This window comes from Bombyx mori, chromosome W (assembly GCF_030269925.1).
Source record: "Bombyx mori chromosome W, ASM3026992v2".
NCBI classification, from domain to species: Eukaryota; Metazoa; Arthropoda; class Insecta; order Lepidoptera; family Bombycidae; genus Bombyx; species Bombyx mori.
The window spans coordinates 8,541,104-8,613,192 of record NC_085135.1 but is presented as its reverse complement, the minus strand read 5'-3'; the positions used below and the strand labels follow the sequence as shown (position 1 = coordinate 8,613,192).

Genomic DNA, 72,089 nt, shown 5'->3' with positions numbered 1-72,089 from the left:
AAAGTCAGACACCTGATCACGTTGATTTGCGAGACCGTAAGCGTTAAAAAAATCCTATCGTCACGGATAGGGGCTTTATTCTACTTATATACGCCATTGATTACCGGCGGAGTGAGGGGAGGACGTACGTATTTAATGACGCGTATACGTCGGCGTATTCCTGCACAACGGCGATAAAGTGTTGTGCAGTGGAGGCAGCGCGAATGGCGTCGCCCAAAGCGTTAACGCGCTCAAAGTTGATCGACTGAAAGAAGTCGATCGCTAAAGCGAGATTTTCGGACGAGGTCGGAGGGCAAGTCGCGGGAGAGGGACGAGTCGCGGGGGCGGGACGAATCGCGGAGGAGGGAGTTGAAGCCGTGTTCGTGTACGGCAACGGTTTCGCCCAGGCCGAGACACTGGGCACCGCCGCCGGAACGAACGCTGGCTTAGCCTGCGACGCAGAGGGTGCCGAGGCTTTGATGTCTGGGCCGGAACCTCGGAGGCGGTTTTGGCGGGCGACGCGGTGATTTATTTTCGGGGCTCGGGGGCATCCGCGGTAATTTGCGGGGTGACCCTGTGTTCGACACAGGACGCAGCTAGGCGGTTCCGTCGCGGTTTTTTGATCGCGAGTGCATAGGGCCGTGGCGTGATCGCCTAAACATTTGGAGCATCGTAGCCACGACGCGCGGCAGCGAGAGGTCCTCTCCAATGATCGCGACGAGGGCGGCGCGCTGCTCGTCAAATCCAGAGCAACGCGCCAATGTATGTTCCGCTGTGTCTTCCTCGTCGCGGTCCGCGCAGTGGTGGCACTGCGCCGTCGGTTCCCTTCCGGCTATTTTGAAAAGGTACCGGCCAAAACAACCATGGCCGGTCAACATTTGCGTCAGCCGGAAGGTGAGGCATCCGCGGTCGCGGCCCACCCAGTCCGCGAGAACCGGGCGGACCGCCTCGACGGTACGGAGGCCGGCCGACGGGTCCGCCAAGCGGCGAGACCACGCCTCCAGCACGGACCGCCGAGATTGGAGCCTCCGCGCTCGAACTACTCCTTCGCCGGGGCGCCCTTCCCCCCCTAGAGCGGAGGTCGCTACGCCACCTGTAATCGGCAGAGAGCGCCTCCGCCTCCAGGTCCCAGGGTGGCGCCCCGGCGAGCAAGCACGTCGCCTCGAAGGAGACGGTGCGATATTCTCGGATCGCCCTGACCGCGATCGCGCGCTGCGGACGTCGCAGCGCCGCGATGTTCTTGCGGGTCAGGGCGTGGCACCATACGGGAGCCCCATATAGTGCCATCGACCGCACCACCCCCATGTAGAGGCGGCGCGCCACCTGATCGGGACCCCCGACGTTTGGAAGCAGCCGGCTCAGAGAGCCGGCCGTCGCCATCAGTCGAGGACCCAACTTCTCAAAGTGAGCGCGGAAGTTCCACCGACCATCCAGTTCGAGGCCGAGGTACCGAAGACCGGTCACCCCGACCCCGACGCGGACGCCTCCGATCACGAGGTGGGCACCCAGAGGCGGCGCTCGTCCCGGCCCGTGAAATAACAGGGCCTGGGTTTTGTCGAGCGCCACCTCGAGCCCCAACCGTCGGATCCTAGTGACGACGTGTGCCACGCCTGCGCACGCCAGACGGGCAGACTCCCGGTAGTCCCTCCCCGGAGCCACGACCAACGTGTCGTCCGCGTAACAAATTACGCTCAGCCCGGGGAGAGGACCCCGTATGACGCCCCGCAGGACCCAGTCGTAGCCGATGTTCCACAGCAGGGGGCCCAGGACAGACCCCTGTGGAACACCGCGCTCGACGACGAAGCGGTACATCGCACCACCGTGTCCGATGCACTGGATCGACCTGCCCTCGAGGTAGGAGCCGATCAGTCGGCGGAGGTATGCGGGGACGCCGTGATACTCCAGCGCCCCCGCGATCACTGACCAGGGCAGGGTGTTGAAGGTGTTCCTTACATCTAAGGATAACGCCATCGCCACCCCGCCCCGGGATACGGCTTCGTCGGAGAGGGCCCTCACGCGCAGAATCGCGTCGATCGTCGAGCGGCCCTCCCTGAAGCCGTATTGCTCCGCCGAAAGATCGGGACCCGTCTCGGTCAGGTGCCGGACGATGCGGGCCGCGACGATTCTCTCGAGCATCTTGCCCGCTTCGTCCAGCAACACGATGGGGCGATAGCCCGCGGGTGAGTCCGCGGGGCGCCCGTCCTTCCGCAGAAGGACCAGTCTGCCCGTCTTCCATTTCGACGGGAACCGTCCCGACTCGAGGCACGCTTCGAAAAGCCCCCCGAGCCGGTCCCCTAGGGCCTCGAAGGCCAAGCTCCAGACCCGGCCGTGAACGCCGTCAGGGCCGGGGGCCGTGTCCTTCGCTCTCATTTTGGACACGGCCGCATGGATTTCCGCCCCCGTGATAGGGGGAGGGGGCTCCTCGACAGCGAGAACGCTGGGGCGACGCGGAGGCGTGCCCCATCTGGGGGGGCTCAAAGTCCCCCCCCCCCCGCTGCCGGCGGGAAAAGCGCAGAAACTATTTCCCGCAGCTGCCGAGGCTGGAGCCGCTCGGTCACCGGGAGCGCCCACGGCTGCAGTTTCCTGCGAACCATCTTGTATGGGCGCCCCCAGGGATCTTCATCGAGCGACTCCAGGAGAGTCTTCATGCTCTGCTTCTTGGCCTCGCCGATGGCCAGCTGCAGCGCCGTCTGCTTTTGACGACAGTCAGCGTGCAGCCGGGCCGCCGTCTCCGCGAACGTAGCGTCGCGACGACGGCGGCGGCGGTGGCGTGCGCTCCGGCGGCGCGCCCTCACGCACTCCTCACGGAGTCTCGCGATCTCGGGCGACCACCAGAACGCACCCCCACGTGGTGCTCGGGGGCCGACCCGGGGCATGGCGGCATCACAAATGTTTGCCATGGTGCCCCGGAACCAGTCGACCTCCGCATCCACGTCCGCGAGCCGCGCGGGTTTTGGCGCCCACGCAGCAACAGCGGCCGCCTCCATCAGCAACTCCTTGTTCATCCTTTTCAAGGCCCACCTGGGGAACGAACGGGGCGCACCTTGCGGAAGCTCCTCCTCACCGCGGGCGCCCGCGGCTGACGACGACGACAAGGAGGAGGCGGAGAGCTCAAATCGGACGTATCTGTGGTCCGAGAGCGTCTCCGCCCCCTCGAGTACGCGCCAGCCGCGGGTGCGGCGCACGGCGGACGGGGACGCGAACGTCACGTCCACGTGAGATTCCCCGTTCCACCGCACGCAAGTCGCGACCGTGCCTCTGTTTAGGAGACAGAGGCCGGTCGCGATCGCCCACTCCGAAAGGGCCTCGCCTCGCGCATCCGTGCGGGGGGAACCCCAAGCCGTGCACTTGGCATTGAAGTCCCCCGCGACGATGACAGGGCGGGACCCGAGGCGGTGTAAAAGCGCCTCGAGCCCGCCCAGAAACCGTTCGAATTCGGCGAGGCTCCTGTTCGGAGAAAAGTACGCCCCGATCACGACGGTCCCGTCGATCCTAGCCGTGACGTACCCGGGTCCCCTGGCCACCATATTCAAGGGGGGTAACGCCGCGGACTGTCTTAGTACGATGGCCACGGAGCCGTCGACGTCCCCCATCCAGCAGTCCTGGTCGGTGGGGACGAAGTACGGCTCCGCGGCGACAGCAACATCAATTGACCACTCCGCCATGGTGTGGACGAGGAGATCCTGTGCCCTGGCGGAGTGGTTCAAATTACTTTGAAGGAAGCGATGGACGCAACCCATTACGGGGCTACGTCCATCGCTCCCTCGTCTGTCCCGCCCTGCGGCTCGACAGCAGCCGCGGCGGGAACTGACTCGCCGGCTGCCCTTATTGCAGCCGGCTCTCTCCTCTTTTTATTTTTCTTTCCGCCCCTCCTCGTTTTTGTAGAGGAGGGGGCGGATTTACACGCCGGGCCCCCGGCCCGGTGGTCGGCCTTCCTTTTGGCCGCGTCGCACAAGACGCAGTGCGGCGCGGCTGTCGTGCAGGATGCAGCCTTGTGCCTTGTGCGGCTGGCCGCAGCGGAAGCACAGGTCGCTGCGGTCCACTGTCGAGGGGCACTTGGCGAGGCCGTGGCCGGTGCCGAAGCACCGAAGACAGCGCCACGGCCTGGCATCCTGTAGCTGCACGTGGGCCACTACCCAGCCCACGCGCAGCCATCCTGGGCTGTCCGAAGGCCGACCCTGTGGAGGAGTGGCCAGGAGGTTCGCCGTTGCTACCGGGCAACGCGCCCACGCCGTCCGGGTTCCGGAGCACGTCGCCCGGAGCTCCCCGACTTTGACGTCGGCGAGGGCGCAGTTGCCCTGCGACGCGATGGCCGCGGCGACCTCCTCCTTCGTGGCGCACTCGTCGAGGCCCGTAATCTTCACCTCCGCCATTTTTACGGGCCGCGCGATGCGCACCACCTCGGGGTCCGGCAGGATCTCCCTCAGCCGGGCCGCCAATTTTTCGGCCGCGACGTTGGTGTTCGGGCCGGGGCACTCTATGAGACGGGCCCCGTTGGCCGTCTGCCGGACCTTGATGCCCCCCTCCACGCCGAGGGCGTCCACATTCACGCCGCCGCGCGCCTGGGTCATCACCTCGTGGTAGGTGATGCCCTTTTCTTTGCCAGCCGGCAGCAGCTCCACTACCACTGCAGCCGACCGCGGGGCGCGCGGCCTCCTTCGTCCGTTTCGGCCCCTCGGCTTCGCTCGACCCTCTTGGCGGGGAGCGGTGGCCGCAGGGGCGGGCTTGGGGCGCGGCGCAGCGCAATATTACATGCTCGGAGGGGGTCAGAAGGACCCACCTCCGTTAGGGAGCGCTCAAGGCGCTCGACCTCTCCCATTTTCTCTCTATTTTTCGTCTCACGGCAGGGGGCCCTGGAATGCGCCGAGGAGGCAGCAGCCAGTCCGCGAGGAAGACTATCGTCACAATTAGTGGCGGGCGGCGCCGCAGCAGCCGCCGGCCCTTCCGCCAACGCCATATATTTGGCGCTGGCAGGCTCACCCTCGGACGAGTCAGACGGAGCGGAGGACGCCGGCCGTCGAGCCGACTTCCGCTTCCGCCGAGTCCGCTTTTGCGCGCTGTCAGCGAACAGCACTGGCGTCTCTCTCCCACTGGACGCGTCGCCCCTCGCGGAGCTTCGCGCCGAGTGAAGCGAGAACAGGCTGTCGCAGCGCTCCAGTAGCACGGTGGGAACTCGGTCCCTTACGCGACCCGTGCCGTCGCCCCCTTCGTCGTGGCAATGTTTGCCCCCCCCAGAAACGGTGGGGCAGCGTGCGGCCGATCGCTCGACCGCACGGAGGGATTCTCCTCCCGCAGAGCGGGAGGTACCCTCCTGGGGTAATAAACTTTTAACATGTGCCATTTTTCATTTTTCCTTTTTGATTAACCAGGGGTCAGTCCCCTGGGGTCTGGTTGGTACCCTTGGGACTGGACTCCCTCCAGCCATTCATCCCATCGCCGGGCACCAGAGCTTAGGATTGGGGCATTTTTTAAAGAGGTTTACGTCCTCGCGGCCCCGTGCCTCGCGGCAGCGGCCCCCGTCCCCCACACGGTGAGGATTACGGGTTGGCCGGCAGCCCGCCGAGTGCAACGAGCAACACGACAAACCACCGCCCGACGCTCAAAAGAGCAACAACCACGAAGCCACGCCGGTATACCGGTACCCCCCTCTGGAGGGCGTGCCCCTGTAGCCGAAGCCGGGGACATGGCGACCAGCGGCCGGAAGATGCGTAAGCAACGCCGGCTCACTTCTCCATCGAAAGGCAGGCCAAAAGTGGCCCACCATCTCCCATGGGTTACGTCCGAAACGGGTCGGACGTGACCCGAAGAAAAACAAAAAGGGGGAAGAAAGGGGAAAAGAGAGGGAGCCCGAGCGTCTCCAGGAGGAACACCCTTCAGCGAGTGAAGGGCGTGGAGAGCCCGCAACTCCCCCTGCTGGTTTTGGTCCGCGTCATCCGATCTCTTTCGTTGCAAAGCCTAACTAGGCTACCCTACTCCTACACCTAACCTACCTCCCTAACACCTAAGAATCCTTGCAACGAAAAAGATCGGACGATACCCCTGGGAGTGGGACTGTTCCCAGAGGATCCCGTTATCCGCCACCTACGGACGCGCCCGGTGGAAGTCCAGCAAAACTCCCCCACAGACGGAGCCCCCGGCCACGCAGAGTACGCGCCGGGGGGCCCGCCCAGGTCCCTCGGGATGGGTAATTATACCTATGCTTAGTGCGAGTTTTTTTAATTACTCAGTCGATGTTAATGTGATGTTTAATTTGTGTGAGTTTTTATCAGTGCCACCTAGTGGTAAGCTTATGAATCTCATTTTGTGGGAGAGAGAAGGTTTGTTTATGTTGCTGTCTCATGTATCGAATAGCTTTACCGAAGTGAGCCTTTCGATTATTGTATGTGCGAGTGCGAGTGCGAGTTGCAAATTAATGGATTTTGAGAGTATTTCTTCACTTTCAAACAAGTTAAGTAGTCACTAAAAATTTAGCCGTGAAACCAATACAATATCAAGATTTTTTGGAGTTTACTCCTTTAGAATCGATTTACATATATAGGCCCGGGGTATGAAAATTATGGGGACCAAAATCGTACTAGCATGTCACACGAAATGCGTTATGCGCCTAGCATGTCACACGAAATGCATTATGCGCCTGATTGGCTCCTGATTGCGTGATGCGTGCGCGCGCCAATCAGGAGCCAACGCGCGGCCGCGTTATCGCAGGTGACGCCGGGCTGCTGCGCCGGCAGTCCGCCACAAAGCCTCGTACTGATCGCGCGTTTCTCTCATTATTGTATTTTCATATATTTGTTAGTCGTTTGTTTTGTGTCTCGTTAATTTGTTAATAATCTGTTGTGTATCGTGTTGTCGTAATATAGAACTATTTCTCGTATTGTTTCGTTTAATTTTTTATATCCAGTAAACTCCAGTCGTGCGTCGGAGCGGACACACACACTTTTTTTCTTTCTTTTTAATAATAATGTTGTTTTTTAAGGTTTTATCTATTCTAATGGTTTATACACATATATTTTTTCGGTTAGAAAATTTTATAGACGTCTAGCTAGTTGTAAATACATATCCGAACAAAAACAGTTTCACTGTAAAAAATTGCGCCAAGTCCACGTTTATAAAACTCATCTCAATAACATTTGCACTTTACAAAAAAAAGAAGACTTCAATAGCTTTCATTCTCTACAAAAATATGTGAAATACAAAAAAATACCAAGAAACCGTCATAAAGATGAAAAAATTAAAAAAAAATTGTTGAAAATTTAAAAATAAAAAAATAAAAATTTTATCGTACTTGGCGCGCGTCATTGAGTACCCCAAATTTTTCAGGATAAATGAACATCCTTTCAATGTTTAGAAATTTATAAGTAGGTCAACCTATGAAATGCATAAATGTAATTAATGAATTATTATTTCATAATAAGTTTTACAAAAGTTAAGTAAAATCGACATCTCATACGTATGTTATTTGAATTTTTTTCATTTCCCACTCATCTTTTATGATTTGAACTAAACACCCTCTCGTGTTCGCTTATACAAATACAAGCTACTTACGAGTCGATACGTATGTATACGTTGGCTTCAAAACATTTGAAAAAATTCTCAAAGATGTTTTTCAAAGGGTAGAAAAGAATAATAAAGTTTCAGCTGAATCTAAAGGGGTCGAACGCAAAAGTGGTCGATTTGGCATATAATAGCCCATAGGTATATAGTGAGAGCTGTTGAAAATTACCGTAGTTCTGTCTCAATTTCTCATAAAACGCTAACAAGAGCGAAAAAGATAACCTGGGTAACTTTTTCAGCTTTCACTGTATATTAAAGCAAAATGGTTTTTTTCTCGGGTTGAAATTCTTCCGAAAAATTTTGGGGTACTCAATGACGCGCGCCAAGTACGATAAAATTTTTATTTTTTTATTTTTAAATTTTCAACATTTTTTTTTTAATTTTTTCATCTTTATGACGGTTTCTTGGTATTTTTTTGTATTTCACATATTTTTGTAGAGAATGAAAGCTATTGAAGTCTTCTTTTTTTTGTAAAGTGCAAATGTTATTGAGATGAGTTTTATAAACGTGGACTTGGCGCAATTTTTTACAGTGAAACTGTTTTTGTTCGGATATAATGTACGCGGTCGAGGGCCCTCAGAGCGGCGACGACGTTGTTCACCTTATTCGCGAATACGCAGATGTCCCTCGGTGTGTCCGTGCAGCGTGGCAGCGCGCGCAGTCGTTCCAGCTTCGTTGCGGCGATTGCTTCTGGACGTCCGAAGCGCGATTCTAGAGTCCGCATGATCTCGGCGGGCTCGGTGTAATGCAGCAACAAGTTTTCGACCGCTTCTCTTGCTCTTCCTCTTAACGTACGCCGAAGTCTCGCAGTGTTCTCTGCGGCGCTGAAGCTGTCCGCTGATTCGGCGTAGGCGACCTTGAAGGAGAGCCATTCTTGGTGCGATCCACTGTACACTGGAAGCTCCCCGTAGTACCGATGCGATGGTCCGGGCCTGGCTTGGCGGGCGGCCGTCGCGATGGCAGCTGCTAGTTCGGCAATGTCGCTCTTCGGTGCGACAGGTGCGGCAATCGGTGCCGCGGCAGGGGCCGGTAGCTTCAGCTGTTCTATTGGTGCGGGAAGTTCCAGTTGCGGTTGCTCGATGGTGGCTGGTGATCCATGTGTTGGCTGCATTACTCTTTCTTCGACTCCGTGTAGCGCGATCGATCGTTGTTGACTGAGCCATGTATCGATGCGCTGTGATTGCTCGTTCTCGTCCTCCGTGAGTGTTGTGCGCGCATCTTCCTCCTCTTCAACGAGCGCTTCGGCTTCTAATGTTGAGATGCGGGCGGCGGCGAGCTCTGCTTGGAGTCGGGCTTGTTCTTCCTTGGCGCGGAGATGCTCTTCTTTGAGGCGCGCCATAAGCAACAGCCGTTGTGACTGTTGACTCGACTTTCTTGAAGATCCTCGTACTGGTGGCGCCATCCCGTCGCGGAGTGTGGAGCCTTCTTCTGTCGTCGAGATTTTGGCAGCGGCGTCCGTGATGTGGGACCCGTGTACTATTGAATCGGCCGTGAGCGCTGACTGCTTCTTGTTCTGGCTCGCGGATACGACGCTCTCCGTTGCTGCGTCGCCTGAAGTTGTTGCCGGTGTCGCGGTGCTGGGAGGTCTGACCACTCGACGACAGACCCCGCTGTTCGGTCCCGTTGGCGACGCCGGCGAGTATTGCGTAGGCAATATATGGCGGGAGGGGGGCATCGCTTGTGAGCCCCGCGGCACTCCCGGACACTTTTCCACTTGGGAGGAGGGTGCCGCCATCGGTGGCGGTCCCTGCGTCGCTCCCGAACGCGGCGCGGTTGACTGGGAGGAGGTTGCCGCCAACGGTGGCGGTCCCTGCGTCACTCCCGAACGCGGCGCGGCCGTCACAGCTCGTTGCTGTGCGTCTTGCGATGTTGAGCCCGAGACAGCTTCGTTGCCGGGCCGGTCAAGGCGCGACGACCTCATCTTCTCGGACCGTGTGAGCACCATTTCTTCTATCTTCAAATTTCGATTTTCTTCGGTCTTCCCCAAATGAATCCGGCTCGAAGGACCAATATTCCGGACGGCCACCGCTCAGGTTTCGGCCACCACGTGTGATTTTTAGACTTCTTACTCGTTGAAACGTGGTGGCTCGAGTATTGCCGCAGTGGCTGTCGCGGAACGGGTGCTGGGATTGGTTCGAGGAAAATAACGAAGGCTTCAAGTATGGCGTTCACACGGTCCTCGTGGCTTGACCGGCGCAGGGCGTAGGAGCGAGTCTTTTCTTGTTCGGTTGGCTCTCTCCTCTTCTTCCGGAGAGGTCTTGACTCGTCGGCTCGCTGTCTCGAACTGAATTTGCAGCGAGGTAGGCCCTCTATTTATGGTCGCCCACACGCACTCGGCCAGCGCTATTATGAGTCCGAGCACGGTGGGCGTCTATTGTTCTCTCGGCCGCCTCGCTCGCCTATTGTTTGCCTAGTCGCTCTATTAGTCGCCCGTATTGTGACTCGCTCCTGCGTTCCCACGCCAAATTAAAGACCACGAGGACCAATCTTTATTTTCAAACAAATATTTACAAATTTACTTATATCTATTTTTAACTATCTCTATTTATTACGGACATTTATATTTACTATGTTTACACTCTATTTTATGTTACAACTATTTTTAACATACAGTCTATTTACGGACATTTATAACTATTTTTTCTCTATTTTAACTATTTTCTAACACAATCTATGTCCGTCGCGAACAATATCTATTCTAATCTTATATTTATTCATGCCCGTCGCGAACAAGTTATTAGGACCTACACGACAAGACAAAGTGGTGTTAACTTCTATTTAGATAAATGGTTGATTACACAGTGTGGAGAATAAATTATGAAACACTTACCCTGGTTGAATAAAAATACACCAAGGAACAGATAAATTGACTATGGTAAATACTTAATAAAACTTGCACTGCAGCTCGAGAGATGTTGATTGAAAAAGGCTTCGGACAAAGTGACTTGTCCTTTTATATTAATTGTCTTACAGTTCTCGAAAGTTCCACCTATAGTGCTGTGACAATCTCACCCTCGAACCACAGACAAGATAGTACAGTCACGCCATGCAGTGTCGGATAAGTGCACTAAGCAGCGTTTCATAATTATTTATTTCCCCACACTGCGCCACGTATACGCTAGAGGGCGTTAATTTCAAAACTTAACTTAAAAAAAAACAATTTCAATTTTTCTAGCGTTACACGTTGTTGTCTCTCGAGCTCAGAAGCGAGCGAGTCGCCATGTCGGACGGAGCGCTCCTGCGTAATATACGCTCTGAGTTCGTTTCTGGTTTTATTGACTTACGAAGACCGCCCGCTTACCATGTCGCTACCCGAAAGTGGAAATACTCCAACATCAGAAGTGGGATCACCACGTGACGAACAACGGCCTAATGGCGTGTAGACCTAAGTCTAAACACCAGCGCTTGGGCTTGGTTGTTGATGCCGTGTAGGCCAGACCTTGAACACCAGCGTGTAGGCTTGGTTGTTGCAATATGAGTAATGGCGTGTAGGCCTAAGTCCGAACACCAGCGATTGAGGCTTAGTAATTCTATTTCTAATTTCTATTCCCCTTCCTCCTTTGGATGTCGTATGTTACGGACGTGTCACAATTTTATTTAAATGTTAATTTAAATTCTTACTCCGTAAAATAAAGTGCATAAAATCATAAAGTACCAGGCGACCAAAACTACAAGGAAGTGGTGTCAACAAATAATATGAGTGAGTGAGAACACAAATTCAGACAAATATACGTTTCCTTGCATCGACCCGGGTGCACTGCTCACAGCCCCGCCCACCTGCTTCTGCGACACACGGGCTTACCGGACGTACAGTGTCCAATTACATTGTACCACCTAACATGGCAGCGCAAAAAAATCTGTCACCGACTTCTATAAGCTTACACACTACCACGTCTGAACCCTTTCTCCATATACAGTCAAAAGAACAAGACCTAGGGACAGAAAAATTTGTTAACTTCAGTCGGCGCACACGACGTGGACTCGATGATGATCATTTCGAGGATCACGTGACCGAATATCCTAAATTTCTAACTGAACTGACAAAATTATTCTCCGCTTTTGAATGTAAACAAGACCGGAAATTCGATTCCTTAAAAATTAAAATGGATGATATATTAGAACAAAACAACCAGATTCAACAGTCTATTGCATTTTTCTCCAACAAGTACGACGAACTATTAGTCCGTATGTCAGCGGCGGAAAGCGAAAACAACGAACTCAAAAAACAGATTGGCACACTGCATACGAAGATTGATTTGCTAGAAAGGAATTCCCGATCTGCTATGATTGAGATAAACAATCTACCAATCTCGAAACCTGAAGATAAGAACACCTTAAGCGAAAAATTATCTAAAATTGGCACAACTATTAATTATGATATTCCAACTACCCACATTAAAAATATATACAGAGTTAAACCAAAACATCAATCTTCATCTACTGGTACCGTCATCGTTGAGTTTGATACAGCTACTACTAAAGATAATATCCTGAAAGCTTCAAGATTATATAATAAGCAGAATGGAAAGTCTAAGCTCTCGACCGCTTCTATCCAGCTGCCTGGCCCACCAACACCTATCTATATAACTGAATTTCTGACCTCTCAAGCCAAGCATCTATATTTCCTGGGGCGCAAACTTCAGAAAGAGGGAAAATGTGACAGCTGCTGGCCAAGCCACGGGAAGATTTTAATCAAGAAAACTGCTAGTTCTGTTCCGTATTGTGTAAACTCCGAAAAAGATATTCAAAATCTAATGTCTACTGCTAAATGACTAAACAGTTACGTTCAACCACTGGTTTGTCTACTTTTCCATTATTTATGTTCAAACAATTTTGTAACTTTCTTTTTTATATATAAGATATATCAGATACCCACAGACTATTACACACACATACACACACCTACACTTAATTTCACACACAAAATGATTACACATACGTCTGCATCTACAATAACATGCTATTACTTAAAACATTTATACAGCACATGCTCCCCATTCATAATATTAACATTAACATTTAAAATTAACTATCTGTACACCTATTTTTATCTGTCATATAGTTTAAGCGACTCATATATTATTACTTTATATATACCCTGGGAAAAACAAACATTATCACAATTTAACAAAGCAACAAATTATATTTTCCTCCTAATTAAACTTATAAACTTAATCTTATACTCATACAATATACAAAATTCGATACCCTTAACCATTTACACATTGATTTAGATCGAGTATCGGTGGCCGACGTAGTGACTTGTTCGATAGAAGACTGTCACCATGTTGCCAGTCTACACCAGGGTGCTCTAAAGCTCCTTAACCAAAACATTAGAAGTATAAATAGAAATTTTGATGGATTAACTACCCTTCTTGAACGTAGTGGAACGACATGGGACTTGATTATACTCACTGAATGTTGGCTACTTCACTCTCCCCCTATACCAGTTATGCAAGGTTATAATTTGGCTGCTACTAGCCGTCACCGCACTCAAAATGAGGGAGTTATAGTCTATAGCCGCACCCAGCTTCAAATATATTTTAAAGAGCCGGAAATTCATGACGCTAACTGCCTCGCACTAACGATAAACAAGGATACCGTAGTTATTGCTATATACCGCCCACCGGCTCAACAAAATTTTACATTGTTTCTAGAATCCCTTAATGAACTTTTAAAGTCTTATTCTTCTTATAAAAATATTGTCTTGGCTGGCGATATAAACATTGATATTTCCGAGAAAAATATCGATTCGCGTTCTCACGACTATCTCACGTTGCTAACTTATCACGGAATGTTACCTGCACATGAACTCCCGACCAGATTAAATCGATCATGCCTTGACCATATTATTTTAAAATCAAAAAATCATGCTTGTTGTTTGGTTGCTGATACTTCGCTGACCGACCACGACACGACACTTCTATTTCTTCATACCTCAAGCCAGTATAATAATTTAACTCAAAATAATAAAACAAGAAAATTTATTGACTATGACAAAATTAATGAAAAATTACTTCAAATTGATTTTTCCCTTTTATACAACTGCACTGACGCTAACGTAGCTACTAATTATTTTATTAACACTCTTAATACCATCATTCTTGAAAACACGAGTCTAAAAGTTGTACCACATCGCAAAAGGCTCAGAAAATTGTGGATGACTCCGGGGCTTCTGAGATGCCTCCGAAACCGGGACAACTTACACAAAAAAGTGAAAAAATATCCTAACAATGAAGTTCTTCAATTAACTTTTAAAAGATATAGGAACTACTGTACATCTCTTTTAAAAAGCGCTAAGAGCAATTATGATAGGGCCCAAATAAAAAATGCTCAAAACAATAATAAGAAGCTTTGGGAAACGATTAAAACTATAACACATACCAAAAAACAAAATACCCATGCGAACGACCTTCTCACACACGCAGGACCCGCAAACTCTATTAATACGGTCAACCATTACTTTGCCAATGTCGGTAGTTCACTAGCTCTAAATATTCATGCAAAAAAAACACACTCAAAAGTACCTATATTGTTTTCTCATTTAAGAACTTTTGCTATGCTGGAAACTGACCAATCCGAGATAGAAACCCTAATAAATAGTCTCAGAACAGACTGTGCCACTGGATCGGTATCTCTGGGATAATTCTAAAAAAATTTAAACACATCCTTCTAGCTCCAGTTACGTTTTTATGTAATCTGGCTATTTCTACTGGAGTCTTTCCCGACGTCTTTAAGCTTGCAGTAGTTCATCCGATCTATAAGGGTACGGGGGACCGACGTCTGCCGAACAATTACAGACCTATTTCTATTCTGCCAACCCTCTCAAAAATTCTGGAAAAAATTATGAACCATAGACTCATAAAATTCTTAGACAAATACAACCTTCTCTCCCCCTCTCAATATGGTTTCCGCTCTGGTATATCGACTAGCGATGCAGTTTTAAACTTAACTAATGAAATTGTCACAAAACTAGATAAAAAGAACAAAGTAATTGGACTTAGCTAAAGCCTTCGACACGATTTCTATCCCAACTCTCATAACTAAGCTTGAAGCCGTTGGGTTGAGAGGCAATCAGCTTTCTCTTTTCAGGAGCTACCTTACGGGCAGACGTCAATGTGTCAAAATCAGTGACCTTATCAGTGACGAACTCCCTATAGCATATGGAGTGCCACAGGGCAGTATTCTCGGCCCTACCCTATTTTTAATATATATAAATGACCTATGTCAACTAAATATCACAAACGGGTCTATTTACACCTATGCTGACGATACTGCTCTCGTATTTCATGGCAGTTCTTGGGAGGCAGCTTTTAGTTTTGCTCAATGTGGCCTGAACACCGTAACTGACTGGCTGTCTAAAAATCTACTGACACTGAACGTGGATAAAACTAAGTACGTCACTTTTTCCCTGTCTACGCGTGGTAAAATATCATCTTCGCCTTTTTCACTTATAGCCCACTCCTGTAACGCTCTTGGACAAACTGCCTGCGGTTGCCCCTCCCTTGCCAGGACAAATTGCATTAGGTATCTGGGTATACAGATCGATGACCTATTATCCTTTCATTCCCATATTGACGTTCTGTCGTCCAGATTACGCAAACTCACTTACATTTTTAAAAATCTGCGTCATGTTACCGACAGGAACGTACTTACACTCGTTTATTTAGCGCTCTGTCAATCAGTCACTCAGTACTGCATAGTGGCATGGGGCGGGTCTTCCAAAACACACTTTTTAAAACTTGAACGTGCCCAGAGATGTATTTTAAAAGTTGGATGGCGGCTCCCTTATAGGTTTCCTACAAATGATCTTTACAAAACCTGTAAAGTCCTTTCTGTCCGTAAATTATTTATTCTTAATCTTATTATGACTACACACTCGAAAACTCCATACGATCCGACATTGCTCGTAAGTCAGCGGCGCAGGTATGGTGTGCGTCCCACAACACTTGTTTCTACATCGTTAGCTCAACGCTTTTATGGCTTCCTAAGTAGCTTCATATACAATAAAATCAATAAGCTCATAAATATATACCCCATGACACAGACCCAATGCAAACATGCACTAACAAATTGGCTTCACGACCTAGACTACGAGCAAACAGAGAACTTACTCCAGACTGTGAAGTAATCTGCTTTTTGTTTTCGAGCCCAATTAAGCAAATAATTATTTATATTATTATATTTATATTATTTATACCTATGTAATAGTAATAATAAACACGCATAGATGCAGATACTCACACATACACAATACAACATGCATGCGCGCACACGCTCATATATAAACACACTCACACTCACTCACACACACACACACACACTCACACACCCAAATACACACACATTCACACACGCACACACACGTAAAATGACCTTCTTAAAATATAACACCTAATGATCTCTCAACACTAGTCCGCATCATCTGTTCACGACTTAACCTAACCTAATCTATCTTAAGAAGGAGGGAGCCTGGAGATCAGTAATACAGGTCTTTGAACCTAGTACAGACTTCAGCTCTTTCAAAGGCTTACAAAATAAATTATAAGGTTAATTTATTTCCATTTGAATTTGTATGTACCTTGTACCTTTAAGAGAGAAATAAATAAATTATTATTATTATTATTATTATTATAAGGCGTTAAGCCTGAGCACCAGCGTCGAGGCATGGTAGCTCTTCTGACATCTTAGGGCGTTGGAGCCTGGAATCTAACTGCCAGCGTCGAGGCTTGGTAGCTCTAGATTATTAAGGCTTCCAGGCCTGAAATCTGAACACCAGCGTCGAGGCTTGGTTGTTCTGGTATTCTAGGGTTTCGAGACCTGAAATTTGAGTGCCAGCGTCGAGGCTCGGTAGCTCTTCTGACATCTTAGGGCCTTGGAGCCTGGAATCTAACTGCCAGCGTCGAGGCTTGGTAGCTCTAGATTATTAAGGCTTCCAGGCCTGAAATCTGAACACCAGCGTCGAGGCTTGGTTGTTCTGGTATTCTAGGGTTTCGAGACCTGAAATTTGAGTGCCAGCGTCGAGGCTTGGTAGCTCTTCTGACATCTTAGGGCCTTGGAGCCTGGAATCTAACTGCCAGCGTCGAGGCTTGGTAGCTCTAGATTATTAAGGCTTCCAGGCCTGAAATCTGAACACCAGCGTCGAGGCTTGGTTGTTCTGGTATTCTAGGGTTGTGAGACCTGAAATTTGAGTGCCAGCGTCGAGGCTTGGTAGCTCTTCTGACATCTTAGGGCCTTGGAGCCTGGAATCTAACTGCCAGCGTCGAGGCTTGGTAGCTCTAGATTATTAAGGCTTCCAGGCCTGAAATCTGAACACCAGCGTCGAGGCTTGGTTGTTCTGGTATTCTAGGGTTGTGAGACCTGAAATTTGAGTGCCAGCGTCGAGGCTTGGTATCTCAAATAAAGGAGTCGAGACCTGGACACTAAAAGTCGAACTCGATAGTAATTTAGTGTAATAGTTAAGTGAGATGATTTATGTGACTTCACATAAATATACTTATATTATTTTGACGCAGGGACACGTCATAAGCAGAATGGCCGTGTCGGCGCGTGTTTTTATAAACCATTAGTTCACGACTAATAAAGATGGGACGACAAACAACACGTGCAAGCATTCATCGAAAACAACACGTGCAAGATAATATACGCTCTGAGCTCGTTTCTGGTTTTATTGACTTACGAAGGCCGCCCGCTTACCATGTCGCTACCCGAAAGTGGAAATACTCCAACATGTAGACTACGATTAATTATAATTTTCTTGGCTTCATCTTTTTGAATCAATAATTCGTTCAATAATAATGTATAAAGCAAAATGAATACGTAACGCTTTCATGTAAATTAATCACGGGAATTCATTTTGTAAAATCTATAACTGAAAATAATATTATTTTTTATGTAATGAGATAATTAATTTATGTTCGGAAACAAACCTGCATATGCAAAGTCCATTACGGAAGGTAAACAAAATACAATTTCTAAAAAGATATTAAAACTTACCTTTTTACTTATTTTTAATCATATTTAAATATAAGGATTCTAATGTAAAGCGAACAAACCTTGATGGCTATCAACAGCCTTACCATAAGCCATGTATTTCCCCTTGTTATAATACTATAAAATAAAATAAAAAAGTTTTTTTATTTAATAAACACTGTTTTTTAACGCTAGAGATTCCGATCGAGATCTATGAAATAAAAATCTAGAAATTTTAATTTAATTTTGATTAGATGATAATTTGGATACTTATGCAAACATGGCGCTGTATTAAAATGTAAAAACTTGGAAGATATGATATTCGAGTGCACTTCTTTTAGTGTTTGTGTCAGGAATCAAGAAATGGCCCACCAGACTTTTGTGAAAAAAAAAACTGAAACAAAACTGTTCGTTAGTCTCGCTAAAACTCGAGAACGGCTGGACCGATTTGGCTAATTTTAGTCTTAAATTATTTGTGGAAGTCCAGAGAAGGTCTAAAAGGTAAAAAAATAAAAAAAATGTTTTTCCTTTGATGTGTCCCCCGTCGGACGGATTTTTTTTGTTTGTTTTATGTTTATTTTATACAAAAGCTTAGGTCTTTTATTTATCGATTGAAGCACTACGAAGTCTGTCGGGTCAGCTAGTAAATAAATAAATAACAATTTTTCCTCAAAGAAGTCAGCGTGGAAATATGAGCCTGAATGTATGTGGAAAAAAACAGCAAAACAAGCAACAATGTTAAATAGTTTATTGTATAACAAACAACTTGTTTATCGGATCATTAGTAACTATTTATAAATATAATCGTTAATTGATTGTAATGAAATAAGTATTGGGGATATCAAAATATCTAACTTCAACCCAAATATGAATAACTTGAGGTAGCGTGACCATCATTTAGTTTTTCTATTGTTGTAATGTCAAATGGATCGTGGTGGATATTGTACGGAAAGCTTCATAAAATACAATTCGTCGATTGTTTGTTCAACAAATTCTTAAATTGTAAATAAAGTGTCGTCCGCGTAGCAAACTACACTCAGACCCGGGAGAGGAGCCCTAAGGGCGCCCCGCAGGACCCAGTCATAGCTGATGTTCCACAAGAGAGGGCCAAGGACCGACCCCTGTGGAACACCGCGTTCGACGGGGAAGCGGAGCACCGTCCCATCGTGCCCGGTGCACACAACCGATCTATCCTCGAGGTAGGACCCGACTAGCCGACGGAGATACGCAGGGACGCCGTGATACGCAGGGACGCCGTGATCGCCCCCGCGATCACCGACCAGGGCAGGGTGTTGAACGCGTTGGCGATGTCCAGGGACACCGCCAGTGCAACCCCGCCCCGGCCGACAGCCTCATCAGAGAGGGCGCGCACGCGCATCACCGCGTCGATGGTCGAGCGGCCCTCCCTGAATCCGAACTGCTCCGCTGACAGATCGGGACCCACCCCCGTCAGGTGCTGGACGATGCGGGCGGCCACCACCCGCTCGAGCAGTTTTCCCGCCTCGTCCAGCAACACGATGGGACGATACCCCGCAGGTGAGTCCGCAGGGCGTCCCTCCTTCCTTAGTAGAACAAGTCTGCCCGTCTTCCACTGCTTCGGAAACCGTCCCGACTCAAGGCAGGCTTCAAAGAGCCGCAAGAGCCGGTCCCCAAGGGCACCGAAGGCCAAATCCCAGACCCGGCCGTGAACACCGTCAGGGTCAGGGGCCGCGTCCTTCTTCCGCATCCTTGACACGGCCGCACGAATCTCCTCCTCCGATATGCTCGGAGGGACCACCTCAGCAGGGGCATCACCATTCACGCTATCGCTATCAAAAGTAACCTACCGTTAGCGAAGTACACCAGCCATTGTATCTATTAGGCAATAACAAATAATATATTAATTAGAACGTGGAAGAATTCTATAAAACGAAGTCTTTAGGCAATAACAATAAATATATTAGAAGGTGGAAGAATTATATAAATCGAAACCTTTTTATAAATCAAAATCACAATTCCAGCTGAAAGCTGAGATGCAGTCTCCTTAAACGAGTTAGCCAGAATATAACGATGTCGATAAATAAAATAGCGAAAAAAAGTCATTTATTTAGTTCGGAAGTTCGCATAAAGCTGTTACGATGACAAGTAATAACCGACAGGAGATTGCATTGGAGGGCACGGGACGTCTTGACGAGCTTTTATGAGTAGAGGAGGGTACCGCTTATAAAACATTGCTTGCACCTTTCCAATTTTATTTCAAACAGGTAATAATGATCGGTTTGTTTTATTTAAAAAGTATTCACATCTTTTTTTTTTTTTTTCTAGGTGGGTGGACGAGCTCTAGGCCCACCTGATGTTGAGCGGTTACCAGAGCCCATAGACATCTACAACGTAAATGCCGCCACCTATCTGGATATACAAGTTCTAAGATCTCAATATAGTTACAACGGCTGCCCCAGCCTTCAAACCGAAACGCATTACTGCTTCACGGCAGAAATAGGCAAGGTGGTGGTACCTACCTGCGCGAACTCACAAGAGGTCCTACCACCGGTAAACGTGTTACACGTGTGATAACAAATGTTGAACCTCGTATACCCAAATCGAAAATGCTCGAACAAAATTTCCACAAGTGCCATGCAATATATTGAACGAATAGGAAATCAAATTTTAGATGAAATTTTACACTGTTGATTATTTGAAAGGAAATTTACGTAAACATAGGTTGTGCGTTAAGTAATTGAGTGCAGGAGTTCGGCGGTGCTCCGCTTGCATCCGGCTTCGGTCCGAATTCAATTAACGTTGCCCCCCCCTGCTGTTTCACTCTATTAAAATATCAATGGTGTACATCGTACCTGATAGTTTAATTTTATTTCGTACCAAAGCTTTTGTAGTAAACAGTTTTGTATATAAGTACGTAACAAAAGTTATTTCGCATGCTAGTAAAATACTTACCCCCGTATCTTAGGTTTTTTTTAAATATCATTTTTATCTAAAACTTTTAAGTCAACCGATTTATGTATATTAGTTATTTTTTTAATGAGAGTAGACATAAAACCTATCGCATGGCCAGATAAAAAAAAAAAAACAAAAAGAAAAGGGACAAAAATAAAAAATAAGACTATCGCCGACCGCATCACACGCATTGTACACGTACACGCCGCTTGTTTTTCATCTCAATATTTTTATGGACTTTTACTACTGTTCTATTAAATTACGAACTCTTACTGTCGATCATACTCATCGCTGCGCGAGTGGTATACCAGTTTTGTAAACAAACAATTTAGAAGAGTGCCGTCAACTCGTCACGCCGGACGCCGCCATTACGCATCGTCCATCACTCACGTTCCCAGTATTCTGCAGCCTGTAAGAAGCCAACGACGAGTTGGCAGGTACGTCTACTTCTCATTACCTAGTCTCGGCCTGCCCCTCTTTTTTGTTCACTCTTTAGTAATACTCGCCCCCGCAGAAACTTACAAAATATAGAACCAGCCCACCGCCATGGTGAAAATTTATTAAGAGTTTTTTCCCACTATATATTATAGATAAACGAACTTGAAATTATGTTTATTTTATTTCTTCCACTACGTTCGTTATCGATTTTATTTGTTTATTTTTGTCGAAACAATGAAGGTTCATAAAGCATCTTATCATCTTATACCTTTAACAATTATGTGCAGCAAACGGAACGCCCATTTGTACATATGGTTACAAATATTTAACTTTAAACTTAGGACTACGCCGTGACTTCACCTGGCAATTTATAGTCGCCGACGTCACAAAGGCAATAATAGGTGTAGATTTCTTGTCGTTTTACAATTTAATTATTGATTGCAGGAACCACCGTCTTATGGACAATAATACAACACTCGCGGCCCCGGCTTCTCCTGCCTGCCCGTCTGATGTTGTTTGTTCGGTAAAGGTACTCATTGGTGACAGCACATACCATCACATACTAAGAGAGTATCCTGACATCACCCGTCCTTCAGGTATTCATCGCACACCAACACATAATACGTTACATTACATAAATACTACACCTGGGCCACCAGTTTCATGTACACCGCGTAGGCTGGCCCCCAACAAACTAAAAATTGCAAAAGAGGAGTTTGATGCGATGCTGCGTAATGGCACAGCCAGACCCTCAAAATCACCATGGTCATCTCCGTTGCACTTGACCCCAAGAAAGACACTGGATGGCGACCTTGTGGGGACTATCGGATGCTGAACGCCAGAACAGTGCCAGACAAATACCCAATCAGACACATTCACGATTTTTCACACAGTCTATCAGGGTGCTCTGTGTTTTCCACTGTAGGAACGATACCTACTCAGTACTCGTATTGTAAAATACAAAATCGCTTGCGCTCGGTCGCAGCGACTAGTCGAGCCACGATCTGACGGCGAACGCACGCACAATTTCAACTCGGCCACCACGTCTCAATATCACGCGATCTCATATTTAAGTTTTATTTTTGTGCACCGGAAAATTTTCATTTTTGATTTATTATAATATTTAAATAAACAATTGTGAAGTGAAAAGACTTTCATTCGAACTAGAAAGAACTTGTGAACTTCAATTGGTGAGCCCGACGTGATCTGATAGAAGATGAGTCGTGAGAAGGGACAACTTCCATCGGGAAGCAGATACACTTCTGGAGATCGTACAGAAGGAGGCATGGGTGAAACCGTAGGAATCTACAAAGTTGGAGTGAAAATACCGCCATTTTGGCCCGAGGAGCCCGGATTGTGGTTTGCCCAGGTTGAGGGTCAATTTTTAATCTCCGGCATCACATCAGATGCGACGAAATTCTACCATGTTCTCGCACAACTCGACCAGCAATATGCAGCGGAGGTAAAAGATATTATTATTTCCCCACCAGCTGAAAATAAATACATAAAATTAAAAACTGAACTGACAAAAAGATTGTCGGCGTCACAAGAAAAAAAAGTCAAACAGTTATTGATGCACGAAGAATTAGGAGATCGAAAACCCTCGCAATTCCTGCAACATTTACAAACATTAGCAGGACCTGATTCGTTCCTACGCACGCTATGGTCGAGCCGTCTGCCACACAATATTCAAACCGTAATAGCGTCACAAACGGATGTACCACTCGAGACTGTTGCAGACCTAGCAGATCGCATTTATGAAATCGTTCCGATACCGGTTGCACCTGTGATAGCAGCAGCTGATGGCAGTAGTATTATAAACAACATGGCAAAACAAGTTGAAGCATTAACTAAAGAAGTGGCATCATTGAAGGCACGGCTGTCTCGCAGTCCAAGTTGGCATCGGCGTAATCAGCGAAGCCAGTCTCAAGAGAATCATCGTTCTCGCTCTCGCTCTCGCTCACGATCCAGAGATTGGAATATAAGCTACTGTTGGTACCACAACCGATTTGGTGGTAAAGCCACACGATGTACAACACCTTGCAAATTCAACGCGACTTCGGGAAACGCACCCGGCAGCCAGAGGTAGCGGCTAACGGCTGCCCATCTAAGCCAGGCCGCTTATTCATTACGGATAGAAACAGCAAGTTGTCATTTCTCGTCGATACAGGATCTGACCTTTGTGTGTATCCAAGATCTGCGCTGAGTCAACCTCGTACTAAAACCGACTACCAACTCTATGCTGCAAATGGTTCTCCGATCGCTACTTACGGTTGGATCCACTTACAACTCAACATTGGTCTACGCCGCGCCTACAGATGGCGTTTCGTGGTGGCCGATGTTTCTAAACCAATAATTGGTGCTGATTTCCTCCGTTTTTATGATTTGCTCGTAGACGTGAGGAACCACCGCCTGGTCGACGGGTTGACATCTCTCTGTGCTACAGCTACACCAGAAAAAGAGGCAAATGACATTGCATCAATTAAAGTGATATCTGGCGACTCCATATATCACCAGCTATTGCGTGAATATCCTGCAATTACACGTCCAGCTGGAACCCAACGAGAAATCAAACACGGAACAGAGCACCACATCCGCACGACACCAGGTCCTCCCGTTTCCAGTCGACCGAGAAGACTTCCACCTGACCGACTAAAGATTGCGAAGCAGGAGTTCAACGAAATGCTGGCGAACGGTACGGCGCGTAGGTCCAAGAGTTCGTGGGCATCACCGCTGCACCTCGCCCCCAAAAAAGACAACGGCTGGCGACCTTGCGGGGACTATCGGGCACTGAACGCGCGTACAATCCCGGACAAATATCCAATCCGCCACATTCAAGACTTCTCGCAGCAACTAGCAGGGACGAAAGTCTACTCAAAAATTGACTTAGTTAAAGCTTACCATCAGATACCGATTCACAAGGCCGATATCCCAAGGGCAGCAATAACTACACCGTTCGGATTATTTGAATTCCCATATATGACCTTCGGACTGCGAAACACGGCACAGACCTTTCAAAGATTCGTAGACGAAATGCTTAAGGATCTGCCATTTTGTTACGGGTTCTTAGATGATATTTTACTTGCTTCTCCAGATGAGACCTCCCACCTCCAACACCTTCGACAGCTGTTTCAGCGCTTAGCAGAATATGGCATGCTCATTAACACTAACAAGTGTGAATTTGGTAAGGCTTGTATCACCTTCCTGGGCCATGAGGTAAGCGCAGAAGGCATTAAGCCGCTACCAGAAAAAGTGCAGGCAATCATGAACTACCCAACACCGACAGCAGTAAAAGAACTTCGCCGATTTTTAGGAATGTACAATTTTTACCGTCGATTTGTACCCAATGCGGCCAAATTTCAAAGTCCATTAAACGACATACTAGCTGGACCTAAAACGAAGGGAACACAGAGCATTACAATGACTCCTGAACAACAGGAAGCTTTCAATAGCTGCAAGAAAAGTCTTTCCGAAGCAGTGATGCTCGCACATCCAGGACCTGCTGCACAGTTGGCCATATTCACAGACGCGTCCGATACGTCCATGGGAGCCGCACTTCACCAAAAGTGTAAAGACAGTTGGAAGCCACTGGGGTTTTTTTCACGACGCCTCTCTTCTGCAGAAAAGAAGTATAGCCCATATGATCGTGAGCTGCTGGCTATATACAACGCAATACGCCATTTTCGCCATATGGTAGAAGCAAGACCATTCACAGTTTTTACGGATCATAAGCCCCTGTCATTTGCTTTCTCACATAATCGTGAAAAATGCTCTCCAAGGCAATTTCGGTATCTGGACTACATATCCCAATTTACAACGGATATCCAGTATATCCAAGGAAGCCAAAACGTTGTAGCTGACGCGTTCTCCCGCATAGAGGAAATTAGTCGCATTATAGACTACATCGCACTCGCAGCATCACAAGACTCGGATCTAGAATTACAACAGCTGCTACAGAAAGGTTCAGCACTAGATCTGAAGAAAATTAAAGTATCAGACTCCGACAAGGAAATTTACTGCGATATTTCCACACCAAATCCACGACCATATATGACAGTAGCTTTCAGGAAACCTATTTTTGACGCGCTTCATAAACTGAGCCATCCAGGTGCAAAAGCCACTGCAAGAATGGTTACGAGGAGGTTTATCTGGCCTGGAGCACAGAAAGATTGCAGACAGTGGGTCAGTGAATGCACAGATTGTCAGAAAAACAAAGTCCACCGCCATACCCAATCACCCACTTCTACTTTTCCTGTTCCTTCCCAACGCTTTTCTCATGTCCATATGGACATCGTGGGACCATTACCGATTTCAGGTGGCTTTAGGTACTGCCTCACGGTCATCGACCGTTTTACTCGTTGGCCTGAGGCATACCCTCTTGAAGAAATCACGGCGGAAGCATGTGCCCGCGCCTTCGTCGCTGGCTGGGTGTTGTTACACACTACTCTACAAAGCAGCTTTGCCCTAATCAGCTCGTTTACGAGCTCATTGTGTTTTTCCATTAGAGTCATCATTTTTAGCTTTCATGTAAAATCAAATCATATTGAAAACCAGTTAGAATCTGGAAGCCGTCGCGAGCATACATAAGTTTGAGAAGTCAACAATAGTGTTGTAAAATTGTGAAGTCTAATAAAAGACAGTTTAGTCGTGAAAAGTTTTTGTGATTTTTTTTAAAAAGAAGTTTGAGAAAGGCCGTGTAACAAATTGGTGTCAGAAGTGGGATACCAGAGAAGAAATCTGAGACAGACCGTCAAAGATTCTGGTATCTCGAATCCGAGCCATCAAACTTCAAGAACGACCGACAGTAAGCCTTGCCCTAAGGACAAGCCTGCGTCTAAACACAACTCAAGAGGACGACGGTAAGCCTCCGCTGTTAAGCGTGAGCCCGCTCCAGCCGCGACGTGACGCACAGAGACGACAGACCAGCTGCTTCCAATTCTAACTCACCCACCATCAATCAGCATCCAGAACATAACTACCAGCATCCTGCTCGTGACGAGGCAATGCGGTACGGCGTGCTTCTGTGAGTGCTCTACACTTCAAATTCTCCGAAAATTTTCAAACTTCCTTAATCTTAATTTTAAGTTTCTAAATTTATATTTAATTCTAACCTGTATTTCAAGTGCTATATTTGTATTCCAATTTTATCCAGCACATCATAATTCAAACCTAAATGTCAGTCAAATCGGAATCTTCAAAGAAAGGCGAAATGACGGACAAAATTACCTTATCCTTTTTAACCAAATTCATCAAAACTTATAATGGGGACAGAGAATCACTCCCCGCGTTTTTAACTAATTGTGACAATGCAATGTCCTTAGCTAGTTCGGATCAACAGCCTGTCTTATGTAAATTTATCATCTCACAATTAGAAGGAAAAGCCCAAGTCGCATGTAGTCTAAAAACGTTTACTAAGTGGACGGAACTAAAAAACTTTTTAAGATCAACCTTTGGAGAGAAAAAACACTCCATTCATTTACTTTCTGATTTGCAACATTGTAAACAATTATTAAATGAGGATGTGACTAAATTTTCCTTAAGAATTGAACAAATATTAACACGTATTCATTCTAATATTCATTATAGTTGTAAGGACGAAAGGGAGCTTCTAGGCAGAACCGCAGCCATGGAGGATCTTGCCCTTAACACATTTTTATTGGGATTAAATCCATCACTATCTAATATAGTTCGTTGTAAAAATCCAACAACCCTCAGTGACGCCATACAATATGCCATTGATGAGGAAAAAATATTCAATTTATACAAAATTAACACAAGATCCCAAAAACAATGTTCAGTCTGTAACAAAGCGGGCCATACTTCCTCAGAATGTTTTAAAAATAAAAAACCTTTTTCAAAAAACGTTTTCCAAATTCATCATCAAAATAATTTTAATAAAAATCAAAAACCTAATTCAAATAATTCTTATATTAAAACGTGTAATTATTGTAAAAGAACCGGTCACACGATTACGGAATGTCGCAAGCGTCAATTTAACGAGAATCGCCGCGAAAACGCAAATTCCGCGCAAAACGATAACTCGTATATTAGGTCTCGTGTTGCACCTGCGCAACCGTGTGAACAAGAAAATTTAAACTAAATCGGATTTCGTTGCCGTGTCCTTCGAAATCCAATCAAAATCATAAAGACACGACTTATACTAAATTTTCTAAATTCACGACTCAACCAAAAGAATTGAGTTCTTCTAAATTCATGACTCAAGTAAAAGAATTGAGTTCTCCTAACTTCACGACTCAACCAAAAGAATTGAGTTCTTCTAAATTCACGACTCAAATAAAAGAATTGAGTTCTCCTAACTTCCCGACTCAGCCAAATAAACTGAGTTCTACCAAGTTTATACCTCGACCAAAAGAGTTGAGTTCTACTAAATTCACGACTCAGTCAAAAGAATTGACGAGTTCGACTAATGATAAAGAACTAAATGATAAAATAACAAACAAAAAATTTTACTCAAATTCAAAAACCAATCAATACAATTCTAATTTTATTAATTCTAAATTCACGACTCAATCAAGACAATCGAATGATAACAAAAATCAGGGCCTTACTCAGAGTCCGGATTCAAAAAATAATTTACCTAATTCTAACTTAGTTACAAATCCTAAATCTAAACTTATGTACGAAATTAACGATTACAGTAAAAAGGTGTCTTTACCTCATATTTACTTAAATTCTAAACATGCCTCTGAAAAACTATGTTTCCTAGTTGACACAGGATCCACCATAAGTATTATAAAAGGATCAAGTTTATTAGAAGTCCCGAATCTCTCGAACGAAATCGTGAAATTAAAAGGGATTAATAGTTCAGAAAATCCTGTTGAAACATTAGGTACTTTCGAAATGGAATTTAATTTATATAACGAAACTTTTAAATACAAATTTCACCTTACAAATGACGATATTAATTTAAATAATTACGATGGAATTATTGGTAGCGATTTTTGCAATTATTTTAAATCGAACATCAATTATTTTTCTAAATCCTTATCTGTAATGAATCATTCTATTCCTATCATTTATACTCAACCAACTTATATCATTCCGGCTCGTTCCGAAGCCGTCATTGAATGCACCGTGTCAAATCACGTGCCCGAGCTTTATCGTAATAACGAAGCTCTTGTTCTAGATCATACCTTATGTGAAGGTGTTTATGTCGCTAATTGCATAGTTACGATCAAACAAAATAATAAAATAAATATTTCTATTTTAAATACTACAGAGAGCGATATCGAAGTGAAAGATTATCACGTAACGTTAACGCCTCTCGAGCGCGAATGTTTTGATTACGAATCTTGTTTTAATATTAATTCTAATGTAACTTCTAAATCTGATCGTATTAACAAAGTTCTAAGTCTTATCCGATGTTCTCATTTAAATGATGAAGAGCGTAAAGTTTTCTTAGAGTGTTGTTCACAATATACAGATATTTTTCACATCGAAGGTGAACCTTTAACTTTCACAAGTGCTATTGAGCACACCATAAATAAAGGCAACGCACCTCCTATCCACGTTAAGTCATATCGTTTTCCTGAATGTCACAAAGAGGAGGTCGATTCTCAAATTCGTAAGATGTTAGAACAAGACATCATCCGACCTTCTATTTCACCCTGGAGCGCTCCGGTTTGGGTTGTGCCCAAGAAAATGGACGCTTCCGGTAAACGAAAATGGAGAATCGTTATAGATTACCGACGCCTTAATGACGTTACCGTTTCAGAGACTTATCCGCTACCTCTTATTACAGATATTCTAGACCAGTTGGGTCATTCGAAATATTTTAGTACGCTGGATCTTACAAGCGGATTTCACCAATTACGAACCAGCGCTCAGGACGCCCCAAAAACAGGTTTTACAATTAGCACTAATTCGAGCATGTCTGGACATTACGAATTCACCAGAATGCCTTTTGGGTTGAAAAATGCCCCTGCTACTTTTCAACGTCTTATGAACACTGTTCTATCAGGTCTACAAGGCCTCCATTGTTATATTTATTTGGACGATTGTATCGTGTACAGCCAAAATCTTAACTCGCACATTACCAAATTAAAATTGGTATTCGATAAATTTCGACAATTCAAACTCAAACTCCAACCAGACAAGTGTGAATTTTTAAGACACGAAGTCACTTATCTTGGCCATATTATCACCGATAAAGGTGTTTCTCCAAATCCCGAAAAAGTCAAGACCGTTTCACAATTCCCAATTCCGAAAAATCCTAAAGAGATAAAATCATTTTTAGGCCTCATAGGTTATTCACGCCGTTTTATCGAAAACTTCTCTAAGTTAACTAAACCACTTACTTCCCTCTTGAAGAAGGATGCTGACTTCCTTTGGAACAAGGAACAGCAACACGCATTCGAATTCTTAAAAGAAAAACTAGTTACTGCCCCTCTACTTCAATATCCAAATTTTTCAGAACCTTTTAATGTTACTACAGATGCAAGTAATTACGCCATAGGCGCAATTTTATCCCAAGGTCAAATAGGCAAGGATAAACCAATAGCGTATGCATCACGTACTTTAAACAAAGCCGAAGGCAACTATTCCACCACTGAGAAAGAGCTTTTAGCCATCTTATTTGCTGTTAAAACTTTTAGGCCATACTTATACGGCAACAAATTTAAAATCGTAACAGATCACAGACCTCTTGTGTGGTTATTTAATGTAAAAGACCCCGGTAGTAGGCTTATTCGCTGGCGTCTTAAACTCGAAGAGTATGACTATGAAATAGTTTACAAGCAAGGTCGTCTTAACTCTAACGCCGATGCTTTATCTCGTTGCCCTATCAACGCTATAAATATAAATAATTTGAACAATCTTAGTTATGAAAAATATTTTAAACTTCAATTTATAAACGAACTTCCAACATCAGACACAGTTATCGAAGAATGTACTGAAAGTCTACATTTATCTAAGTTTAATACAATCGCTTGCCCAGTTTCATTAGATTTTGATTGTTCTATACCTCACTGCGAGGATATCTTAAACCAACTCGAAAATACTGAAGAGTTACTAAATTCTGAACGCGAAGTTCTTACAATTAAAAGTATTAAAAATAAAAATAAAACTTTCTACTTCTTATACACTAAAGTTCATCATTACGAAGAGACTCATTTTAGAGATATTTATAATTTATTAATTAAACTAAGAAATATGTTAATAGAGTGTGAAAATATCACAGATTTAGCATTACCAGATTTTTCAGACCCATTCTCTAAATTAAATTACACGAAAGTCTATAATATAATATCCTACGTTTTCCATAATACTAATATCAAAATACATATTTATAAAAATAAATTAATTTATCCGACTCCAATAGAAGTCCCTAAAATTTTAAAGGAAAACCACGATTCACCTATCGCTGGTCACCCAGGATCACAACGCATGTATAAGCGCATTAAAGCTATGTACTATTGGAAAGGTATGCGTTCTGATATTGAACAATATGTAAAAAGCTGCAAACTTTGTCAAATTAACAAACCTCTACGTAAATCAAATAAAGCTCCGATGGAGATCACGTCTACATCTACTAAGCCGTTTGAGCGGTTAGCCTTAGATGTCGTAGGCCCTTTGCCCGACTCAGGTTTTCAAAATTTCAAGTTTATTCTAACTTTACAAGATGATTTAACCAAATTCACGAGTGCTTACCCTATGGTTACTTCTACTAGTGAGGAGATAGCTCGTAATATCGTACATTTCATGTCTTTGTTCGGTTTTCCAAAAACCATTTTAACTGACCTAGGTACTTGCTTTACGTCAGAATTATTTAAACAACTAACTGAAATCTTAAAAGTAAAAGCTTTATTTGCAACTCCGTATCATCCTCAAACAAACGGAGCTCTGGAACGCTCACACGCTACTTTAAAAGAATATTTAAAGTCTTTCGTTAATGAAAATCAAAACGATTGGCATTGCTATTTATTTACTGCAATATTAGCCTATAATACTACTCCCCATTGCACTACTAATTATACTCCACACGAGTTATTATTCGGTTACAAACCGTCCATTCCAAGTTCTTTATATGAAAGCACCAGTAACACAACCTATAATGAATATATTCGCGCATTACAATATAGAATGCGTTTTAGTCGCGAAAAAGCGATACAAAATATTATTAACAGTAAAGAAAGGTCTAAGCAATACTATGATACCAATTCTCGCGAAATTTTGTATAAAGCTGGTGATATGGTATATTTAAAACACCATCATAAATTGAGAAAAGCTCTATCGCCCATATGGAAAGGCCCTTACAAAATTACTAAAGTTCCCAATAAGCATAACGTGACCCTACAAGTAGGTCGTAAACAAATTAAATATCATACCAACGATATTAAACCTGCTACAATCTAACTTCTACGTCTAAATTTATTCTATGTGTTTATTTTCAGAAATAAAGTCTACTATAAATAATTTTAATACGACTATCTACAAACTTAATCAAAACGAGATCAAATTGAATTCTCAAATAAATAAAATGAACGAAATATGTTCCCAAATTACAAAAACTGATAATCTATTATTGTACAATTCTAAGTTAAATAATTTACTTAATATTATCGAAAGTTCTCTACTAACTATTTCAAATTTTCTAGACACTACATTAAGTTCTATATTATTTTCGAAGGTTAACATCCTACACCCTAGCGTAATTAGTCCCTTAGATCTTTATAACGAATTATTTAAGCATAGCAATCAAATAAATAAAAGGTTAGACTTTCCAGTCACCCTAAATATTCAAAATATTCATTCATTGATCGATGTTTCTAAGCTTAGTTCTTATTTCTATAATAATAAAGTCATATTCGTATTACGAATTCCTTTAATAACTCCAGACAAGTTCGTTGTTTATAAAAACATACCTTTACCTACACCTCACGATGAGTCACATCGCACTTTCGCTTTAATTAAACCGTCTAACTCGTACATCGCTTTAAGTGACGATAGACTGCATTATGCTATGCTGGATAATTTTGATAATTAATTTTAAAATGATAAACAATAACTATTCTATATGTGAATCAATAACTATATACTCAAGTGTAAGTAATCCTAATTGTGAATCTAAATTATTAACAGAGGTTATTCTTTCATTGCCCTCTGAATGTATTTCTAAAATTTTATATGGTCAAATTGATATTTGGCAAAAACTACTAAATAACAAATGGATATACGTTCAATCAAATAAAAGTAAACTTACTATCAAATGTAATGATGTCATCCATGATTATTCTATCGAAGGAACAGGAATTCTTAAGTTAACAAACAATTGTATCGGTTACTCTAAGACCATTCAACTTATACCAACGAATTCTTACTCTTTTATTATTAAATCTCCTTTAAATGTAAACTTTGATATTACATCCGATGATTGTTGTAAGAGAGACATACTTAATGAAAGTTTACCACATTTGTCGCCAATCTCTATTAGCAAAATAAATCTAGATTCCTTGAAATATGCGACGCACCAAATGGACAATTTAGAAAATGAATTAAACAATATTGAGAAACAATCTCATTTTATTAAATATGGCTCATACTATTCTACGTTTACTTATATCCTTATCGTGTGTTTGTTTCTATTTTTAATGTATAAGATTTACAGATATTTTAAAAACAAAACGTCCAATTATGTATGTTGTATTCAAATATTTAACGGATGTTATAACACAAAATCAACCAATAAAAAATCTAAAGTTTCAAATTCTATCGAGATGACTGAGATACCATCCAGTGATGAAGATAAAATGTCTATACAATCTTTGCCAATTAGGCAGAAGCAGAATTATAAATCTACTATTTATAATAAGGATCAATCCTCTTCAAACAGAAATCTAAATTTCTAATTTAATCACTTAATAAAAATAAAAAATATACTTATATTAAACATGAATAATATTTTATATAATTTTCTAATTCTAATTTTTCTAATTCTAATTTTGAATGTTTTATACATGTTTAAACATACATTGTAATGTTAATTTTAATACTAATTCCTAACTTAATTTCATAAATATTATTAAGAACGAATTTTCAATATTTTCTGTTTTATTTTCTATTTTCAATTTAATGATTTAATGATTTTGTAATGACTCCTCAAATTTTATATTATTTTCGTTTAACTACGCTTCATCTTATTGAGGATGAAGCTTCGTCAAAAAGGGGGAGCTGTTACACACTACTCTACAAAGCAGCTTTGCCCTAATCAGCTCGTTTACGAGCTCACTGTGTTTTTCCATTAGAGTCATCATTTTTAGCTTTCTTGTAAAATCAAATCGTATTGAAAACCAGTTAGAATCTGGAAGCCGTCGCGAGCATACATAAGTTTGAGAAGTCAACAATAGTGTTGTAAAATTGTTAAGTCTAATAAAAGACAGTTTAGTCGTGAAAAGTTTTTGTGTTTTTTTTTTAAAAAGAAGTTTGAGAAAGGCCGTGTAACAGGTTCCTTAAAAGCGGCTTACACCGGACCACATGAGGTAGTGCAACGAGGAGACAAGGGGTTCAACCTCCTTGTCAATGGCAAAAGAGTTACAGTTTCTATAGACCGACTTAAGCCAGCCTACACACTACACGACTCAACTACACATACTAATACAGCAACAACGCATACTAACACGGACATACCAATACCCACCACCAATTCACCTACTGAGAGAAGCAACATCAGAACGACGAGGTCTGGTCGTAAAGTACGATTCCCAAACTGTTATCGCCCGTAGGACGGTCTCTGGAGGGGGGTGATGTGGCGTGTATATATTTTGTGTAGCTTTAAGTTTATTTTATTGTATAGTGTTATTGTATTTAGTCTAAAATATATTTTATGTTAAATTAAATAATATTATTTCCGGACAAGCAGTTAAATTTTATATATATATATATATATATAGTGGTGGCTACGCATCCTCGGCGCCCGCGGCCCGATGGAGCGGCTCCGCTGCCGGCCGTGCAGTTCGATCAGTTGGCTCGCCACACGGAATAGATAAATAAGGTTGGAAAGGCCTTTGCTCTAATTTTGTATTAGAACCAGTGTCGCCGCTTCATCCCCACTATTTTAATCTCTACACATACACATACTGTGATTACAAGTATTTCGCACACAACAAAAACACCCACACATAAATCTCAGGACAGATATTCGTTCGCAAACTAGCACAAAACACACACTCACACACGCAAAAAGGCAATAAAAATGTTCTTACACGCTAGTGCTTGATAAAATCGATATTCTTTATCGATAAATTATCTGATGAATGAATGGAGAAAATTAAACATGAAATAAATATTGAAAAAGAAAACTATTTTACTTTTATTAATTACAAATAGTCACTGTTCCTGGAATAAAACGTATTTGTTAAGCAGTTGGCGCTTGCTATTAATTGCGAATGAATTTTTCAAAACTAAGTGTATTCTGATTTTTTTATGGTAAAATCATTTTCAGTAAAATGTTTAGAGCAAATAGTACTCGTCTTTGTCTCCAGTTTCCTCTACCTGTCACGTCAATCCATTGTTCCCTGGCGTTAGGTTCTTTAGGAAACCTAAAATTTTTAATTTACTGCATAAGTCAAATAGCATTTTACTACGTATTATTTTTTATTTATTTTAATACGTCTTAGACAATATAGTAAATACCCGTAAATGAGAGGTCTACATGTCCCTTTATATTATAACTTCACATTAATTCAATGATAATAATTCAATAATAATAATACATATTTATTTTACTCAAAATACGTCTCACTAAGAATATACTAGGTATCATTAATTAAATATAAAATAATGCAAAAATTATCCATGTTTTCCCCACCGAATGTAGTTCCGCCTTGTCGTGGCGGTGGGGCTTAAGCGTGCGTCCCTAAAATCGCGTGCAGAGGAATCTGTGTCGGACGCCGCGACCAAGAGAACTGCGCCCAGCTCTCCGCAGCCGCCTCCGCGTTCTGCGGGGGATGCCTTGAGAGATAGTGAGGGACCCTCTCCCCACGCCCTTTGCATTGGCAAAGTGTGGCATTTAGGGGATGAGGGGTTGGCTCTCGGGAGCCTGATGAGCCGGCGGCACTTTGGTGTCTTCCGGCTGCGGGTTGCCATGTCCCCGGCTTTGGCTACAGGGGAAAGCCTTCCAGATATGGAAGGTACCGGCTCGCCGGCGTGGCTCCACACCGCGTTGTGGGCGACGGACAGGCTTCGGCCACCGTCGGCCAAGCCGTAAACCCCAGTCATGGGGAACGGGGGCTCCTGCCTTTACTGGTCGGAGCCGCGAGGACGCAAACCTCTTCAAAAATGCCCCAATCCCAAGCTCGACATCCGGCGATGGGATGTATGGCTGGAGGGTTTCCAGTCCCGAGGGTGTCATAGATCCCAGGGGACCAAACCCCTGGTTAATAAAAAAAAAGAAATTTCATGATGATGGACAATTGTACAAAGTTAGTACCCCAGGAGGGTACCGCCCGCGAGTCGGGCGGAGAATCCCTCCGTGCTTCTACCTCAGTGGAAGCACGCTGCCCCACGTATTCTGGGGGGGGCAACAATTGCCAGGATGAAGGAGGCTGTGCGACGGGCAGCGGGCAGGGAGGTGGCAGCCGCAATAGCCGCCCAGGGGGGATGTGCCCCGGAAAGCGTGACCGTGGGCGAACTTCGCTCAGGGTACTCCGGGGCCAGGTCGGCGTGGGCGCGCTGCCCTGTGGAGGCGGCCACTTCTTTGGCCACCCCTCCACCGGGAAGATCGACGGGGGATCCGGGGAGACTGCGCGTGGGCTGGATAGCAGCCCACGTGCGTCTCCAAGAACCACGTGCCTGGCGATGCCTCCGATGCTTCAGCACGGGGCACGGCCTCGCTAGGTGCACCAGCTCGGTTGACCGCAGCGGTCTGTGCTTCCGTTGCGGTCAACCGGGCCACAAAGCCGCGTCCTGCACGGTCGCCCCGCACTGCGCTCTGTGCGCTGCGGCCGGGCGCAGGGCAAACCACCGGGCGGGAGGCAAGGCGTGTTTCCCGTCCGGTGATAACACCGAACGAAACCGGCGCCGGAAATCAAAGCGCCGGCAAAAGAGAAGGTTGGCCAGAGGAGCACTGGCCGACGTTGTAATCCCCGTTGCGGCGCCGGTGCCTGAGAGCGGGGGCAGCGGTGAAGGGGAGGGGGCGATGGATGTGGTCCAACAGTAATGGACCGCACCTATCGCTTCCTCCAAGGAAACCTGAACCACTCCGCCAGAGCTCAGGACATGCTGTCTCAGAGCATGGCGGAGTGGTCAATAGATGTGGCTGTGGTCGCCGAGCCGTACTTCGTTCCCCCGGCAAATGATTGCTGGTTTGGGGACGATGGCGGCCTGGCGGCCATAGTCATAAGAAGAGACGCGGCGATCCCCCCCCTGGCGATGGTGACCAGGGGCCAAGGGTTCGTCGCAGTGCAGCTGGAAGGGACCGTCGTGATCGGCGCATACTTCTCTCCGAACAGGCCTACCGTCGAGTTCGGGCATTTCCTGGGCAGGATCGGGGCGATTGCTCGCCGCCTCGCTCCTCGCCCAGTGATTCTCGTGGGGGACCTCAATGCGAAGTCTGTCGCATGGGGCTCCCCCCGCTCGGACGCTCGGGGTAGGCTACTGGAGAGGTGGGCGAACGCGGCCGGCCTCTGTTTGTTGAATAGAGGGTCGGTTGCGACGTGCGTGCGGTGGCAGGGCGAGTTCATTGTGGACGTTACTTTTGCGAGCCCGGCCATCGCGCGCCGTATCCGCGACTGGAGGGTTTTGGAGGGGGCGGAGACGCTGTCAGATCACCGATATATTCGGTTTGATCTCTTCGCCCGCTCCGCAGTCGCGGACGCCCACGGGGACTACCCACATGGTGCGCCCCGGTCATTCCCCAGGTGGGCATTGAAGCGCCTGAATAAGGCGCTACTGATGGAAGCCTCTACGGTGGCGGCGTGGACGCCCATGCGTCCATATCCGGTTGAGGTCGAGGGCGAAGCGGGGTGGTTCCGGGACACGATGCGACGCATCTGCGACGTATCGATGCCCCGGATCAGCCCTCGGCCTCCCAATCGCCAGGTGTACTGGTGGTCGCCCGAAATCGCGCAGCTCCGCGTGGAGTGCGTTCGGGCGAGGCGCGAGTGCGCCAGGCATCGCCGCCGTCGCTTGCCGCGGCGCAACGATCCGGTTGCGTTCGCGGTGGTGGAGGCCCGGCTGTACGGCACATTTCGCGTCGCGCAGAGGGCTTTGCAGCTGGCCATCAGAAGAGCCAAGAACCAACACATGGAGGGTCTCTTGGAGACGCTGGATGAGGATCCGTGGGGGCGACCCTATCATATGGTGCGCAATAAAATGCGCCCATGGGCCCCCCCAATCACGGAGCGTCTCCAGCCTCAGCAGTTGCGGGACATCGTCTCGGCGCTGTTCCCGCAGGAGCGGGAGGGATTTGTCGCTCCCGCTATGGACGTCCCGTCGGAAAACGGCGGCGACACCCCTGCTGAGGTGCCCCACATAACGGGGGCGGAGCTCCATGTGGCCGTGCGTAAAATGTGCGCGAAGGACACTGCGCCCGGCCCGGACGGCGTGCATGGCCGGGTTTGGGCCTTGGCTCTTGGTGCCCTGGGAGACCGACTCTTGAGGCTTTACAACTCCTGCCTCGAGTCGGGACGGTTTCCTTCATCGTGGAGGACGGGCAGACTCGTGCTGTTGAGAAAGGAGGGGCGCCCGGCGGATACTGCCGCCGGGTACCGTCCCATCGTGTTGCTGGATGAGGTGGGCAAGCTGCTGGAACGCATTCTGGCGGCCCGCATCATTCAGCATCTGGTCGGGGTGGGACCCGATCTGTCGGCGGAGCAGTATGGCTTTCGAGAGGGCCGCTCAACGGTGGACGCGATCCTTCGCGTACGGGCTCTCTCGGAAGAAGCCGTCTCCAGGGGTGGGGTGGCCTTGGCGGTGTCGCTCGACATCGCCAATGCGTTTAACACCCTGCCCTGGTCCGTGATGGGGGGGCACTGGAAAGACACGGAGTGCCTCTCTACCTTCGCCGACTGGTGGGTTCCTACTTGGAGGACAGATCGGTCACGTGTACCGGACACGGTGGGATCGTGCACAGGTTCCCGGTCGTGCGCGGTGTTCCACAGGGGTCGGTGCTCGGCCCCCTTTTGTGGAATATCGGGTATGACTGGGTACTGAGGGGTGCCCTCCTCCCGGGCCTAAGCGTAATCTGTTACGCAGATGACACGCTGGTCGTGGCCCGGGGGGGGAGTTTTGTTGAGTCTGCTCGTCTTGTCACCGCTGGGGTGGCGCATGTCGTCGGCAAAATCAGGAGACTGGGCCTCGACGTGGCGCTCAGTAAATCCGAGGCCATGTGGTTCCACAGGCCCCGGAGAGTGCCACCTGTCGATGCCCATATCATGGTTGGAGGCGTCCGTATCGAGGTCGGGGTGCAGTTGAAGTACCTCGGCCTCATTCTGGACAGTCGTTGGACCTTCCGTGCTCACTTTCAGAACCTGGTCCCTCGTTTGTTGGGGGTGGCCGGCGCGTTAAGCCGGCTTCTGCCCAACGTGGGGGGGCCTGACCAGGTGACGCGCCGTCTCTATACGGGGGTGGTGCGATCAATGGCCCTATACGGGGCGCCCGTGTGGGGCCAGTCCCTGGCCGTGGGGGTAGCGAAGCTGCTGCAACGGCCGCAACGCACCATCGCGGTCAGGGTCATCCGTGGCTATCGCACCATCTCCTTCGAGGCGGCGTGTGTACTGGCTGGGACGCAGCCTTGGGTCCTGGAGGCGGAGGCGCTCGCCGCTGACTATCAGTGGCGGGCTGACCTTCGTGCCCGGGGCATGGCACGTCCCAGCCCCAGTGTGGTCAGAGCGCGGAGGGCCCAATCTCGGCGGTCCGTGCTGGAGTCATGGTCCAGACGGCTGGCCGATCCTTCGGCTGGTCGTAGGACCGTCGAGGCGATTCGCCCGGTTCTTGTGAACTGGGTGAATCGTGACAGAGGACGCCTCACTTTCCGGCTCACGCAGGTGCTCACTGGGCATGGTTGCTTCGGTGAGTTCCTGCACCGGATCGGAGCCGAGCTGACGGCAGAGTGCCACCATTGTGGTTGCGACTTGGACACGGCGGAACACACGCTCGTCGCCTGCCCCGCATGGGAGGGGTGGCGCCGTGTCCTCGTCGCAAAAATAGGAAACGACTTGTCGTTGCCGAGTGTTGTGGCATCGATGCTCGGTGACGACGAGTCGTGGAAGGCGATGCTCGACTTCTGCAAGTGCACCATCTCGCAGAAGGAGGCGGCGGGGCGCGTGAGAGACGCACAGACCCGCCGCCGTCGAGCGGGGGCCAGGGAGGCGGATCTCGCCCAAGCCCTGGCCCCCTAAGTGTTTCGGGTCTCCCTCACATGCCGGCCTGGGGACCGGCGAAGGGGGCCTAAGAAGACGACGTGCAAGCTGCTCTGCACGCGTTTTATGCATGAGCATCCGGGTGATGGAAGGCCGGCTATCCTCAACCCACGCTGGTTCTGACCCAGCGGGGTATTCCGTAGGATAGACCATTCTAATCGGTGCCATCTAGGCGGGCTTCGGATAGCCTGCCGACCGAGAGGGCTGGTGGTCGTGGCGCCGACGACCGCCAGTCCGGCGTCCCGAGGGGGAGGGTGATGGGAGAGATGTGCTCCGCACTAAACGCTTCACTTTCCCCCACTTGCCTTTTCATGAGTTTTGTCTCATGCGAGGTTTGGACGTTGGTTGTTGAGAGACAGGAGGTTTTAGTCGGTTCGACTCCGACATGCCCCGCCCTCCATCCCCAGTGAAGGGCGGAAGTCCGGCGATTTCCTCCTGACAAAAAAAAAAATAAAAATTTCAAATGTAAATATAGTCGAGAATTCTGTCGATGATTTTATTTCACCACATGGTCACCTCACTATCGACAAAATGCACCACGGCCAATCAGGGCAAAGGCCGAAATTACAAAGATTGAAGTGTAGAGAACGCAATGCATGTAGTACATTGGAAGCTGACTGGGTCATTGCGTTCATTGGGCGAGTACACATCGCGCAATGTATGCTATTTATAACTTGCTGCAATAATATTATTAATGTTTGGAATTTCATAATGCTCAGTATATTTTTATGTTTTAGACAAATAATATTGTAATTAAATGGTAATTTCGACTTACCGATCGAAAGATATACCTCCTCGCTCTATACTTGAGGTCTGATTTTTTGTTGTACAAGTTATAATTGCACAACACGGCACTATAATTCGGAGATCTGTTCGCCAAAGTAGTCCGAAGCGCACTAAACGCGGTGAATGAAAGAATCGGTCGAGTTATGTTTGTATAATCATAACTGTGGCACGCTTGCCCCGCCTACATTACCATTCCAACCTTATTTATCTATTCCGTGGCTCGCCACTACGGACACGCGCGACGTATATGTTTTTTTTTTTTTTTTTTTTTTTTTTTTATGATTGAAAGTTTACTGGTGGCCCGAAGGCCTTTCCAGTTTCACCAGGACAGGTGGGCGAGCAAAGGCTCAGCCAAGAGGGGTGGGATTTGCTAACAACTGCCCGAGCGCCTCCGAAGGAGACCTAACAACTCAAGAGCAATTGTTTCGCGAATGAATCTACTACCGGATCGGAATCGCGACCCGCTGAGAAGATCCGGCGAGAAACTCAGCGGGCTGATGCATGGGTTAGGTTGCACGTCGACCTCTTTGTCGAGTTCGACGAGTACGGTTACCGGGGTCCCTAAGCCTGCCCCTAGTATTAGAGCTGAAGGCATCTAATGCAAAGGTTATTGGATCTGATGGATCCGTAAGGACGTGTCTAGGGCGTCGACGGTGACTGGCTCCTGCATGATCAGGATTCGGAGAGTAGTCAGCGGCGGCAACGATAAGGCGATTATCATGACGCATAGCCTTATCGAAGTATCGTTCCGACGCTGACTTCATGTATTTCCGAATTGATTCGAGGCCCAGGTCGTCGTGTAGGTCAACGTTCCTCACGAACCACGGAGCGCCGACAGCTAACCTGCAAAAGCGGGATTGTAGGGATTGGAGGGTGTCTATGTGTGTGCGGGCCGCGTGAGCGAACACCACACTCGCGTAAGTCATGACGGGCCTTATGCAAGTTTTGTAAAGTGTCACCTTGTTCCGAAGGGACATTTTACTCCGCTTACAGATCATGGGGTAGAGTCTACCGAGAATAAACGCGGCACGGTCACGGACTGATTTTATATGCGGGCGGAATGTCATCGATGCATCCAGGGTAACGCCCAGGTACTTGACCTTCCTGGCCCAGGGTATGGGTTGTCTAAAGAGAGTAATCGGGGGTGTGAGATTCCTCCTCCTAATCCGGGAGGAAATCCGTGTGGAGCTTCCCCTCTGAAATAGCACCGCAGTACTTTTCGCTGGGTTGATGTCTATGCGCCATTTTCGGAACCACTGTCCTAGGGCTAGGGCTGCGCTCTGAAGCTTCTTCGCGATTAGGGACTTATTTCTACTAGAATAGTAAACAGTCGTGTCGTCGGCGAATAAAGCTAAATGGGTCGGCGGCGACCGGGGAATATCGTTGACGAATAAGCTAAATAGGAGGGGTGAGAGGACAGAGCCTTGCGGGACTCCAGCTGTGAGAGGTCGTGGGGAGGAGCGGGTTCCCTCGACTCGATATCGAAAAGAGCGGTTCGACAAGAAGTCCCGTATGATGAGCACGAGACTATCCGGCACGCCCATGTTGAATAGTTTGAAAATCAAACCATTGTGCCAGACTTTGTCGAACGCTTTTGCGACGTCGAAGAAGAGAGCTCCCGTGTATAACGGTTTTGGTCGATTAAGCCCCACAAGAATGTGCTCCGTGAGGCGGTGCGCCTGTTGAACGCATGAGTGATTTGTACGGAATCCGAATTGTTCATCGATGAGAATGCCCTTGGATGAGACGAAATCTCTGAGGCGCTTGTAGAGCAGACGCTCATACAGTTTGCCTAGAGACATGAGGAGGCTAATCGGGCGGTAGCTCGTCGGATGATTTTTTGGTTTACCGGGTTTATGTATGCCGATAACGTCCGCTTCTTTCCACACCGCGGGAAAGATACAGTTCGCCATAGCGGCATTGAAAATAGATGCCAACATCACGATGAGTTGGACGGGTAGAAGTTTAATAACGCGGTTAGATATACCGTCGGAACCGGGAGCCTTGCGAGGACGTAGGTCTTTGATCAAGTCTTTAACTTCCATCGGGGTGACGGGTGGTAACGCATCCGAGGGTGGCAAGGAGGCTCTGCGTTCTACCTCACTGTCTACAAATTCTACATGAACAGGGTCCACGGATTGAGTGCTGGGCGTGCACTGGGTTTGCAATGTATCGGCCAGCAGCTCTGCTTTTTCGTCATCATCAAAGGCCGCGAGTCGGCCTGAGGGGCCTACAAGGGGGGGCATAGTTACTACCGTATCCGATTTGAGAGTACGAGCTAAGCGGTAGTAAGACCTTTGGGAGGGCGCGAGTCCTTCTAAGAAATCAGACCATCTGGCATCTCGGACTTCGGCGATGCGAGACTTTACGTCGCGTTGTAGGGCACGCATTCGAATACGATTTTCCGCGGTAGGATACCTGTCGTAGGCGCGTATCGAGGCGTTCTTAGCTCTAACGAGTTCCCTAATATCGTCGGACAATTTGAAGCGGTGAAGGAAGTCCTCCGCTACAACTTGTTTCGATGACCTATCTAATGTCGAGGTGATGTGTGATGTTAAGATGTCTATGGCTTCAGCGGTATCCTGAGGAGACGGGGTAGAGTCCGGGTTAAACGGGAGCGATGGTGGATCAGATTCAGCCAGGCTGATGCCCAGCGTGTGCCAATCCACCACAGTCCTCGTGACGGGAACGGAATCGGGAGCGCGACCGAGCTTCATGACGACGGGACGGTGGTCTGAATCTAACTCTGAAACTACTTCGATCGAGTGTAAGCGCAGAGTTACGTTTTTTAATAACGCTATGTCGAGTATATCCGGGCAATGCGCGATATTTAGCGGGTAGTGAGTCGGGGTTAACGGAGCGACGATATCGAAGGCGAGATCATCGACTAACGCGTCAAGCCGCCTGCCATTCGGGGTTGTGGTGTGTGAGTTCCACCTGATGTGTTTACAATTTAGGTCGCCCGCCAGAATGACAGAGCTCCCCATACCGAGCAGCGCCTCAATATCACTGCTTAGAACGATCTTATCCGGTGGAAGATAAACGGACGCGATAACGATCGGCGCGTGTCCCGTCAGTGAGATTCGGCACACTGATGCTTCGATATTAGCGAGCGCGGGAGGATCGAGCGGGACGCAATGCAGGGCTCTTCTATAGTAAATAACGGTACCACCACCACGGGCAGAGAGCCTGTCGTTCCTGACCATGTTATAGTTCGCGATTTTAGGGTCACGGCGCGCGGGCTTAAGTAGGGTCTCCTGCACTAAGAAAATGTCAATTTGATGGTCACGCAAAAAATCACAAACCTGATCACGTTGATTTGCGAGACCGTAAGCGTTAAAAAATCCTATTGTTACGGATAAGGGTTTTATTCTACTAATGTACGCCATTGATTACCGGCGGAGTGAGGGGAGGACGTACGTATTTAACGACGCGTATACGTCAGCGTATTCTTGCACAACGGCGATGAAATGTTGTGCAGTGGAGGCGGCGCGAATGGCGTCACCCAAAGCGTTAACACGCTCAAAGTTGATCGACTGGAAAAAGTCGATCGCTAGAGCGAGATTTTCGGACGCGGTCGGAGGGCAGGTCGCGGGGGAGGGACGTATCGCGGGGGTGGGACGAGTCGCGGGGGAGAGAGTTGTAGCCGTGTTCGTGTACGGCAATGGTTTAGCCCAAGCCGAGACGCTGGGCACCGACGCCGGCACGAAAGCAGGCTTAGCCTTCGGCACAGAGGGTACCGTGGCTTTGATGTCTGGGCCGGAAGCTCGGAGGCGGTTTTGACGGGCGACGCGGCGATTTATTTTTGGAGCTCGGGGGCATCCACGGTAGTTCGCGGGGTGACCTTGTGTTCGGCACAGGACACAGCTAGGCGGTTCCGTCGCGGTTTTTTGGTCGCGAGCGCAGAGGGCCGTGGCGTGATCGCCCAAACACTTAACACATCGGGGGCGCGCGTGACAGTTACGGGAAGAGTGCCCGTACAGTTGGCAGTTATGGCACTGACTAGGAGTGCCTTTTTTATGGGGGACTTCGACGGCAATACCGGAGAGCCTACAGACAGTCCGAATGTTAAAAATTTGCTTACCCTCGGGGGTAGGCTGGAGGGCGACTAAAACCATATTGTATGGCTCCCTACCGCGGCCGGTGTGCATGCGGTGCACGGAATTTACTGGTAGGCCTTGTTCTATCAGATCTGCCTTGACGAGATCGGCATCTAGCTCCTTCGGGATTCCACGTATGACAACGCGGAGTTCGCGCTCCTCCTGGAGCGTATAAGTGTGGAAACTTATACGCTCCTTTCGGAGGTAACTTGAGAGGGCCCTATGGTCGTCGGGTGTCGTTACTTTTATTTGAATCCCGTTGGCGAGATTACGGGCGCTGGCAAAATTAATATTTTTGGCCTTAAGGGCCAGGGAAACTCGGTCCCAAGCTGCCTTCTCTTGAAGGATAACCGGGGGAGGGGTCTGAGTTTTAGATTGCGCCACCGGTCGCGGCGACGGAGTGGCACGGGCTGGAGGCGCAACGGGAGTCTGAGGGCGGGGGCGCGACGCGTTCGCGGCTTTGCTAATTTTAGCGGCCGCGAGAGCTCGAGACTCCGCGGCACGCTTCTTACCCTTTTGTACCAGGGTGAATCCATCCGTCGATGAGGCGGGGGCGAGGTCGACCTCCATCTCCGAGTCAGAGTCGGAGGACGAGGAGGCGGGCGCAGGTGACCTACAAGCAGGAGTTTTGGAGGGCGCGACGGAGGCCGCGGATGATCGCGCTGCTGGAACGGTGGCCACGGCGGACGACGCAGTAGTTTTACTCGCCAGTATAGGCGACGCGGGAACGGCAGGCACGACGGAGGCTGCGGTGCTCGATGTAGACGCTTTGCACGCAGGTACAGGCGACGCAGGAGCAGCGAGCACGGCGGAGTCTTCGAGAGAGCTCGCAGTGTGATTGGCCTTGAAAGCCAGAAACTCTGAGGCGAGCTGTGGGTGATGAAGTCGGAGGAATTCCACGAATACAGCGTCCATGATCGCTGAGTACCCAGGTGGGGCGGCCCCGGGTCTTGAAAACACTCGCCTTGCGGCGAGGCCCCAACTTCTCGGACCTGAGCGGTTCTATTGAACACAGGTGGCAATGCGGCGCGATTACTACAGGACAAAGAAAAAGCACAACAAAACAGAAATTACAAAAAGAAGCAAAACAAATAAATACTTGCAGGAAAACACTTTGTCGGCAAATGTTCCACGAACACAAAAATAACTAAAACAAAACAAATAAAAGCTTCCAGGAAACACACTTGGTCGGCAGATGTATCACGAACACAGGCCGCGCGAACAATGGCCGGGCTAACAAAAGCCGGGCGAACAAAGACCGGGCGATCGAGTGGACGATGAGCACGTCCGCACGTGACGGGTGCCTCTATCGGAATGGGCGACGTATATGTCTCTAAATAACGCTGCTTCCGATTAGCTATAATTTTCTATCTAACTTCAGCTTTGTTGCTTTCTCGTGTGCTTATACTCCTTCTTGTGGTGTTGACTATTATTGTGTTTAAAAAGAACAAATAAACTGTATAAACCTGTGGGAACTATCATTCAGTTTTAACACACTACGCTAACTAAAACCACACTAGAGATATATGTGTAATTACTACAATTATCTTTGATTGTTTGTATTATAGTCGTTTTAATATTTTTGTTAGGCCTAATGTGTAAAATTCTGTATGGAAAAAGAAGTAGACGCTCCCAGGCCGAAACAGAATTCTGTACTATAACGTTTTTCATCAAATTTGATAACGATTGTGATGCTGAAATCCTTGCACCACGGGGAATTCGTTTAAGAACTGGAACGTTCTTTTTTAATTCTGATTTTTTTTTCCAAAAAGGTTTATCTGATTGTGACGGAGAAGTTATAGGGTGTGAAGGACGAATTATGGTATGATTTGAGGAAGGGTTACAGGAATGAGATATTAAGTGATCATTTTTGGGTGTTTCCGACTGATATGTATTTTGAGACCACGATTTCCTTTAAAAAGCCTCACTTGGGGACATTTTGGACATTGCAAAAAATTATCCTGAGATGCAGAAGCACCCGCTAACCCTGATGAAGAAGAGCAACCGTCTAACTGAGGGCACCTATCCATACAGATCTTTTTACAATAAACATACTACACATTTAAAATAGATAAAAAAAGTAAACTTATACAAATAATATATATAGTATGCTATATTTATAGTTGTTCCTTGCTGGATGTCTTATTGTACTCTTCAATGAAACGATTTGGCTCGTATTTACAAGTATATTAAAAGATAAAAACTGAAGAACAAATAATAATGAGGTTGAATATTGTAGTAGATAATTTATGTAATCGTTAAAGATGTATATGCGTTCGCGATCGCTTGATGAAGTGAAGCTCGGTGGTGGGCGAGAATAAAAACTTGTTTGGAGGGGGATTTAGAGATCCTTAACATCCTCCGGGGCCTTGGAAGCATTTGCTTCCAATGAAGAATCTTCTGCAGTATCCAATAGAGGACAAAGATATCGAAGTCCACGCCGATAAACGCCAGTCGAAGTTTTGATTTCGGCTACTCGCACGATATTGTCCTTTCCTGGAAATAGGTTGATGACTCGACCCGTCCGCCATTGCATCGGTGGAATATTCTCGTCCTTCAGTAGAACTAAGTCACCATTCTGGATTGATCTTGCTGGTACGCGCCATTTGTGTCTTTGCTGTAATTCGTTCAAGTACTCTAGCTGCCATCGATTCCAAAAATGTTGACGAATCTGCTCCAAGTGTTGGTATCGGCTCAATCTAGAGGTACTAAGTTGCATGTAGTTAGGTGATGGCAAAGACGTCAAAGGTCTTCCAATGAGGAAGTGTCCGGGAGTCAGAGGAGCAAGGTCATCAGGAGAGGAAGATAAGGGACATAAAGGCCTGCTATTGAGTATGGCTTCGATTTGATTAAACAAAGTAGCTAATTCTTCAAATGTGCAGTGAGTGTTATCGAGAATTCTTTTCAAATGAAATTTGGCTGATTTGACTGACGCCTCCCATAGACCCCCGAAGTGTGGTGCATATGCCGGTTGAAATTTAAAATCAATCCCTTCACTAGAAAGGAATCCACCGACGCCATCAGCATGAGAGTTCACAAATTCTGTAATCTCTTTGGATGCAGATACGAAGTTTCTGCCATTATCGCAGAAAATCTCCTTCGGCTTACCTCGGCGAGAGATAAAACGACGCAACGATAATATGAATGCCTCTTTGGTGAGGTCGCTTACGGCTTCTAAATGCAAACATTTGTATCTGAGGCAGACGAAAACGCACATATAACATTTCGATATCTTACACCCTCTACCCTTCCTATCAGTTATTAAGAAAGGTCCACAAAAATCAATACCAGCACTTATAAAGGGGAAGGCAGGATCAACGCGTTGACTGGGTAATGCGCCCATCATAGGTGCAAGCATCTTAGCACTTGCCCGCCTGCATACAATGCATTGTCTCACAGTAGCACGTGCCAGATCTCTGCCCGCTATGGGCCAGACGAACTCTCTGACAGTGGACAGTAGTAACTGTGGGCCAGCGTGCAGAAGACGTAAATGTTCTTGCTGGAACAATAGTTTTGTCAATTTATGCTTCGCATGTAGTAGCATAGGATGACGTTTGTCGTAAATCTGACAAGAATAATTTAAACGACCACCTACACGTAATATACCCTTATCATCAATAAACGGGCTTAAGGAAATTAAAGGATTGTTCGGACTCAGCACGCCTTTATTATCGATTGTGGCTAGTTCAGCACTAAAACTATCCTTCTGAGCTAATCTCACTAAAGTTTCAAATGAATTGATGAGCTCATCAGGCTGCAATATACCATTCTTTCTATTGAGTTTGTTTCTGCAATTTAAAACGAATCTTAAAATATATGCACAAGCTCTTTGCAATATGCGCAAATTAGAATACCTATCAAAATGTATTAATGTCTGTATCATGTTTTTAGATGTTTTCACTAAATTAATCTTTATTTCCGGCAAATCATCAGTGGGATGGCGGTGGTTAAACAATGCTGGCCACTCATTTTTCCTTTCTTTCAAGAACTTTGGGCCGTTCCACCAAAGATCCATCTGAGGAGGTGCAGACACATCCAAACCACGTGAAGCTAAATCTGCAGGATTACACGACGTTGGCACATGACGCCACTCAGAAATGTCAGTCGATTCCAAAATAGTACCTACGCTGTTTGCCACAAAGGTTTTCAGTCTATCACATCTCATACTCAACCAGGTCAGCACAATAGATGAGTCAGTCCAAAATATTTTGTGGGAAATTGCGCATCGCAATGCGCGACACACGGCACTCACCAACTGTGCGCCCAGGACGCACGCGCATAGCTCGAGTCTTGGAATAGTCATCGGATTCACAGAAGCTACTCGAGCTTTGGAACATAACAAGCGTACGCGCACGTTGCCTTGCGCGTCGTGAGATCTGAGATAAATGCATGCTGCGTAGGCAGACTGTGAAGCATCGCAGAAGCAATGCAGCTCTGTGTTAATCGACTCGGGACATAAGACATGTCTAGGAATTCGCAAGTGTTGGATTTCAAACACGCTGCAAAGAAATGATTGCCAGGCTCTGCTTATGTCGGCGGGAACAGGTTCATCCCAATCGATTTTAGTCAGCCAAAGTCTTTGTAGTATGATTTTAGGTTTAATTGTGAATAAACTCAGCAATCCAAGAGGATCGAAAACTTTACATGAATCTGATAAAATTGATCTTTTGGTAGGAATATTTTTTGTAATTTTGTAATTGCTAGGAAAGCTAATGTAATCTTCGTTGGGGTTCCAGCCTATCCCTAAGGTATGTGACGATGAACTAATTATGAGTTCACGTTGAACAGACTGCGGCTCGATCAAGAGAGATGGTATATTTGAACGGTACTTACGTAGATTGAAACAGCCGGCTGCTAATGTACTCTCTACGGTTTTTTTAATATAATGTAGCTCAGTCTCACTGTCACTTCCGGTGAGCATGTCGTCCACCAGGAAGTCGTTCTGAATAATATTTTTAATTTTAGGTTCACAAGAGTCCTCGCCCAACTGCCACAAACAACGTGTGCTCAGGAAACTTGAACTAGAAAGGCCATAGGTAACTGTATTGAGCCGCAGTGATCTCAGTGCCTCCGTACTTGTATCACGCCAAAGTATCATTTGCAAATCGCGGTCATTGTTTTGTATTTGTACTTGTCGGTACATCTTTTCTATATCAGCTGATATTACGTAGGTGTATTGACGAAATCGAAGCAAAATGTTAAAAAGTTTATCTTGTATATTTGGGCCAACCATTAATAAATCGTTTATGGAAAATCCAGATGTTGTCTTCGCACTACCATTAAATACGACGCGCAGCTTGGTTGATTCGCTAGATGGTTTCAGTACCGCGTGGTGAGGTATAAAATAAGATTGCCGAGGAATCAATATCTCCGACTCAGACAAATGGCCTAGCACAGAGTATTCATGTATAAACTGCGAATATAAATTTTTAAGGTCACTGTTTTTTGACAAACGTCTCTCCAATGACAAGAACTGGTTTCTAGCTAGTGTGAATGAGTCGCCTAAGCAAGTGGGCTCTGAAACTAACGGCAATCTCACACAAAACCTGCCTTCATCATTACGATATGTGTTAGCAACGTAATGATTTTCACATTCTATTTCTTCGTCTGTTTTGAGGGAATCGTATTGAGGTACTTGCTCAACTTCCCAAAACTTAGCTAGTTGCTCATTAAGAGACCTATTTGAAACTCTCGACTCGCGCGATTGAATAAAAGCATAATTACAATGTACAGAATTCTTGTGATTGTTTTGACTGGTTGAGATTGGACCAGATAATATCCAACCTAGTTTGGATTTATGCATAACGGGCTTGTTGGTTCCTAAAGAAATTTGTCGCGGTTCAATTAAAGTCCAAAAAATATCGGCTCCTATTAGTAAATCAATAGGTGCCGAATAATTGAATTTAGGATCTGCAAGTTTTAAATGATATGGAAGTTGTATTTCTGAAATATCTACTGTCTTATTAGGTAGGTTGGTTGTAATTTGAGGCAGCACTAAACATGAAGTTTCAATATTATAATCGTTACACTTTGAGGCCAACACTATGTTGCAACGATTCAACGACTTCAAGCATGTGTTTTGATTACCAATCCCTATAATGTTTAATTTAGTCGGTAAAGAACTTAACTGTAATTTCAATTTTAAATTCTCTGTAATAATGGACGACTGACTGCCGCTGTCTAGAAGTGCACGAGCCGTGACATGATGTCTTGTGTTTGGATTGTATATTTCGACCATCGCCGTTGAAAGAAGTACATTTGATTTGGAACCCACTGACATACTGACAGCGCTATTGCACGTAGCCTGCTCACCCTCAGACCCCGCCTCGGTTGTCGAGCTTTGTGCTTGAACGTTGGATATATTTGCAGCCTGAGAATTATCCCTATGTAGTAGGGTGTTGTGAAATAATTTGCAAATGTAACAAGGACCTAACCTACATTGTTGTACTGAATGCCCCTTGCGTAGGCAGTTAAAACATAGTCTTAACCTCACCACCCCGGCGGTCCTGTCAGCGATTGATTTTGCCAAGAAGGTCGCACAATCATATAAGCGATGATCACCACCGCACAGGACGCATATGGAAGTCGACGAGGAGGAGGATTGGCCAGCTGAAATCACAAATGATCTTGTTTGAGGCCGTTGACCTTTGCTCAAATCGAAGGAATTTAGCGGACGTTTATTAATTGAAGCGCGCTCTGTCCTATTCAATTGTATTGATTCCAAAATATCGGCTCGAGCTTTCAGGAAACAAAAAAAATCTTTAAGAGAAGGTGATCTCTTGAAATTGCTCCTGTGCTCCTCCCACTTAAAATTAGTGCTACTATCGAGTTTTGAAGTGACCAGATGTATTACTAGCGTATCCCACGACGCCGTTGGTTCGCCCAGGGTGTTGAGAGCCCGTAAGTTTTTCGAAATGTGATCGATTAAAAAATTTAAATCTTTAGATGAATCGCGAGACACGGGCTGAAGGTTACAGAGCGAGTTTAAATGATTGCTTATCAGTTGCTTTTCGTTGTTGTATCTCTCGCAAAGAAGTTGCCAGGCTTCATCATAATTGGCAGAACTAACTTCGAGATTGCTGATGACGTGAGCAGCCTCTCCTTCAAGATAAGAGTTGAGGTAATGAAATTTATGTACTGATTCAATTCTGTTGTTGCTGTGGATCAATGAAGTAAAAGTGTCTCGAAATTCTAGCCATTTAAAGTAAGTGCCGTCAAAGTTCGCAATTTTTATAGTAGGCAATTTGAAGCCTGATATATTATTATGTTGACTTGGGTTTGAACAATTGGAACAAATCTCAGAATTTGCGGGCCTAAAGTCCTCGCGTTGCGTCTGATTAGCCTCCAAAAATAATTGAGTTTTTGCGATAAGTGATGAAAAATCTGTCTCAATATCATCTCTTATATCTAGTTCAGCTTCTAGATTAGCAGTGTTCATTATTTCTATCTGCGTCTGCAATTCATCAAACTTAGAAAACATATCTCTCAAACTTTCATATCTTTGATTAAGCATACACAAATCAACCTGCAAGGCCGGCTGCGTTTCTGAGATCTTATTAAATAAATTTTTATATTTAGTAATACGACCCTTGACGGAACTACGACGAGCGTTGAGTTCTTTTAATGTGCTTACTGTGCTTGCACTGGGGACATCTAGTTTAAGACTCCCGATTGGCGAGATAGATCTCTCAGTATGAGACATAATGGCAAAGTAATGAGCAATACAAAATTGACAGCAAACGAGAAAAATAAATAAAATTAAAATAGAATGTTACGTAAATTATGCAATCCGGTCAATGCCCTCAATTAACAATGGGTCAAGGTCAGCGCAGTGTCTTATAAAGTGTAGTCGGCCAGATGCGGGAACGAACGGCTTTGAAATGACACACGTAGTGCGACACGAAGCGTTTACTGGAATGCAGAAATTGAACTATTCAAAACAAATGTTATGATTAAATGAATGCGTATGATGAATAATTTAATGTTAAATTTTTACGCTTGTTATTAAAGAATTATTTCGAAATGTATTGTAACAACTCGTTGTACTGCAATCTCAGCGTTAACAAAATGTAATATTATAATAATTTGTTGTATTTAATGAAGTATTGATTACGAAATGATATTTGACTTTACTAATGTGTAATAATCAACTTTTGACTGTATTTCACTCTTAGTTATTAAGATGGAGGTAGTTTGTTAAAGTTTAAAGTACATTAAGCTAACTTTCGTTCGAGTCTAAGGCCTATGGATGAATTTATGGATGATTTATGATGAGAATAGATATAAATCAGGAATGGACACTTCCCTGCTGTTTGATGTTGATCACGTTGATCACGTCGGGGTCACCAATGTTCCTTGCTGGATGTCTTATTGTACTCTTCAATGAAACGATTTGGCTCGTATTTACAAGTATATTAAAAGATAAAAACTGAAGAACAAATAATAATGAGGTTGAATATTGTAGTAGATAATGTATGTAATCGTTAAAGATGTATATGCGTTCGCGATCGCTTGATGAAGTGAAGCTCGGTGGTGGGCGAGAATAAAAACTTGTTTGGAGGGGGATTTAGAGATCCTTAACAATAGTATAGTAGCTATATCTAGAATGTATATAAATAGTTAGCTCAACAGACGTTAGTCCGCCCTCGTAAAAAAATAATATTAATAATAGAAATGTGGGGCTTTCCTTAAAATCTGTTCCTAGTGAGCGTTCATGACTTGAAATGAACAACGATGCTCAGTTTCAATTCAATCGGACATAAATCTTCGGAGGTCTTGTGATGAGTGAGCCAGTGGTACCCCGCTTACATATATACCGCGCCACGTCGACCAGTGTCCTCTTCTCGTCCGGGGATTATGAGGAGGATCTTGAAGATCTCACTCAAATAGGTTAAAGAATGAAGAAATGTTGGTTGATATGTATGCACTTTAACGTAGGTGAAGTTCCATCTTGAGTCCAATTTACTTTTTTATTTATTTCACTTTAAACATTATAGCAATATTTATAATATTGCGAATCCGCAATTAATATACGAAAATAATATATTGCGAAATATAATAATATAAATAATATAATATAAATATAATATAAATCATTTATTACTTAACAAAAATAGACAATAGAATAAAAATAAATTATAAATAGTCACTCAGCTTAAAAGCTAATGAAACGCTCAATTAATTAGTGTAATAAGAATCAACATCAACTTTTACAAATTTAAACCGAATTAAATTCTGTTTCAAATGTGAACGGTAGTTTTTTTATTTTTTTTATTGCTTAGATGAGTGGACGAGCTCACAGCCCACCTGATGTTAAGTGGTTACTGGAGCCCATAGACATCTACAATGTAAATGCGCCACCCACCTTGAGATACAAGTTCTAAAGTCTCAGTATAGTTACAACGGCTACCCCACCCTTCAAACCGAAACGCATTACTGCTTCACGGCAGAAATACACCACGACTCACAAGAGGTCCTACCACCAGTAATTACGCAAATTTTAATTTTGCGGGTTTGATTTTTATTACACGACTAGCGACCCGCCCTCGCTTCGCTTCGGAAACATTAAAACACACATGAAACAAAAAAAAAAAATAAAAAAAAAATTAAAAAAAGTAGCCTATGTTCATCAGGGACAATGTCGGCTTCTAATGGAAAAAGAATTTTTCAAATCGGTCCAGTAGTTTCGGAGCCTATTCGAAACAAACAAACAAACAAATCTTTCCTCTTTATAATATTACTAGCGACCCGCCCTCGCTTCGCTTCGGAAACATTAAAACACACATGAAACCAAAAAAAAAATAAAAAAAAATAATAAAAAAGTAGCCTATGTTCATCAGGGACAATGTCGGCTTCTAATGGAAAAAGAATTTTTCAAATCGGTCCAGTAGTTTCGGAGCCTATTCGAAACAAACAAACAAACAAATCTTTCCTCTTTATAATATTAGTATAGATATATATATATATATATATATATATAATATTATATATATAATATATATTACACGATGTTATTCCTTCACCGTGGAAGTCAATCGTGAACAATTGTTGAGTACGTATTTCATTAGAAAAATTGGTACCCGCCTGAGATTCGAACATCGATGCATCGCCTCAACAATTATGCACCAGACGTCTTATCCATTAGGCCACGACGGCTACTATGACGCTGTTCTTAATTATTTCAGATCTTAAAATTGAAATCTGAAAGCTTTGAAACATTAATCCGCATAAATGTAATTTAAAAACTACAGTAAGAGGCTTAAATAAAAAGCTAAACTTAACTCAGCCTTAATTAGAATTTTCTTCGGAATTCAGTTCAAGTTATTTTGATGAAATCAATACTGAAATATTCATAACATCTTAAACAATCACCTACGAATAAATATTATTTATTATACGAATAAATATTATTTATTCGTAGATAATCATAACGGTTTTATAGTTTTGGGAAGGGATTTTTTTGTAACGCCATCTCGTGAAGTATTTCGGTATTACATTACAAAACAAAATTGTCCCTCCAACAGTAACAACAGTACTTGCTTCGGCAGTACATATACTAAAATACTAACTGTAGACGCGAGATAAGAAAACTAACGAATATTTGAAATTTGGTCGTTGCAAATGAAGGACACAGACTGCGGGAAGAAACGATAAGAAGCGGCAGTTCTGCGTTAAAGGAAGGATGCACAATACCTTTATGTAGTCCTTACTGCAGACTCGTACCACTTCGCGATGAGAAACACCAACGATTTCACTTATTTACGTATTTAACATAACAAAGACACGAAGCGCGCGCGCGGTTGTTCAGCCATATTTTTTCGTCTCGATGTCACCACACGATCTCGCTCGCACGCGTCCGTAGGTAAAGTGCCGGAGAGGGATGGGACAGGATTTGCAAAACCAAATTAAAATGTTGCTATTTTTCGAAACTTAAAACTAACAGTTTTACGGCCGTTTTCAATAACCTATCTATCCCTAGTTTCGGTTACTAAAGATAGACAAATCTATATTTTTGTCCTTACTTACGTTCCAATAACCTATCGACGGGCAGCAGTTCCTATCGGATTTATCTATCCATCGTCGGGAGGACGGATAACCTGCTAAAGATAGAACGCTCATACAAATCGTGCTTATTTCCGTTTCAATATGAGTTTTAAGTAACTCTCCGGTAGGCGGCGCTATCTCTAGTATGGGCATTCGCTTATCTGTCAAAATCGGCCGGTTACATGTTTATCTTTCGAAAGTAAATCGCTATAATTTAATAATTGTTTCTCTTCATATTGGCATATTGTAGCAGTGATGATAGTTATATGGAATTATTTCAAATGATAATGGATTGTGATGCAGATAGTGATAGTGAGGCCGATATCATATGGTTAGGAAAATAAAGATCGTCTGAATTACATGGCGAAGATCAATAATTACGAATTTGACTATAGATTTCTGAGCAAAGGTGTTGTGAATGAATTGATTAATTTAATGAGACCATATTTGAGTGTAACGTCAAAAAGGTAAGATAAATTTTAACCATAAAAGTACTCGTTATTACAACTTATATTTGTTTATAGCAATAGCAAAATTATACCTAATTTTTTTTGTGTTACAAAATCACACTCAACAGGAATTCTATAATACTGCTGGATTCCCATGGTGCCCTAAATGACATTCATATACTAATACAATAACCTGGTAGGCTATTTACCTTCATTCTTATTACACACTAATACATCTACATTTTATATTTGTGTTACAGATTCAAATATAGGAGAGGAATTTAGAAATAGAAAAAGAGTATTTTGAATGTGTAATTTGTGTGCAATGCATCATTGATGTTTCAAAATGTTGTTGCTTGATGGCCTGGGTCTACTCATGATACAACTATAATTAACCATTCCGATTGAAAAGGTATTTCTTATTTATATTACCTTATTTATATTATTATTATTATATATTATTATTATATTTTTATTTATTTATATTATATATTTAGGTGTTTATATGAATTTAATATGACACTATTATAATAAATTATCTACATATCAAGAGAACATTGATAACAAGGTGGACTTGGAAATTGCTATTTGCTTGCCGATAGAGGCTATCCCCACAACCCTATCTTTTAACATGATTAATTAACCCACATACTCAATCTGAACGATTTAAAATGAATCACATATTAAAACAAGAAATACTATAGAGAGGTAATCTTTTTTTTTAGTTAAGAGCTTGTTATACTGTATTGTAAAATAATTTAAGCGAATAATGTATAATTTTCAGATGCATTGGTGTTTGTAAAAGAAGACTCCCTGTATATCATTGAAAAGTAGATTAAAACTAGAAAATATGCAAGCTGTTATTATAGCTGCCATGCTGCATAATATCGTCAGAAGTATGAATTTAGAAGAATTAGAATCAGAAATTTCAGTCGCAGATACATTACAGGAAAATAATATAATTGTTCATAACAATTTTTCAAAACTTACATCTGAAATACAACTATGTACTTATAAATAATTGCTTCCAAAGATAATTTATAAAATAAACTCCAAAGATAATTGACTATTTTTTATTTTCCAAAATGATAATTACATGGTAGTTAGTACATGCAAGATATTTAATTTAGAATTTGTACATATACTTAAAAAACTATCTAACATAAAATTATTATTGCCTACTTAATTTATGAAATTTAATATTCCTTTTAAGTAATTTTTAATTTTTTAAATTATCTAAATCTAACTTAACTTTTGCTACCCTTTTCTTTATTTTCCAAGTCAAGTCTCTTTTTTGCTATTAGATATTCTGCTAATGCATTGTCCCTATGCTAGCCTTGCATTTCTTTTCTTCCATCTTGTTTCCGCTTGGCTGTAAAAGTGTTAAAAATATTATATGTGACCTACAACAATGTGCATGCTTTATCCAAAATTTCATCTGCAATCCTTACCACCTCCAGCCTGTAACAAAGAGCATAATTATTTCAAATACTACGGCAACCTGAAGAAAAAATCATGTTTATCAATGTGTTATTAGAGACAAACAATCAACTATAATTAGTATAATTACTAACCTTACTAAGGTTGTTTCTTATGTTGCCGTAGCGTTCTTTAAGTTTTCCCATTTTAGTCGAAGCTGCGATGGAGTTCGTGGGAAACGACGAATCGACGAATTAAAATCATTTACAAGGGTTTGCCAAGCCTGCTCCTTCAATTTATTGTTTGTGGCATTTGTTGCCTTATTATTGAAATGTTTTTTCGCCGCCACAAGTTCTGCTAGAATCATCGTCTCATCTTTTGTCATGGGTGCTGCCTTTCTTGACTGAAAAAGATATATTTTCTAAACTTGAACTCAAAGTTTTCAAAGTAAAATTATTATTATCAATGTAGTTCATAGATACTTACAGAATTCATTTTATTTCACTGTAGCTCTTTAATTATAAACACACTTAGAATTATAAACGAAAGTTTTAAAGCGTTTTGGAGATAAGTCATCATCTAATATAGTTGGTAAACAATAGAAAAACAAACAAAAGAAACTGATCACTGCTTATTGGCAAACGGACTGTCAAAACGTTTCGTTTCATAATTTCGACTAGGATAAAAATAGCAATACGTCCAATTTAAAAAAATCTACATATGTTTTTATTACTTTTTGTTATAAACAAATGTGTTTATGATAGTCTACAATATGCTGGTTACATTATAGTTATAATTTAGAATAAAATAAAATAAGTCTTGATCCTGATGTTGTTTCGTATTTGTAGTAGAACGAAACGTATCAAGAGGCTCGGATAAATCGGAGGGAAGAAGCTATCTACTGTTGGTTAAAGAGAGATAGCACTTATCCGTGATTGTGAAACGCAAACTAAGGATAGATACGCTCTTGCTGATATTCGGAGATAGCTATCTATCCGAAAACTCAGATACGTTATTGAAAACGGCCGTTAAACCAGCGCAACCACTAACAGTAACAACATTAACATTATAATATAATGTATAAACCGTTCAATAAGAACTGCAAACTATCCCCTTGAAGCTACAGTTTATGTAGGAATAATGACTTTTTGGCGGGAACGCGAAGTGTGAAGTTGTGTGCTTTGTTTTATTTTGTCTATTTAGTGTTTCTTCAGGTTTAAATGTGTAATAATGGTGGTTTATTAACTGTTTAATATCTGTGAAAGTGCACAAATGTGGGAAAATGAAACAAAGCCGCTGTAAGTAACTTCTCAATTTCCTCCAAAAAGTCCACTGAGATCTTAGTAAATGACCACCATTTTACTGAGATTATATTTCATTCCATATCATCCCAGGTGATTAATGTCTCAAATTAATCATCTTCGTTTCATTTCACTCCATAATATCATTTGTCATAAAAATATGAATATAAATTAAAATAAGACATGACTTAAAGGTCTCAGTTACCAGGTCATAAAATCCATTAAAAATGTAGGAATAATTCCAGCGCACCCTGGCGGCCGTAGATTACCACTGAAGTAGGAAACGTATGGAAATGAAACGTCAACAAAAAATTCGTGCCACTGTGACGTCATCTGGCCACAAAACATGGCGGTTTTAGTGCTGCCCAGAAGATTTTAATGTTAGTAGGTTTTATCGATAAACGTTCTTGGCTTATTTTATTTTAAATATTGTTGAGTATGAATGTATTTGTAGAATTTATACTTTAATAGGAAGTAAGTATATTGTTATGTGCAAAGATGATATGATTTAGATATTATGTGAAATCTAAGACGAGCTCGTGCTTCAAATTTTCCAAGTAAACGATATGACGATTTTTAAAATTTGCTACACTGATTTTATAAAGTTGTCGTTTGCCGCAAAACATAAAGATATGGCATAGTACAGTGCCATCAGCCCATTTCTAGCATGCTGAATGTTATCGTATTTTGAGTACGTGTTTTTCTTAGACTATTACAATCTATTTTAATTGTTTTGCTGACTCTAAAGTCCGTAACACACTACCGCAGCGCACCTCAAGGAAGGTGCATCGCACTACCGCACCGCACGCAAATTTTAAGCTTATCAAGGGACCGCCTGATAAAAAAAAACACCTACAGAACATTTATTCGTTAATGAAATTACAGACGTCATTCCTTGTGACTTCCTCTCTAAAATCACTTAATTAAAAAATATTTAACGAATTTACAATAGTGTTTTACTCACTGCGGAATAAAACTATTTTATTTAAATAGTTCCGACATTTTGTCGGTAGCCTTTTTCCCGAAATATCTAAACAGAATGTCTAAATATGTTTTGATGACATATTTTAAAGAGGTATTTATGATTAGTGTCATGATGAATAGATTCCGACCGAAAAATGGTGTCCGATATTTCGGATTCAAATATATTAAGTGTTATCTGTATTATATGTTATCTGTGTTATCTATGTTATCTGTGTTATAGTATATATATATGTTATATGTTATATTAAGTATATATGTTATATTATATCTATGTTTCGGATGAGGGCTCCATAATGAATTTAAATATATATAGATAATAGTTTTGGGGCATCGACTTTCTTGAGATCCTATAAAATATGTTTTAATTATTATTTTTGTATGTTTTAAGAATTATAAAATTAGAAATTTTATATAAGCAATCATATTAAATCGATATCAAAGTCAATAAATAATGTACAACCCAAAACAGACGGCCGAACTGACGTGACAATGACATTTGGCGCGCTAAACATGGCGGATTTTCGGCCTCATTAGACGGAGACGGAGACATTTACGTATATTCATGTTTCATTTTATGTACGCACTGAAATACTGTTATATTGTTTTCCTGCGAGTTAAAGTGCTGAGTAAGAACGAGATAGATATATGTTTATGTGTGTGCCTTCAAAATGGGTGCTATTTATATAAGCAATTGTACGTATAGAACAATATGTCGTGTCCCTACTATATAGGTCTATGTAGATTACCATGTATTCTCGAATTATTTATAGTCTGTGGCATGTCACTTTTTACATCGAAAAAAAGTCAGGATCGAAATTTTTGAGCGAGCTATAGTTTGTGGTGATAAAATTAATAATTTCAAGTAGATTAATTGTTGCAATTGATATTACTAGTTAATATCAGTAAAATAAAGTTGTGAGTAATTGATATAATATACAATTTAGGAACCAGAAGTACCGTAGAATTAAATAAAATTTCGCAACCTCAAAAAACCGTTCTGCTTACAGTAAACACAGTCGGTAGTCTGGCGCTCCGTTTATAACGGGATTTTTGAACGGAACTTGGCGCCAGATTCTACCGAATCTGTGGATCAAATTAATCATCTTCATTTCATTTCACTCCATAATATCATTTTTCATAGGTAAAAATATGAATATAAATTAAAATAAGACATGACTTAAAGGTCTCAGTTACCAGGTCATAAAATCCATTAAAAACGTAGGAATAATTCCAGCGCACCCTGGCGGCCGTAGATTACCATGTATTCTCGAATTATTTATAGTCTGTGGCATGTCACTTTTTGCATCGAAAAAAAGTCAGGATCGAAATTTTTGAGCGAGCTATAGTTTGTGGTGATAAAATTAATAATTTCAAGTAGATTAATTGTTGCAATTGATATTACTAGTTAATATCAGTAAAATAAAGCTGTGAGTGATTGATATAATATACAATTTAGGAACCAGAAGTACCGTAGAATTAAATAAAATTTCGCAACCTCAAAAAACCGTTCTGCTTACAGTAAACACAGTCGGTAGTCTGGCGCTCCGTTTACAACGGGACTTTTGAACGGAACTTGAACCCAGATTCTACCGAATCTGTGGATAACGGAATCTTTGAATATGATTTTGACCCCCTTCAAAACGTCGGATTATCTCGAAATTTGGTATACTTATTAAGAACCGACGAAAATTAAATATTAAAAAAAATAATTGAAATTCAACTAAAAAATAAAAAATTAAAACCGTGTTTTATTTTATATTGTATTATAATATTTTTATAGAGTTCAGGCAACCCCCGACCGAGAGCCAGCGCTAAAACTATAAAAACGATTCCTTGCCTGCGCCTTTGCCTCTTTTTTGTGCGTGGTGTTCGTGTGTGCGGTTCTTGTTGAAACATGTTTGGGACTTGTGTAATTTTAACAGTTTTCGTTAATAGTAAATTGAAATCATTTTGTTAAAAGTTTTGTTAATTCAGTGAAATATAATTAGGCCAGTTCTGTGTTATTTATTTCTTTTTGTTAACTACCTCACTTCTGGTCGATAATAGTAGTAAATTAATATATATTATATATATGTGGCGGGTAGCCATCATACAACGCAAGATAATTGACAGATGCCTGAATCTCGCTTACGACATTTTCATGATAAGCTTGCATATATACAAGTTCCGAACGACAGCATTCGGACCGTCGGTCTACTGAGCAAATATCACCCGCTCGGTGGAAGATCTTCCCTTTGTCGTATATCTCTCCAAACTGGTGACCCTGACGTGATGTGAACACGCAACCTTCTGATTCATCATCAGCGCATCAAGAACTTCGGCTACCACAATCCCCGCATTCTCGCAGATAAAAGCAAGTCATCGACAGTCGTCCCACAGTAAGCCAGCATCGCAGCCTCAACAGGACCATCGCAGCCGACTCACCGCGCTTCCTGGCCCTACGGCACGCACCTACACTGCCTCATCGCGCAGCATTCAAGCTCAGATTCGACTCACCGCAAACTTCGAGCAGCACTGGCACTTGCAAGCTAATCTCAGCACGGACAACGATAACTAAATATGACACGACCTCCAGTCTCGGAGGGGAGTGATGTGGCGGGTAGCCATCATACAACGCAAGATAATTGACAGATGCCTGAATCTCGCTTACGACATTTTCAAGATAAGCTTGCATATATACAAGTTCCGAACAACAACATTCGGACCGTCGGTCTACCGAGCAATATGACCCGCTCGGTGGAAGATCTTCCCTTTGTCGTTAAGCTCCCCAAATATGAAGTATATCATTTTGACGCAGGGACGCGTCATGAGCAGGATGGCCGTGTCGGCGCGTGTTTTTTTATAAACCATTAGTTCATGGCTAATAAAGATGGGACGACAAACAACACGTGCAAGCATTCATCGAAAACAACATGTGCAAGATAAGAGTCGTAAACAACATCGTCCCACCACGATACCTTGCTATAAAAACGCTCCGTTGTTGTCTCTCGAGCTCAGAAGCGAGCGAGTCGCCGTGTCGGACGGAACTCTCCTGCGTAATATACGCTCTGAGTTCATTTCTGGTTTTATTGAGTTACGAAGACCGCCCGCTTACCATGTCACTACCCGAAAGTGGAAATACTCCAACATCAGAAGTGGGATCACCACGTGACGAAAAACGGCCTAATGACGTAATCACGTGACGAAAAACATCCCATCTGTGTCCGTTCCCAGTCCTCCCCTACCCTTCGGGGTCAGGAGGGGCTGTTATTAAACTCGCGTAGCTGAACTATGGTGGTGGTTTGCGGCGGCGTCGGGAACCCCGTATTTAGTTCCGTGCTTAGGTTAATAAGATTAGTCCCTATATAGTTCTATTGTTATTTGTCATTTTCTAATTTAATTGCTCTTTTCCTTTTTATTCATACAATTAACCTAAGATTTAATTAAATTTATTATTAGTAGTAATTAGTAATTATTATTATAGGGTAGTTAGTTCCAACTGCCCACTAGCGCCACTGTGGCAATTTATGTACAGTTAAATTATTTTTTTTAAGAGATTTTATGACCTGGTAACTAAGACCTTTAAGTCATGTCTTATTTTACTTTATTTTCTTAATTTTATGAAAAATGATAATATGGAGTGAAATGAAATGAAGATGATTAATTTGAGACATTAATCAACTGGGATGAAATTTAATGAAATGAGATGATATGGGATGAAATATAATCGCAGTAAAATGGTGGTCATTTACTGAGATTTTTTCAGTGGACTTTTTGGAGGAACCCGAGAAGTTACGTCCAGCAGCTTTGTTTCATTTTCCCACATTTGTGCACTTTCACAGATATTAAACAGTTAATAAACCACCATTATTACACATTTAAACCTGAAGAAACACTAAATAGACAAAATAAAACAAATCACACAACTTCACTCCTCGCGTTCCCCGTACAATTAAATTAGTTATAAATTTAGATATACCCTCCATAACTTTAATTTTTTTTTTTAGTAAATTACAAATTGTGTTTTTAGTAAATTCCGTATGACCTTTACTGGTAAACCGACCGACTTTCATAAGTGACCATTTTAGTAGTAGTTCAGTCCAGTTTTACTTATTATTAGTTTATAATTTTGTGATCTTTTTCTTTCGCTTTCCACGGGACGTACTGTGGGTTCTCCCGTCGTGGCCGGTTGATTTTATTTTATTTTTATTATCATTAATTTTTTCTTTTCTATTAATTATTAATTTAATTTTCTCATATTTATTAAATTAATTAGTTTAGCTGATAGTATTCTATCCCCCTCTTATTTAAAGTTGGGGTGGAATCCTAGTTTCTTTTTACTACTAGTTTTTTATTTTTTTTATATAAGCCGATCGAGTTGGAGCTCCTGAGGGTAAGTTAGTTTTGTTTGTTTTATTTACTGTTCTTTTAATAGTTGTTTTACCCACGTACAACTCGGCAAGCCGGTCGCGGAGGGTGCCTGAGCGTGGCTCGGGCCCATTAGTTAGTTCCTACCTTGCACACTTCCATTCGTTTTCATATATTAATTCTAGTTGACTAATTTAATTATAGTATACCTACGTAATAAGGTGAGTCGGTCGTTTGTCACCAATAGTAAGTAGTACGGATGTACCGGCAGCCGTAGTGGCCGTTCATAGTTCGGCCAAATCATGTCGGGGGGGAACCCACCCCCAACTATCAGCACACCCGGCCCGTCTCATAAGGGACGACAGGCAATGCCGGAAGTTCATATACCAACACCAACACCTGCAATCCGTATGGCCCCGATGGGACCCGGTGCGGGCAGTTCGTCCGGGCCTTCGGCCGCGGTCACCCCTAAGGATCGTTCCGGTGGAAAGTAACTTGGCGGTGTCCGGTCTACCGCAAAAAGGCCAGGATGATGGGAGTAACCGTCCCTCCTCCTGCGCCAACGGTGCCTCGACCCGGGAACACAGCTCTTCCCTCTGTAGCTCCCATTCCGAAGGGGAAGGGGAAAGGGAAAGGGAAATCCTCCCAGCCCCAACCCCCTCCCCCGTCCTCACCCATCCCCTCCGCCGTGTCAGTGGAGGCCAATTCATCTGCGGCAACGCTGATGGCAGAGGCCAACGCTCCGCGGCGGGGTATACCTATTCCTACCCCACGTGGTTCACAAGCTGCAAGTAGACCGCCCCACTCGAAAAATAGCGCCCCAGCCCGTGCTGGAATACAAGCCCTTCCGATATCAGGTCCGAAAACAAAAAAAAATCGACTTAAAAAGTTAAAAAAAAAACAAAAAAAGAGAGCTCAACGGGATGCAGTGGTGAGTGCTCCTGCTGCACCGGCTCCCGCATTTTCGACAACAATGGAGGTGGACGTAAACCCCCCAATCGACCCAACTTCGCAACCGAACTTACAATCGGGAACGACTCCACTGCCCCAGGCTCAACAAGCCATCTCGGGCACATCTCAGCCTCCTCTCCCCCCCCGCCCACAGCGCGAGCGGCGCAGCGACCGACAGGCACCGCAGCCTGCCGGGTTCGCTGCATGGCTACTCGGATTGTGGGAGAACTTGACCGAGGTGATCTCCGGAGTAATCCGTGAGATCGCCTCGGGTACCAGCCCCTGGGCTATCCTGTCGGGGTTCTACCAGTTGATGGCGAGGCTCAATGGCTAGCCAAGAGCTTCGCATCATCTATTGGAACCCCGACGGGATAAAGTCCCGGAAAAACGAGCTGCTTGTTCTCGCCCGGGAGTACAACCCAGAGGTTGTGCTCCTGGGCGAGACCAAGCTACGTCCTCAGGATGCGTTCAGGATTCCAAACTACTTCATGTACCGACGTGACGAGCTTACCCCTGCCGGGCGGCCGTTCAGGGGCACTGCGGCCCTCGTCAGGCGGGACGTGGTGCATGATCAGTTGGATTTGCTGTCCTTCACATCGACAAGGTCGGTCGGTGTGAGGGTACACACCTCGGGGGGAGATATGCGGATTTATACCACGTATAGACCCCCGGGGCCTGAATTTCACCCTGAGGACATAAGACGGGCCCTGAATCACGACAGCCGCCCAGCTCTGCTGGTCGGGGACCTCAACGCGAAGCACGTCGCGTGGGGCTCCCGACTTAACTCAGCAGTGGGCAGGCGGCTGTTAGAAAATGCCGATAGGGGCGACTACTCCGTGGTCGGCCCCGACGAACCCACACACATCCCGACCGCCGCGCGCTATCAGCCCGATGTGCTGGATGTGTGTGTGCACAAGGGGCTACGTTGCCCCGTAACGATCGAGGCACTGTACGACCTGGGTACCCCACATCTCCCTATCCTGGTGACACTGGGAATGGGGCTCACCCGGGTTGCGACCTCGCCCCTACGACCGAAGATCGACTGGGAGCTCTTTAGAGGACTTGTCCACTCGTGGACGAGAGGGGCAACCGATGCTTCTCGGCTCAGGCCCGCGCCGATATCCTGGCCGAAATGCTGGAGCGGCAGTTCGCTCCAAATGACTCTGCACCCTCAGAGGCCGCATTCCACCAATCGGTGGAAGAGAGCGTAGCAAGCCTACTCTCCTCCCCGGTGCCACCGTTGGGAGATGGTGATCTCATCACTCCCAACGAATTGCGCCTCATCGTCAAGCGGATGAAGAGGCGCAAGGCGCCGGGCGAGGACGGTATTCCCTCCCTCGCTTTTTTCCACTTCCCTGAAACGGTCGTGTCATATATGACACGGCTGTTCAACTCCATTCTGTCCACAGGACACTTCCCGGGAATTTGGAAATTGGGCAAGGTTATCGCCTTGCCCAAACCCGGCAAGGACAGGAGAAATCCCTCCAGTTATCGTCCGATCACGCTGCTGTCGCACGTGGGCAAGTTGTTCGAGCGGCTGCTGCTGAGAAGGGTGTCGCCGCACATCCTTCTCAGACCCGAGCAATTCGGGTTTCGTAGCGGTCACTCGACAACGCTGCAATTGGTCCGCGTTATGCATCACTTGGCGGATCGGTCCAACGCGCGCCAGTACACGGCCGCAGTCTTTCTCGACATCGAGAAGGCCTTCGACCGTGTCTGGCATGCGGGACTGATCTACAAGCTGTTGCAGAACACGGACCTCCAGCACGCCTACGTGCGACTGCTGGGGTCGTACCTGGAGGGAAGATCCTTCCTTGTCGCGGTCGAGGGCGCTAAGTCGTCGGTGCGCCCAGTCACGGCCGGAGTTCCGCAGGGGAGCGTCCTGGCACCATTCCTCTACGCTCTCTATACCAACGACATTCCCACGCTCGAGGGCAACCTCGAAGCGTGGGAAGCCGACGTGAAGTTGGCGCTGTTTGCCGACGACAGCGCCTACTTCGCGTCATCCAACTTCCCCTCTGCGGCCATTTCGAGGATGCAGAGGTTATTGGACTTACTGCCCCAGTGGCTGGACCGATGGAGGGTCGCGGTCAACGTGGGGAAGACCGCGGCTATTCTCTTCGGTCCGGTCCGCACAAGAGTCGTCCCGGGACAGCTCAGTCTCCGTGGCGCTAATGTCGAGTTTAGATCCAGCGTCCGGTACTTGGGGGTCGATATCGACCGGAGTTTGAGGATGACCGCCCACGCCATGTCGGCGTTGGCGGCCGCTCGCTATGCGAGATTCCTCCTCCGGCCGGTGTTGGCCTCCAGGTTGCCGGTCAGGACTAAGCTCGGCATTTATAAGACGTATGTCCGTTCCCGTATCACGTACGCAGCTGCGGCCTGGTATCACCTCATCCCGCAGGTCATGTCAGGTGAAGTTACAGGCCCAGCAGAATCTGGCTCTTCGCACTGTTATGTATGTATATCCCTACATAGCATACAATAATGCTTACCAAACATCAATATCAGCATTTATTCCCGATGATGATTTCTAGCTAGCTTTTTAAAGCAGTTCGGGTCAGACTTTCATCGGAGTGGGACGTATACCGAGTTTTCCTCACTTTCCCTATAAATACTATAAATTTAGTCTAGGGAGTATTAAAAGTGTTTTTTAAAAAGAAGTTCCTAGTTTCAATTCTAACATTTGGTGGCAGCGGTGGGATGCGAATATCCCAGTGTCCTTAACCCAGAAGGAACTTTATATCAAGAAACCTGTGAAGTGAAATTTATAAAAGTACTAAAGTTGCATCCAGAAGTGAAAGAAAGAAGTTTCCGGACCCGAACTCATTATACCGAGATATATATACTCTCTACTCTTCAAGTTCCTGCAACACCGTGAAGCGGTATCCAATAGTCAGGAATCCTTTTGGCACACCTGACTCTCATATCCAGCACCGAATCGACGGTGATCTCCAGTTCCTGATCTAATCGTACATGGTAAGCGTATGCCATGCATCCTGAAACTATCACGAAGAGTTCCTGTAAGCTGTTCCTGTCAGTGTTATTTTCATCACCAATTAACCTTTGTAGTTTTGTGCAATTAATATTGTTCAGTGTTATAACTTTAGACGTTTAAAAAATAGAACTATATTAATTTTAATTCATAAGAGGCAGAAACTTGATCCGAGGTCGTTCTTATCAATCGTACTTAGTCTAAACAAAGCGCGCTGTAGGTATCGCCCACGTATTCCTGGCCATTGCAAATAAACTATACAACTAATATCCCGTGGGTTGGTTTCTTTATTTAATATTTTTATAAAATTAGTGTAAAATGTCAAAATCAGATTCGAAGAAAGATGTCAGAGAGCAAAGGGTTGATGAGGAGGTTGCGTTAAATGTGGTTCTGAAATTCATAAAACCTTTTAATGGTGATAGAGAAAAATTAACAGCATTTTTAAGAAACTGCGATAGCGCTATATCTTTAACATCGCCTCAGCAGGATGATATAGTTTTTAAATACATCTTAAGCCAATTAGAAGGTAAAGCCGAAAGCGCCTGTGCAATTAAAGATTTCGAGTCATGGTCATCTCTTAAAGAGTTTCTGAAAAATCAATTCGGTGAGCGGAAACATTACGCACACCTGCTCACCGACTTGCAAGATTGTAAGCAAAGAAACCAGGAGACCGTCAATCAATTCTCCCTCAGAATAGAAACCTGCCTACAAAAACTTTTAACGGAAATAACTGTTTCTAATCCGAAAAAGAGTGAAATTGCGGGTAGAATAGCAGCCCCGAGGGACCTGGGCGGGCCCCCCGGCGCGCACTCTGCGTGGCCGGGGGCTCCGTCTGTGGGGAAGTTTTGCTGGACTTCCACCGGGCGCGTCCGTAGGTGGCGGATAACGGGATCCTCTGGGAACAGTCCCACTCCCAGGGGTATCGTCCGATCTTTTTCGTTGCAAGGATTCTTAGGTGTTAGGGAGGTAGGTTAGGTGTAGGAGTAGGGTAGCCTAGTTAGGCCTTGCAACGAAAGAGATCGGATGACGCGGACCAAAACCAGCAGGGGGAGTTGCGGGCTCTCCACGCCCTTCACTCGCTGAAGGGTGTTCCTCCTGGAGACGCTCGGGCTCCCTCTCTCTTCCCCCTTCTTCCCCTTTTTATTTTTTCGGGTAACGTCCGACCCGTTTCGGACCTAACCCACGGGTGGTGGTGGGCCACTTTTGGCCTGCCCTTCGATGGAGAAGTGAGCCGGCGTTGCTTACGCATCTTCCGGCCGCTGGTCGCCATGTCCCCGGCTTCGGCTACAGGGGCACGCCCTCCAGAGGGGGGTACCGGTATACCGGCGTGGCTTCGTCGTTGTTGCTCTTTTGAGCGTCGGGCGGTGGTCTGTCGTGTTGCTCGTTGCACTCGGCGGGCCGCCGGCCAACCCGTAATCCCCACCGCGTGGGGGACGGGGGCCGCTGCCGCGAGGCACGGGGCCGCGAGGACGTAAACCTCTTTAAAAAATGCCCCAATCCTAAGTTCTGGTGCCCGGCGATGGGATGAATGGCTGGAGGGAGTCCAGTCCCAAGGGTACCAACCAGACCCCAGGGGACCGACCCCTGGTTAATCAAAAAGGAAAAATGAAAAATGGCACCTGTGAAGAACTTATTACCCCAGGAGGGTACCTCCCGCTCCGCGTGGGGAGAATCCCTCCGTGCGGTCGAGCGATCGGCCGCACGCTGCCCCACCGTTTCTGGGGGGGGGCACACACTGCCACGAGGAAGGGGGCGACAGCACGGGTCGCGTAAGGGACAGAGTCCCAACCGTGCTACTCGAGCGCTGCGAGAGTTTGATCTCGTTGCACTCGGCGCGGAGCTCCGCGAGGGGCGACGCGTCTAGTGGGCGGGAGACGCCAGCGCTGCTAGTGGACAGCACCCAACAGCGGACACGGCGGAAGCGGAAGTCGGCTCGACAGCCGGCATCCTCCGCTCAGTCCGACTCGTCGGAAGGAGAGCCTGCCAGCGCCAAGTACATGGCGTTGGCGGAAGGGCCGGCGGCTGCTTCGGCGCCGCCCGCCACTGACTTTGACAAGCCGTCGTCTTGCGGACTGGACGCTGCCTCTTCGGCGCAGTCCAGGGCCGCCTGCCGTGAGGCGAAAAATAAAAAGGAAAGGAAGCTAGAAGAGATTGAGCGCCTACAGAGAGCCCTGACGTTGGTGGGTCCCTCTGACCCCCTCCGATCTTGTCAGATAGTTGGCAAAATAGTTGCGACTATTGCAGCCAAATCGACTGGAGGCCTCAAGGGCACCGAAGTGTCGGCCATGAAATCGGTGGCCGCCACACTGGAGGAGAGGCTGCAGGACGTTGTGGACCGCACCACAACCGTGGAGACGGCGGGCTTGCGGCAGGAAGTGGCCCTGCTGCACACCCGCCTCGAGCAAGTATCGGCCGAGAATGGCCAACTTCAGGCGGCGAATGGGCAACTTAGAGTGGACATGGCCGAGTTGCGAACGATGGTTGCCGACCTCATTGAGCGGCAACGCAGCTCGGCCCCTGTCCTTCCTCCGCCCGAAGCAGAAGGCCTCACTGAGGTCGAGGAGCTGAGGCGGCAGCTCCTCATACAGGAAGCACGCAGCTCCAGGGTGCGAGGCCGCCCCTCGCCCATGAGGCGAAAGGCAGTGCGCCCGTGCCAGCACCCCGGAAAACAGTGGCCGTCAGAACGTATGGCGGCCCTACAAAAGGCGCGACACCTGCGGCACGCCCGGTCGCCTCGGCTGCTGTTCCGGCCAAGCCTGGACCATCGCGGAACCAACAAAATACGGGGGCACCAAAACCCGCCCCCTCAGGAGCACCAGTCACCGGCCAGCGGAAGACTAAGACGACTGCTCCTGCCCCGTCCCAGCCTGCGAAGGCGGGGCCCGGCAGGAGCCGAAATGAGAAGAAGGGGGGCGTCAACGCCGCCAAACCGGCCCCGACCCCCCAGCCCCGCCCACTGCCCCCTGCCCCGGCCAATATGGAAGAGGCCTGGACGACGGTAGTGCGGCGCGGGCCCAAAAGCCCTGGAGTATCACGGCGTCCCCGCATACCTCCGCCGACTGATCGGCTCCTACCTCGAGGGCAGGTCGATCCAGTGCATCGGACACGGTGGGGCGATGTACCGCTTCCCCGTCGAGCGCGGTGTTCCACAGGGGTCTGTCCTGGGCCCCCTGCTGTGGAACATCGGCTACGACTGGGTCCTGCGGGGCGTCATACGGGGTCCCCTCCCCGGGCTGAGCGTAATTTGTTACGCGGACGACACGTTGGTCGTGGCTCCGGGAAGGGACTACCGGGAGTCTGCCCGTCTGGCGTGCGCAGGCGTGGCACACGTCGTCACTAGGATCCGACGGTTGGGGCTCGAGGTGGCGCTCGACAAAACCCAGGCCCTGTTATTTCACGGGCCGGGACGAGCGCCGCCTCTGGGTGCCCACCTCGTGATCGGAGGCGTCCGCGTCGGGGTCGGGGTGACCGGTCTTCGGTACCTCGGCCTCGAACTGGATGGTCGGTGGAATTTCCGCGCTCACTTTGAGAAGTTGGGCCCTCGACTGATGGCGACGGCCGGCTCTTTGAGCCGGCTGCTTCCAAACGTCGGGGGTCCCGATCAGGTGGCGCGCCGCCTCTACATGGGGGTGGTGCGGTCGATGGCACTATACGGCGCGCCCGTATGGTGCCACGCCCTGACCCGCCAGAACGTCGCCGCGCTGCGACGTCCGCAGCGCGCGATCGCGGTCAGGGCGATCCGAGGATACCGCACCGTCTCCTTCGAGGCGGCGTGCTTGCTCGCTGGGGCGCCACCCTGGGACCTGGAGGCGGAGGCGCTCGCTGCCGATTACAGGTGGCGTAGCGACCTCCGATCTAGGGGGGAAGGGCGCCCCGGCGAAGGTGTAGTTCGAGCGCGGAGGCTCCAATCTCGGCGGTCCGTGCTGGAGGCGTGGTCTCGCCGCTTGGCGGACCCGTCGGCCGGCATCCGTACCGTCGAGGCGGTCCGCCCGGTTCTCGCGGACTGGGTGGGCCGCGACCGCGGATGCCTCACCTTCCGGCTGACGCAAATGTTGACCGGCCATGGATGTTTTGGCCGGTACCTTTTCAAAATAGTCGGAAGGGAACCGACGGCGCAGTGCCACCACTGCGCGGACCGCGACGAGGAAGATACAGCGGAACACACGCTGGCGCGTTGCTCTGGATTCGACGAGCAACGCGCCGCCCTCGTCGCGGTCATTGGAGAGGACCTCTCGCTGCCGCGCGTCGTGGCTACGATGCTTGGCAGCGACGCGTCCTGGAAGGCGATGCTCGACTTCTGCGAGTCCACCATCTCGCAGAAGGAGGCGGCGGAGCGAGAGAGGGAGAGCTCTTCCCTTTCCGCACCGATCCGTCGCCGTCGAGCCGGGGGCCGGAGGCGGGAATACGCCCGTACGTCCCGGCCCCTGTAGGTGGCGGCCTCCCCCCGGTGAAGGTCAAGGGGC

The 72,089-nt window shown here is 45.6% G+C and overlaps 2 long non-coding RNA genes across 2 annotated transcripts; one reads left to right on the top strand and one right to left on the bottom strand.

Moving 5' to 3' along the window:
• Window positions 1-55,348: 55,348 nt before the first annotated feature.
• Window positions 55,349-56,691, top strand: LOC134201798 (uncharacterized). Its single transcript, XR_009977059.1, has 3 exons — window positions 55,349-55,647; window positions 55,890-56,041; window positions 56,414-56,691. It is a non-coding gene; the product is annotated as an uncharacterized LOC134201798 (long non-coding RNA).
• A 296-nt stretch (window positions 56,692-56,987) lies between these two features.
• LOC134201797 (uncharacterized) lies at window positions 56,988-57,639 on the bottom strand. Its single transcript, XR_009977058.1, has 3 exons — window positions 57,535-57,639; window positions 57,204-57,451; window positions 56,988-57,090 (listed from the first exon to the last, which is right to left on the bottom strand). It is a non-coding gene; the product is annotated as an uncharacterized LOC134201797 (long non-coding RNA).
• Between the last annotated feature and the right edge of the window lie 14,450 nt (window positions 57,640-72,089).